At 34.5% G+C, this 71,733-nt stretch overlaps 4 protein-coding genes across 7 annotated transcripts; 3 read left to right on the top strand and 1 right to left on the bottom strand.

The window, feature by feature from the left end:
* The first annotated feature begins 11,644 nt into the window (after positions 1 to 11,644).
* On the top strand, positions 11,645 to 46,978 carry LOC134241322 (protein fem-1 homolog B-like). 4 transcript variants are annotated; one of them, XM_062723387.1, is made up of 2 exons: positions 11,645 to 11,737; positions 44,608 to 46,978. In XM_062723387.1, the coding sequence occupies exons 1-2, from the start codon at positions 11,694 to 11,696 to the stop codon at positions 46,616 to 46,618; spliced, it is 2,055 nt and encodes a 684-aa protein (XP_062579371.1). In that variant the 5' UTR covers positions 11,645 to 11,693; the 3' UTR covers positions 46,619 to 46,978. The 4 variants fall into 4 exon arrangements, with proteins under 4 accessions (XP_062579371.1, XP_062579372.1, XP_062579370.1 ...); XM_062723388.1 differs by lacking the exon at positions 44,608 to 46,978 and adding an exon at positions 17,820 to 20,540 and having other exon boundaries at positions 11,657 to 11,737; XM_062723386.1 differs by lacking the exon at positions 11,645 to 11,737 and adding an exon at positions 38,309 to 38,396.
* On the top strand, positions 27,331 to 32,301 carry LOC134241346 (uncharacterized). The gene is made up of 2 exons (XM_062723419.1): positions 27,331 to 27,426; positions 30,334 to 32,301. Exon 2 carries the CDS (start codon positions 30,756 to 30,758, stop codon positions 32,190 to 32,192), a length of 1,437 nt encoding a protein of 478 aa, XP_062579403.1. The 5' UTR covers positions 27,331 to 27,426; positions 30,334 to 30,755; the 3' UTR covers positions 32,193 to 32,301.
* A 675-nt stretch (positions 46,979 to 47,653) lies between the features above and the next one.
* On the top strand, positions 47,654 to 63,301 carry LOC134241320 (leucine-rich repeat-containing protein 28-like). Its single transcript, XM_062723384.1, is given in 9 exon segments — positions 47,654 to 47,810; positions 48,338 to 48,375; positions 48,936 to 48,973; positions 49,809 to 49,946; positions 59,922 to 60,128; positions 61,071 to 61,185; positions 61,516 to 61,826; positions 62,056 to 62,238; positions 62,738 to 63,301. Coding segments are annotated over 9 exon segments (1,188 nt in total). The 5' UTR covers positions 47,654 to 47,687; the 3' UTR covers positions 62,773 to 63,301.
* Positions 63,302 to 63,330: 29 nt separating this feature from the next.
* On the bottom strand, positions 63,331 to 65,357 carry LOC134241321 (uncharacterized). The gene is made up of 2 exons (XM_062723385.1): positions 65,242 to 65,357; positions 63,331 to 64,682 (listed from the first exon to the last, which is right to left on the bottom strand). Exon 2 carries the CDS (start codon positions 64,659 to 64,661, stop codon positions 63,789 to 63,791), a length of 873 nt encoding a protein of 290 aa, XP_062579369.1. The 5' UTR covers positions 64,662 to 64,682; positions 65,242 to 65,357; the 3' UTR covers positions 63,331 to 63,788.
* Positions 65,358 to 71,733: the final 6,376 nt, after the last annotated feature.

The following is a 71,733-nucleotide window of genomic DNA, read 5'->3' as shown; positions in this document are numbered from 1 at the left end:
TGTCCGTCTGTTAGCTTTTCTCATGTCCGGCTCATAACTTTAATACTATAAGGCCTAGAGTTATCAAACTTTGTCAGCTGATACATCTTGGGTAGAAGGTGTGTCGCGCACAAAAAGTAGGTCGCTCTGACCTATAATTAAAAAGTTATAGCCAAATATGGAAAAATCCTGTCCGGTCCATAACTAGAAAACTATTAGACTTAGAATCATCAAACTTGGCCAATTTATGCATCTTAGGTAGAAGGTGTGTCGCGACCTATTTTAAGGTCACTGTGACCTTTAATTTGAAAGGAATTTTTAAAAAAATGTCTTTTTTTTCTATTCATTTACACATTCAAAAAAATGTAAAACTATTGCACTAACCTTATTAGAAAAATGTTAAATCAAGAAAATACTTATTTTTTTAGCATAAACTTGACAGCAATCTAAACAAATATAATGTAGGTTAGAGAAATTCCACCACTCCCATGAGTCTAATTATCAAGCACTGGTCAAGAAGAATTTTGATAACAGAAAATTGCATGTCAAATTAGAGAGAGAAATTAATGAGTTTAGTGTGAGGAGTAGCTGTCAGAGCATCAGTGCTATCTATATCCCTTGAGTATTGGGCCAAATAGCCTGTTGGATTAAAAATAGATCTTGTTGGCTAGCCAAAGGTTTAAAATGAATTTGATGAGAAGTAATTAAAACTAATTTGATATTGCATATGAAATTATTTTGATATTACATAATATTATGAACTTAAAAATTAATTTAATAGGGGTAGGGGTGGAATCTGCATGTCCATATGAATTGCATATTAACAATTAACTGTCTGACATTAAATCTAAAAAAAAAAAAATCATTGATGTTTTATATGTTTTAAAAATGTTTTATGGTAGTTGTGCAGATCCAATAATCTTTTGGGAGTAATGAGTAGACAAGCATCCAGTTAAAGATTAATTAATGTGTTCAATGTAGGAAGGCTAGCTGCATGTCTCTTTCATTTCTTAAGAGCATGATTTTATCTGTATCCTTCGGGAATTAGACAGAAGAACTGTTGGTCAGTTTATATTTGATGGCCAGCCTTTTATTTCCAAAATTAATTAAGTATAGATTAAATTGTGAAGACTAATTTGATATTGTTTAATATGATAGGCATTTGGCAAGGCATAGAAATCTATGAATGATGCAATATTTGTTATAATTAATGCCTACACCACAGGGGATGGATAAACAAATTTTTAAGGTGTGTAAAAATCATTGAAATCTTAAAATCAAGGTTGAAATGATTTTCCTGCACTTTTAACTGTTTAAGATACATTGTAATTGTAATTTTTTGACGGGTGTATCATGCTGTGGCGTGGCACTTTATTTAAAGTAGGTCAAGCTCCAAGGTCAAAGGGTCAAAGTTGTTATTTATCCAATGAAAGGTCTTCACAAGGATTACATATTTGAAGTATGGAAGCCCTTGCCCTTACGGGGCAAAAGTTATGGCCGAGGTTCAAACTCCAAGGTCAAAGGGCCAAAGTTGTTGGTATCCAAATCGAATGGAAGTCTTGTGTCAAGGAATACATATGTGAAGTATGAATGTCCTAGCTAGCACCAACCATTTAAAAGTTTTGGCAAAAGTAAAAGCTTGGTATTTTTGTATAAAAGTGTGTCAAACTCCAAGGTCAAAAGTTTAAATTTGGTGGTACCAAAAGAAAGGGCTTGTAACAAGAAATGCAGGCGCAGATCCAGAAATTTTTCCGAGGGGGGTCCACCCAGTCCAAAAAAAATTCAACCAGAAATTTCTTGACAAGCAAAAAAAATAGAAAAACAAAACAACAAAAAAAAACTTACGGAAGCCCGTTGGTGCCACGTATGAAAAATATTTTATCTGGCGGCCGCTACTTATTATTTGGCCGCCACCACATATATATCTGGTGGCCGCCACTTATATATCTGGCGGCCGCCACATAATTTATATGGCGGCCGCCACATAAATTATTTTGCAAAAGGTGAGTGTTATTGGGTTAAGAAGATGGATGTTGACACAACCGCTGCTTATTGATAAAAAAGTAAATGATAAAAAACGAATTCTGAAATATTGGAACACCATTCTTGGAAATCCAAAATGCAAAACTTCATTTAATTCTCAACCAATCATAGTTTACAGCAAACACCATGATTTATGTCCGTGCCTTGATGAGGCTTCTTAATAATCGAAACGCTCTACAAATAGTCAAATACTTGCATAATTCAAATCAAATATTAATCTGCTCTATGCAAAAACATATCTATTAGAAGTGTGGATTGGAGTGTTGGTTCATAATAAATCTCTTACAAGTTTGGTTGATTGATGTTGCTATTATAATTTTTACACTGTATCCACCTCTTAAACCACACATTAAAACATGCGCACGATTCAGGAAGCCAGGTGTTATCTGGCGGCCGCCAAATATTATGTAGCGGCCGCCAGATAAATATTTGGCGGCCGCCAATTAAATAAGTGGCGGCCGCCAGATGTTATATAGCGGCCGCCAGATAAATTATGTGGTGGCCGCCAGAAAAATATGTGGCGGCCGCCATATATTATATAGCGGCCGCCAGAAAAATATGTGGCGGCCGCCATATAGATTATGTGGCGGCCGCCAGATATATAAGTGGCAGCCGCCAAATAATAAGTGGTGGACAAGGTTAAAGTGAGTGCGGACAGACAGATAGAGGGACAGGGCAAAAACTTTATACCCCCTAATCTTCCATTACAGAGGCATAAAAATTAAGTGGGGTGAAAGAAAAGTACATGGTTAAAAAAAAAATGAATAGATTACTTCATTATATATCAGCAACTTTGATGAAAATATCAATTTTTTTTAGGTCACCTGAGTAACTCAGGTGACCTATTGTGTTAACATGTGTTGTCATGTGTTAACATTTGAACATTTTCAGCTTCTTCTCTGAAACCACTGAACCAGTTTCAACCAAATTTGGTATACAGCATCTATGGGTGAAGGGAACAAAAATTGTGAATTTCATGGCCCTCCTGGGGCCTAAGGGGTGGGGCCAAAACCACTAAAATTATTGAAATCTTTAAAAATCGTCTTTACTCTTGGACATCAAGCTGGCAAACTGTTGGCATGAATGTAATGAGCATTGAGTCCTCTACCAAAATTGTGAAATTCATGGCCCCAGGGTCAGGGGTTCTAGTGCTAGGGCGGGGCTCTATAGATTATATAGTGAAAATGCATTAATTCTTTCAAAATCTTTCTCTCTGCTTCTGGGTATTGAATAAACTAACTAAGCACATATAGTTATGATGAGCAAGAGTGCCTCTTCCAGATTTGTGAATTTTATGGCCCCAGGGTCAGGGGTTCTGGTGTTAGGGCGGGGCTCTATTGATAATATAGTGAAAATGCATTTATTCTTTGAAAATCTTCTCTGCTTTTGGGTAAATAAATAAATTAGACAACTTGTTTCAAATCGTTTGTACGATTTAATAAATTGTTTGTACGATTTATTAAATCGTTTGTATGATTTATTAAATTGTTTGTACGATTTAATAAATCGTTTGTACGATTTAATAAATCGTTTGTACGATTCAATAAATCGTTTGTATGATTTATTAAATCGTTTGTACGATTTATTAAATCGTTTGTACCATTTATTAAATCGTTTGTACAATATAATAAATCGTTTGTACGATTTAATAAATTGTACAAACGATTTAACAAACAAATTGTACAAACGATTTATTAAATTGTACAAACAATTTACTAAATTGTACAAACAATTTATTAAATCGTAAAAATGACTTAAGTTGTACAAACGATTTATAAAATTGTACAAACGATTTATTAAATTGTACAAACGATTTATTAAATCGTACAAACGTTTTCTTTAATCGTTCAAACGATTTAAAATTTTTTTTCTACATTGTTAAAATGGCACGAATACGCCGTCGTAGATATTAGTATACTACGAGTTAAAAATTTATTACCACAGCAAAAAAAGTGTTGACAAGTGAAACAGCCACTTTTTGACAGCTTATGACGAAGGTTTAAGTCTCTCAAATGCATGTCAAATTCCAAGGTCTGAGTCATAATGTCAAAATTGTTGTTATCCAAAGAAAGGTCTTTTCATGTATAAGGAATACACCTGTTAAATATGAAAGCTATGGTACTAACTGTAAAAATATTATGGCCAAGGTTAAAGTTTTTAAAAAGTGGATTAAATTCTAAGGTCAAGGTCAAAAACATGTATTCAACTGTACTCATTGTAATGTCTTGTCACAATGAATACACATGTGAAGTATCTATGAAATCCATAGCACAAATTATACTGTTACTGTTAACATGGTTCCTTTTTTTTTTGTAAGAGTGGGTCAATAGTTCAAATTGGTGATACCCCAAAAAAGGACTTGCCACAAGGAACACCATTTGCACATGTGAAATTCTGAAAGCCATACCTGTTATGGGCTAGGTTAAACTTTTTGACAGACAGCTCTGACGAACGGACAGGGCAAAAACTATTGAAACGGAAATGGTTGTTGTTTAGTTTCGTACAAACGTTAGACCTACGTTTTTATATAAATTCTTAAACACTAAAAAGTATTAATTTTACCATCATACAAGTAGTATGAAACTGCAAAATTACTTAAACTGCTCTGGGATAATACCAATAGTATAGCAGTGCAATTGAGACCTCTCTGGTGACAGAGTAGATTAACCTTGGGTTGTTTCTGCGCTTAAATACAGTCATAAGACCTGAAAAAGGCAGACAGTTGCGGGGTAGAGACAGCTAAGTGTTAAAGTCTAACCAATACGTAAGACCTGGATAAGGCAGCTATTTGGTTTGAGAGAGAGGTGGGGGAAGTGCCAAGTCAGTACTTGCGAAGTGGCAGGACAAGAAGAAATTTATTTATGGGAGACACCCGTTGACCACAGTTAGTCAGGTTGTCCAATCAAGAAGAAACCCGTTGATCCATTGTATATATTTGATTGTAATTTTTATTTGGTCAACAAAAACCTGAGTTAACAGGTTAACGAACCTAGTGTAACGCCTCGGTGAATTACAAGACATATTACCACACACCAAGCTCGGCTGCGTTGCACGTTACACTATGTACCCCCGAATTAGAGGGGCATATTTTCAAAAATGTTTCTGATTAAAGTGCCAATTTTCAAAGCCTATATTATGACTATCTTTGCAAAAGCTAAAAACAAACAAGATGTTTTTCTGAAATACTGATGCCCCCGTATGGCAACATAATGAAGATTGAACTTTTATTAAAGGCAAATTAAATATGTTTGTACCCAAAGTAAGGTTCTCTCACAAGAAATGCAATTGTGAAATACATGATATGAAAACCCTAGCACCATCTGTTCTAAAGTTATAGCCAAGGATAAGTTCTTGAACGTTAGGCCAAACTCCGGGGTCAAGGTTAAAGGGTCAAAGTTGTTGGTTTCGACACAGAAAGGACTCGTCACAAGGATCATAATATGTGAAGTATGAAAGCCATGGCCCTAACCGTTCATAAGTTACATGGCAAAGCGTTTTTATTTAAAACTCCATGGTCAATGTCAAAGGTATGTCAAGCCAAATTCACAAAAATGAGCTAAACCTAGTTTTACAATTGATAAACTAGGTTTATCGACTGTAAACTAAAGTTTACAAACCGTTAATTATAGTTTTCAGTTGTAAAACTTATGGCACGCCAAATTCACAAAAGTGAGCTAAACATAGTTTCACAGTCGATAAACTAGGTTTATCGGTTGTCATTAAACTATGGTTTACAGAATGTAAACTATAGTTAAAAACGTTAATCTATATTTTACATCCGTAAACCATAGTTAACGCGATAATCTATGTTTCACAACCATAAACTATACTTAACACTGAAAACAATCATTTGCGATTGCAAAACATAGATTATCTGATAAATACAGTTTTACGATTTGTAAACTATAGTTTACAAACCGTATACAAATATAGTTTTACTGATGAAAACTATACTTAACGAATCGTTAACTATAGTTTACGGTTTGTAAACTATAGTTTACGGTTTGTAAACTATAGTTTACAGTCGATAAACCTAGTTTATCAAATGTGAAACTAGGTTTATCTCATTTTGTGAATTTGGCATGCCATAAAAACTATATTTAACGGTTGTTAACTATAGTTTACGAATGCTAATCTAAGTTTAATATCTGTCTGTAATTAAATGTTGACAATAGATTTTGTTGATAAACATAGATTTACGTCTGTAAACTATAATTTAAACCTCATTTTGTGAATTTGGCGTGCCATAAAAACTATATTTAACGGTTGTTAACTATAGTTTACGAATGCTAATCTAAGTTTTATATCTGTCTGTAATTAAATGTTGACAATAGATTTTGTTGATAAACATAGATTTACGTCTGTAAACTATAATTTATGATCGTTAACTATAGTTAAGAGTTGTAAACCATAGTTTACAAATCGTGAAACTGTATTTATCATATATAATCTATGTTTTGTGATCGCAAATGATTGTTTCTGGTGTTAAGTATAGTTTACGGTTGTGAAACATAGATTATCGCGTTAACTATGGTTTACAGATGTAAAATATAGATATGGCACGCCAAATTCACAAAAATGAGATAAACCTAGTTTCACAATTGATAAAATAGGTTTATCTACTGTAAACTATAGTTTACAAACCATAAACTATAGTTAATGATTCGTTAAGTATAGTTAATGGATCGTTGAGTATAGTTTTCATCTGTAAAACTATATTTAACGGTTGTTAACTATAGTTTACGAATGATAATCTAAGTTTATCTGTCTGTAATAAGCGTTAACAATAGATTTTGTTGATAAACATAGATTCACGTTAGTAAACTATAGTTTACAATCATAAACTATAATCAAGAGTTGTTAATCATAGTTTCACAAATCGTGAAACTATATTTATCAGATCGTTAACGTATAGTTAATGGTTTGTAAACTATAGTTTACAAATCGTGAAACTGTATTTATCAGATAATCTATGTTTTGCAATCGCAAATGATTGTTCTCAGTGTAAAGTATAGTTTATGGTTGTGAAACATAGATTATGGCGTTAAAGGCAGAGATTTTAAGCACCGCCTTCAAAAATACCTGGTCTGGGTAGCCCTGTCAATCAAGTGCTTGAAGGTCCATTATTTGATGCTGGAACTTGATTGACAGTTACTGACTGGTCCCTGTGTATACCCTGTACACCTTGATTAGGACTCATTGCCACCTTCTAATCAACTTTTGATCCTTTGATGATTACTGAACATGGTATACAGAATTACTGTGTTACTATGAAAATTTATAGATTGATAATATATGAATTAAATATTATACCTTTAGTATTTGAAAAGAAAATAATATAATATGCATTTTTAAAGCCAAAAAAATATAAATAAACTTTAGTACAATTTTTTTTTTTAAAAGAAATTCCGATATTATTTTTAATATGTTTAATGGTAAAGTGGAAATGTTATTGATAAAGTTTAGAGCAGCACTGTGTAAGGTAATAAAATAAAAAAATGTTTCTTATCATGGGTCACTTACATTTTCCTTTTTATTCAAATGAGAATTTATAAGCTTGTTTCATGGTGACAAAGCCTTATCATGGTTAAAATAGACCTATAAACTGCATATATTTTGGGTTAAATGTAATTCACACAGCTCTCTTTTCATTTAATTAATAGATGGGATCCTGGGGATGAATGCATTAAGTCTAATTTGGTTGTTACAAGAGTTGTTTTCTTTAAATTAACACATACAATAACAGCTAAAACAATCTTTGTTTTAATATTTGAATTCATAGTATGATATTTTAGTATTTTTAAAATAGGTAGGAGTGTTTTTAAACAGTCAAAAATAAATCAATAAGAAATTAAAGAAAACTTTTTTAATTTTAAAATTGTCTCAAAATCCCCAACAAAGGTAAAGTTTGACATCTGGGGTATTTCAGTCACTGTGTATTAAATCACTTCCTGTGTATAGGGATTAGACGACAGATGACCACAGGTAGACAGCTAGCCTCCAAGGCATTCACACCTGTTCAAAATAAGCCCCTCCCTCACCTGGAATTTACCACCCGGTAAAAAATCTCCGCCATTAACTATGTTTTACGGGTGTTAAATATAGATTAACGTTGTTAACTGTAGTTTACAGTCCGTAATCTATAGTTTACAACCGATAAACCTAGTTTATCGACTGTGAAACTATGTTTAGCTCATTTTTGTGAATTTGGCGTGCCATATATAGATTATTTAACGTTGTTAACTATAGTTTATATATAGTCCGTAAACTATAGTTTACAACCGATAAACCTAGATTATCGACTGTGAAACTATGGGCGAATTTGTTGCACATAAACTGGTTCAGGTTTTAGTAAAGGTTTAAAACTAGTTTTTCGAACTTGTTTAAATTTCGATCCGGTTTACCTCGGTAAAACAAATGAACAGTTGTGACAAGATGGCGCCAAAAAGATGCAGAGCAACATACATGTATAGCATGCCAAATTCACAAAAATGAGCTAAACATAGTTTCACAGTCGATAAACTAGGTTTATCGGTTGTAAACTATAGTTTACGGACTGTAAACTATAGTTAACAACGTTAATCTATATTTTACATCCGTAAACCATAGTTAACGTGATAATTTATGTTTCACAACCGTAAACTATACTTTACACTTAGAACAATCATTTGCGATTGCATAACATAGATTATCTGATAAATACAGTTTCACGATTTGTAAACTATAGTTTACAAACCGTTAACTATAGTTAACGATCTGATAAATATAGTTTCACGATTTGTGAAACTATGATTAACAACTCTTGATTATAGTTTACGATTGTAAACTGTATAGTTTACAAACGTGAATCTACGTTTATCAACAAAATCTATTGTTAACGCTTATTACAGACAGATAAACTTAGATTATCATTCGTAAACTATAGTTTACAACTGTTAAATATAGTTTCAACGATGAAAACTATACTTAACGAATCGTTTACTATAGTTTACGATTTGTAAACTATAGTTTACAGTCGATAAACCTAGTTTATCAATTGTGAAACTAGGTTTATCTCATTTTTGTGAATTTGGCGTGCCATATACATATATTAACCAAATTACACATGCAAATATATTTGTTAAAATCTTTTTCTTAATAAAAGAATCCAAGAAATTTTAACGTATTTATATTCTTTGATTATCTTACTTATAGTTAAAGTGCAGTATAAATATTTTTAATACCTCGAAGTTATTGAAATGAACAATTTCCATTTTTTTTTTTACACATGGAAAGATAAACACTCTGGTATTATAATTACTCTTTAGATTTCCAATATTTAACCTGTCTTTACAGTTTGTTCTACAATTTACCATAAATGTTGAAGTTAGTCCAAATGATTCAAAACTTATTTTAGAAAAGGAATATTTAACATATTTTTTCATCATTATTGAATAATCACCATTATTTCAATATGCAGCATTTATCTATTATCTGAAGCCTTAACATGATTTGAACAAAGTTGAATCTACACTAACTACGAATGCTTCCATATAAATATGACTCAATCAAGTTGTCTTAGGCTGTTAGGGGCAAACTCTCTAACATTCTCGCGCATACATATCCTGACGTTTGTCCAGGGCATCCGCTGTAACCTCGCTTGTTTATTAACTGCGTGGACCTGTATATATAATACATCAAATATCAGAATGTGACATTTTAGTCAAAAGAGTTTTTTGTCCTCGAAAAAACAATTATTTATAAATTTTTCATCTATTAGAATAGTCACCATCTTTCATCAACGCCATGGGTGCGTTCAGAGTACTACCGTTGGCTGACAAAAGTTACCACTGGTAGAATTTTTTACCATTGGTAAGCCAATGGTACCAAAGTTTGCCGAAAAAATTTACCATAGGTAGATTTTTCTGCAGACGAACTAGGGCTCTGTTAGCGATGGTAACTTTTTTAATGACGTCAAACAAAATGGCGGGTACTGATCAAGTCGGTCCTACTAAACAGAGAACCCGAGAGATCTCTAAGTTTACCGGGCGGTATTTGGTAAATTCTAATAAATTTTATGCATAATTGAGTTCATTTTTACTCTATAAATTGTTTTCTATCTATAAAATTAATAACAAGATTATTCTATGAAAGTTTTCCCTGGGGAAAAAAATTGAAAAAGTAACGAATCATTGTAATGTTTTTACCACACCTATATGCATAAACTCTATGTACATGTATGTAGGTGTGAAACGTCTTTTTAAATGTGGTTTTTCTTGACTGAAAGTTTCAGAATCTTTATTTTAATAAATTTCAAGTCTATTTAATGTAAAATAAAAATTTTATTGATTTAATTATTTTACATTTGACAATTCGGAATACAATTTGGAGAAAATTCTGTTGTGTAGAAGTACTTTACAGTACTAAAAAGTATTACTGAAAGCATTCTCTTGCTACAAAATGATTCATGAATCAAGAATAATAATCTTGGTTTGACATTTTCTTTTAATGAATCTGTCAATGTTAACAATGATATACACCAATGTCACAAATGGTACACCAATGGTGCCGTTGTTAACATATGTGAGTTTTCTACCAACTCTACCCAAAAATCGTTCAGAGTACATAGGGATCCAAAGGTAACAATGGTACAAATTGTTACCATTGGCAAAGAGGTGATGGTACCATTGGAAATACTCTGAACGCACCCACTCCTCCTACAGTTTTGGTCCGATTTCAATGTAACTTGGCACACAAGTAGACTACACTAAGATACATAATTCTGTGCATCGGTTTTTGATTTCAATGAACGTTGGAATACTTCCCGCTCTGTCGTAAACCGAAGAAACTGGTCACTATCGGAGGTGGTTTAGTTTGTTTAACGAACTGGTTTCAGTTACAGGAAAAACAAATGGAAATCCGGTTCTGGGTTTAAACAAGTTTAAAACCAGTTTGTGGAACAAATGAATAGTTACAAAACTGATTCAAAACTAAACCCAGTTTTTGAGAAACAAATCGCCCTATGTTTTGCTCATTTTTGTGACTTTGGCGTGCCATACAAAGGGTTAAGTTCTTGGTACCAATGAAAAATTGTCACATTGATAAAATATGTTAAGTATTCAAGCCCTAGCCCTAACTCTTCAAAAGTTATGGTCAAAAATTGTTTTTAAAAAGTAGGTCAAAGATGTTGGTGTCTATTGAAAGGTCTTTTCACATAGGGCCCTATGTGAGGTATGAAAGTCCTTACCCTTACCGGCCATAATTATGACCAATGTTAAAGTTTTTTATATAAGTACTGAAATATCAAAAGTCAAAATGTAAAAGTTGTTGGTATCCAATAAAGGGTCTTGTCACAAAGAATACAAAAGGTGAAGTATGAAAATACTAGTATGGATATGTACTGTTCAAAAGTTATGACTTTTGAAGTAAGTTCAGAATTTTTTAGTAAAAGTGGGTCAAACTCCAAGGCCAAGGTCGAAAGGTCAAATTTGGCGGTAACCCAAAAAGGTCTTATCACAGGGAATGTATGTATGTACATGTGAAATATGAAAGTCATAAGGTGATACTCCACTAAAAGTTATAAGCCGGGGCCTAAATGATAAAAAACGAAGTATTTCTTGAACGACCTAACAAGTGCCGTGAATAGAAAGTAGAGACAGTGCAGTTTAGATGAAATATTATCATAAAGTTCTATGAAGCTATGTGTTGTTTCATCGCTTAGATTTGCTATCTTGAGGTGAGCATTCCCTGTCGACTGGTCACACCCGCTTTGTGCTCCTTATCATGTAGCAATGTTACGCAAATTAGCATGATTAGAATGAAAAACTGTCAATCAGTAGCTATGGAACATGATTTTTAAAAGCACTTCTCAGATTGAAAAGCAATGCTTTAGGCTTAAAAAAAAAAAAAAGTTTGTTTCCTGTAACATTCCCAAAAAATCAAGGGTCGGTAGGTCGGAAATTTTTTTTTTTTTTTTTTTTTTTTTTTTTGCTTATGAATGGTGAAACATCCCGGACTGAAAATACCAGGTGTTATAATTACAGTGGACACCAAACATAGCATCCAAAATGGCTGCCTTTAGCAGCAGAAAACAAACTTCAGAAAGTTGTAGGGGGAAACTGTTGTTACAATAATGATTACTCTTTATATTTAGGGTAAATGTAAACTAGGTTGACATATTTTATGTCTCAATTTTAGCTACAAGCTATTTTTTTAATTTAATAAATGGAATCAGCTGATTGATCAAACGAAGTTTTGCCATTTGTCAGGGGAAAAAAATCCACCCGGGGATAATTTGAATGGGTCGGTCGGGTTACAGGAAACAAACTTATTTTTTTTTTAGGCCTTATATTTAAGAGCCTTCAATACCATATCCAAAACGGCTTCATTTTTTTAAATCGGTTGAAAAATTAAGAAGTTATGATATTTTTTTTGTTATCAACTTTTCCTATCTTGAAACAAAAAGTGTTGCCATTTTTTAAAAAAATTAAAGGGACAAAATCTACTAAGCTGCAGTTCTTCATTTAATGCAGATTACTTTTAATTAAGTATATAAACAAAAATATGTAATTAAATTGTTTTGTAGTGTAGATAATATATTGATAACATGAAAATCAAATATTGTATGGTAGCCAGAAATTTTAAGCTCGAAATGTGCTCATGTTTTCAACCTTTTTTTTATTCTTTGCAAGATAGAATCTTGTTAACATGATCAGATATTTCTGAAATTGCATAATTTATTTATATTCTGACATTTTCAAGAAGATAAATGACTCGATTCTAAATCCCATAATTTCTCATTTACCTACTTTTATACATTACAGCTGTTGTTTCTCTCAGTCAGATGTGATGTACAAAGTTCTGCTTGATTTACTTTAATTTCTAAGTTCAATTTAAAGTATTGATTTATTTTAACTTATATGAAGTAAATCAAATCGATCTGTAATCTGTAGTTGATATGGATAAGCTTGGCTTGATAGGTAAAAGGGGGGGGGGGGGGTAATGATGAAACGCTGAATGGAATCATCAATTAAGTAAATTATCATTTCTTGAGTGTATTTGTGTATTTAGTAAACCATCTTCAACTTTTAATTAATAAAATTAATATGAAACGTTTAAAGCCGACACTGTTATAAGCTGCATACCCCCCCCCCCCCCCCCCCCCCCCCCCCGGCACGACCTTCATCGTATGCAATCTTACAAAGTAAAAATAAACTAAATTGTTGAAAGCAAGATATTTACATAGTGTTGTGACCTTTTTGCACCTAGCAATTTACTAGGATCCTGACAGCAAAGGGCAAATAACCTTATCGGGCAAAAATAAGCCATGTGATATAACTTGATTTGGCGTTGAATACAAGGTTTTAAAAAATATTTTAGATCAAATTCTCATAGAAATTACTTCACTGTTTTATAAAAATCAGGTCTTCTTGATGTATATTCAGAAATTCAATTTTTTCTCTCGAAAGAAATATTTCATTTTTATTTTTTTCCCATAAAAATGATGCAGTTAATTGATTTTCATCGATATACACTTGCAGTAATACTTCAAGAAGGTTTCTGAAAAAAAATTAAGACTGTACATGTCATCATCTCACTGTACCAGCCCGTAATACACTACCACCCTTTTGTTTATTTTTTACACCATTTTTTGACAAAAAAATTTTGGCAAATTTTAGAGTTACTGCCCTTTGCTTTTCCATTGCTACAATCAGCATAATGAGCTATTTTAATTAATGTCAGATGGATATTTGCAGCCAAGGTCATTGCCTTCAACTATAGAACTTGCTGAATGATTATATGGAAGGGGATTACCGCCAAATGTCTGATGTATCTAATTCTGCTTACTAAGGCTTAAAAAAAATATGTTTGTTTCCTGTAACATTCCCAAAAAATTAAGGGTCGGTAGGTCCGGAATTTTTTTTTTTTTTTTTTTTTTTTTTTTTTTTTTTTTTTTTGCGCTTATGAATGGTCAAACATCCTCAGACTGAATATACCAGGTGTCATATATTTACAGTGGACACCCAACATGGCAGAAAACGAACTTCAGTCTGAGTTCAGAAAGTTGTAGGGGGGAATTGTTGTTGTAATAATGATTACTCTTAATAAAGAAGGTAAAATTTAAAATGTAAACTAGGTTGACATATTTTGTGTCTCAATTTAAGCTACAAGCTAATTTTCTGTTTTTAATAAATGGAATCAGCTGATTGATCAAACGAAGTTTTGCCATTTGTCAGGAAAAAAATCCCCCCGGGGGTAATTTGAATGGGTCGGTCGGGTTACAGGAAACAAACTTATTTTTTTTTAGGCCTTATTACTCTCACCACATATTTTTTGATAGTCACACAAATGATGAATACGACAAAATTTTGGCCAAAAAATGAGTACTTCCTGAATCGGCAATTTTACATTAGTTTTTATGCAAAATTGATAATATACGAAGTTTTCAATTTTTGGCCAAATTTTTGTCAAATTCATCATCAGTGTGACTGTATCTAGAAATTTTGTGCTTACCATGTTGCGCCGTTCCTGCATTTGGCCACAAAATGCAAGTAAAGCAGAAAGTAGGTAAAAATAGCTACTTTGGGTAGCTTTAAATACCTAGGTAGCTATTAATACCTACGTAGGTAGAAATAGTCTTTGGACTGGACCTGTCTAACTAGTAGTTTCTATGCAAAATTGATTATATATGAAGTACATGTAATCATTTTTTGGCCAAATTTTTGTCATATCCATCATCAGTGTGACTTTATCAAGAAATTTTGTGCTCACCATGCTGCTCTGTTCCTGCATTTGGCCACAAAATGCAAGTAGAGCAGAGAATATTTAAAAATAGATACTTTGGGTAGCTTTAAATACCTAGGTAGCTATTAATAGCTACGTATGTGGAAATAGTCTTTGGACTGGAACTGTTCGTGCTTACATGTATCAGCTGTTTAGGCCAAAAATAAAAACGGTCTTGTCACCTGCTACCCGACCTACCCTATTTTTTTTGCACCTGACCCTTAATTTTTTTGGGGAAGGGGGGGGGGGAATCAGGAATTTTGGGAATATCATATGTTCCAAAACTGAAAAAAAAATATATTCAAGTGGTATTTTATAAAATTCTATGTTTTAAATAAGGACTTTCATAAAATACCACTTGAGTTGTGCATCAAAAGACATGACATTACTGGTAAATATTAAAAGGCAATATTGACATATGACATGTTTAATTTGATCTTGTATTAGAACATATCCAAAGAAACACCGCCAGAAAAAATAAAATAAAAAAGAAAAACAAAATAATTTCCCTACCTACCTACCTTTTTTTTCAGGCTGGTAGCAGGAAACAAGACTATTATTTTTTTGGCCTATTACATTTCACTGTGAATTTCTTTGAATCTCACTATACAGTCAGCCCCCCTTTCATAAAGAACCTGTATCAATTTAAAACAAAGAAAACAAATTGAAAAGAATAAATTAAAAGTTTAAAGTGAAATGTAATAAGCATTAATATGAAAACAATAAAGTGACATACAGTTACAATAATTCCAAAGAATACTAGTAAATAAGTAGGAAGAATAAAAGCAAGATACACAGACTTTTACACTAATTATACGCCCGTCTTAAGACGGGACGTATTATGTTATAGGCTTCGTGTCCGTCCGTCTGTCCGTCTGTCTGTTAGCTTTTTCATTTCCGGCTCATAACTTTAATACTACTAGGCCTAGGATTATCAAACTTTGTCATCTGATGCATCTTGGGTAGAAGGTGTGTCGCGCACAAAAAGTAGGTCGCTCTGACCTTTATTTAAGAAGTTATAGCCAAATATGGAAAAAGCCTTTCCGGCCCATAACTAGAAAACCATAAGACCTACAATCATCAAACTTGGCCAGTTTATGCATCTTAGGTAGAAGGTGTGTCGCGACCTATTTCAAGGTCACTGTGACCTTTAATTTAAGTGAATTTTTAAAAAAAAAAGTGTATTTTTACTATTCATTTACACATCCCAAATAATGTAAGAGTATTGCACTGTTTTGATTAAAAAAATGTTAAATCAAGAAAATACTTATTTTTTTTTAAGCATATACTTGACAGCAATCTATAACAAATACAATGTACAATGTATGTCAGAGAAATCCTGCCTCTCCCATGAGTGTAATTATCAAGCACTGGTCAAGAAGAATTTTGATAACAGAAAACTGCATGTCAAATTAGAGAGAAATTAATGGGTTTTGAGTGCAAGGAGCTAGCATTGGTGTTATCTATATCCCTTGAGTATTGGGCAAATGGGTAAGCCTGTTTGATTAAAAGTAGCTCTTGTTGACTAGCTTAAGTTTTAAAATGAATTTGATGAAAAGTAATTAAAACTAATTTGATATTGCATAATAGGCTAATCTGATATTACATATATGTAATATTATTAATTTAAAAACTAATTTTTTGGGGTGGGGTGGAATCAGCATGTCCATATGAATTACATATTAAAACCTGTCGGACATTAAATTTCAACCAAAAAAAAAAACTTTGAGTACTTTATTAAATTTATAGTAGATAGTGCAGACCCATTCATCTCTTGGTAGTACTGAGTAGACAAGCATCCAGTTAAAGATTAATTAATGAGTTTAATGTAGGAAGGCTAGCTGTCTCAGTCACTCTGATTAAGCAGTGACCTTATCTGTACCCTTTGGGGATTAGACAGAAGAACTGCTGGTCAGTTTATAACATATGTCATTTGATGGCCAGCCTTTTCTTTTCAAAATTAATTTGGTATAGATTAAGTTGTTAAGACTAATTTGATGATGGGCATTTGACAAGGTCTAACACAACCAGCACAGAAATCTATCAGTGATGTAATATTTATTATAATTGATGCCTACATCACAGGGGATGGATAAATATTTTAAGGAATGGAAAAATCATCGAAATCTTAGAATCAAGGTTGATGTGATTTTCTTGCACCTAAACTGTTCAAGAAAATCGTAATTTTTTGACGGGCGTATCATGCTGTGGCGCGGCACTTTATTTCCTTCCATATGATGACTATATGAACAAGAGTGTTGATACAATATTTCATCCATTTGTTTGTCAAAAGCTTGTTTTCTTTACAATAATGTTCATATGTATAGAATGCTCTACTAGTAAATGTAATGAAAAAATTACTTACTGCTTAATGATCATGTATAATTATGAAACAGTGTGCATGTATGTGCATGACCTCACTGCAATGGAAGAATTGAGCATTTTAGCTACTTGAAGTGCATCTAGCTATGCAGTATGCAAGTTACTGAAAATTTTATCCCCCTGTAAACAAAAATCTACACATACTGTGAAATCACTAATTTTCACTGGGGTTTAATTTTCATTGTTTTAGAGGTATGAAGAGACCTACAAATTTATGTCCACCACAAAATGTAAAATTTCATATGCATTACTATTTTTCATTCTCAAACCATGATATGAAAACCCCACAAAACAATATTAGCCCAGAAAAATTTAACCCCATGAAAATATGTAATTTTACATTATAAATATCAATTGAATTCAAGTTCTTTGGAATCATTAAAGTTCGTGAGGGCCAATTTTTGGCTAAAATTTTACAGGTTCATGGGGACATAATTTTGTGTATTCTCTTTTGCCTACTAAGGAAGTATGACTTGGTAACCAGAGTTTACCAATTCATTGAGGTTATTAATTAATGGAGAAGAGGTACCAACCAATTCCATAAAATTGAGCCACTACGAGAATCCAGCGATTCCTCAGTTTATAATAGTTTTTGCTGGGGCTGGATTTTCTATATGTATATCTATACATTTATAATAATCTATATTTTTCAGATACTACACTAAGATGGCTGATCCGATTTTTCAAAATGTTCTGGATGTTTATAAACAGAAGAAAGTTATAATTTCAAAAGCACATTCTTGTGATCATTTAGGATTCCAGTCACCGAGGGGAGAAATCGAGAGAGCTCTATATGGCATCCATGTCTTAAACAATCTCACAACTTATTCCAGGTGTTTAGACTTCATTGAGAAAATCCCAGACATACCAGACGTTGACGCCAACGAGGCTAGAAAGATCTTCATTCATCAGTTTGTAGAAACATTCTCACCGGTTTCACATCTGGGACATAATCTGTATGTACATGCTTTGGTGGATGAAAATGAAGACGTTCGCGGTGGACTTGAGAGATACTGTTTTGTAGATTTTACTTTGTTTGAAAACCCTCTTCATTTAGCTGTAGAGTGTCATCTTCTTCGTATGATGGAATTTTTAGTGAACGAAAAGGGAATGGATGTGAATTGTGTTGATGACAAAGGTAACACACCACTGCATTACTTGATGAAATATAATCACCGAGAGAATGTAGAGCTTAAAAGGAAGTTCGATAGAAGTTTATTCTATAAAGTTCTGAACTTTTTAAAGAGCAAGGGTGCCAGGTTATTAGTTCGTAACAAAAAGGGAAGAACACCGCTACAGTATGCCATCATATATAAACACATTACAGACATTAATGAGTTCATTGATACATATAGTGATTTCAGCGACTTCAATCATGAAACTCGTATAGAAATCTTGGAACTTTATGCAGCAAAGCAGATATTCAGTGTCCATGAGAATGAGTCCGTTGGAGGAGTGAACACCTACAAACGTGCTTTGGTTGAAAGAAGAAAACACAGTATTCCAAATTCTAGCAAAATGCCCCGAAGGGAAATTTTCTTTGACAGTGTAGTAGAACCTGATACAGAAAATTCTGAGTTTTTGGACTTAATTTGCACTGCAGGAGAGAAAAAGAGAAGACTTATTCTTGGCCTCCTGATTCATGAAAGAATTATAGGATGTGGCAATTTTTGTTATCTGAATGGATGCAATGTGTATTTTGAACTTTTACGTAAAGGAGTTTGTGAGGAAAATATGGCGACCCATCATCTTTTGAAGAGTTTGAAATATCATTTCAATTTCCTGAAAAATGAAAAGGTTTTGGAAAAAAGGCTCAATACTTTTTATGATATGAGGTCAGCAATAAAAAGTTATGAAGATCCTTGCAGTGTTGCCAATGTAACTCAGAGACCCGTCCATCTAAATCACTTTTACTGTAACAGTGACAAATACACAACAAAGGAATTATTGGATGTGTTGATGTTTTTCCATGTGAGTGCCTTTCAGATGATGTTGGAACTTTGTGTAGTACCCTCCGAAGAGGATAAACTTGGTTTATTATATTTGATGGACACTATTTTATCAAGAAGTTTATCAGCGGAAGATACCTGCAATCTAAGGAAGGCAATGGAAGCCATTGTCAGTGCATGGAATTCCAGCGAGTGTGGACCAATCGGATTGATGCATAGTATCGTGTGTCCTATGTTGCTTCTGGACAGTGATTATGAGGAAGACGATCATAAATTTAGTCATGGTCCAGAAATTATGGAGATGCTCCTAGACAGTGGAGCCTCAATTCACGAGTTAAATGAATTGGAATTGAACATTCTGCATTGGTTTTTTACAACTAGCATTGAGAATTTTGAGGAAAATATATACGAGTGTTTTCCCAAAGACGAAGTTGAAAGTACAGACGATCAACTTAGAAGAATTGTTAAGATTGCAGTAGAGAGAGGACTGCATGTAGATCAGAGAACTAATGAAGATCATGGATTTCAAACTGCACTGGATCAAGCTGAGGGTACAGAATTTTATCCTATTCTGAATAATCCCAAGTATAGAAGTCTTAAATGTCTTGCAGCATCTGTTATTATAGAGGAAAACATTCCCTTTAGGAATGAGATTCCAATAGAACTTGTTCATTGGATTGACTTTCACATGGGAAGTAGAGAATTTCCAAATTGAGTTCATTTCTGCATTTTTTGTTTTGATGATTGTCCCCGCTGAAAGTGGGGGATATTAATTTTGGTCTGTCAATCTGTCCGTCTGTCTCTCCGTATTTATAGCCCGATAGATGTTTTTAAATGATACCTTATTAGGCTACTTATATCTACATTTGTGACTTAATCATACTTTTTATTTGCCTGATTGTGACTTTTAACGTGTGAAATGCATTATTTTTCAAACCCAGTAGCATATATATGTAATCCAATGAACGCCCGTCGACCCTTTATGACTTCACTGAGAAATTCCGGGATTTATACAGTTATAGTGTCGCAGAGCAATCACCCAACTTAATAAATTGTGAATGAGAGAGTTAGAAGTTCGGATAGGTTGCAGGTGCGCGGCGCAGGCGTTGTAGCTCTGTTTCTTAAGAGTGTCATCTTAGCTAGTTAGAGAGAAAGAGAGTGGTCAAGTACGGATTCAGAATTTGTTTGTCATTTCTGCTATCGTTGTTTATTGTGCGTGATAGAGTTCTGAGAGGTGAAAGTGAGCATTACGTTGATTTGTGTGAAAAACTGGGAATAAGAGATTTGGTATGGCCATGCCCTGAGAACACGTGGGAGAAAGAAGGAGAATAAGTTTGGAAGTAAATGAGAGTGGAAGTGTCTTTTAATTGTGAACTTTGTGCATTCTTATGAATATAGTGCGTGTGTTGTAAATATGTAAATAAAAGATGCAAATAAAACAATTGTAATTATTAATCAGTGCCAGTAACGGGAGGACCCCCGTCACATATTATGGTGACCAGCGGATGGATTAACTTAACCATGTCAACAGATACTTTGGGAAATCAACCTTTGTTCATTTTGTGAAGAAAATGACTCGGAAAATCAGGAGAAGCAAACTGTAGAGGGTTATGATGGAAACATAACGGAGCTCGCTACACATGCATACATGGACATGCCTGGACGGCAAAATGAAACTCTCACTAAGGATCATTTCGTGCAAGGTTTAAGGCCCGAAATGAAGAGGTATGTTTTACCTCCCATTCCTAAAACATTCGAGGAAGCTTTCAGGCACGCAAAGAGGGATGAGTGCAATAACTTTCTGGTGGACGTCCGGATGGCCAGGGGAACAGTGGTAGATAGATGTAAGTCGTGCGGCTCTATAAGAACAGAGGAGCTGGAAAAGTCCCTTGCATTTGCAAAACTCACAGCTAAGGTGTCGGTGATAACTAACAAGATCAGACTATTCACCTCTAAGCAACAATACATTTTGCAAAACCTTCGAGGACGAGGCTGTGGATTCCGCCAAAGACCGGACCGAAATCCTAGGACCATCGACGGGAGACCGATCTGTAACAACTGTCGGAGTGTAGGGCACCTCGCACTCCGGCATAACGATGAGATACATGCCGATTCTGAAAACTTAAGTTCGCATGCAGTACTCCTGAGGACAGCCGGTGACAGAAGACGGACATTGAAGTTTCGTCGGTCTTTGAAAAATTTGTTTGAAAATTTACCATCAAGTTTTGTTCCGCCAAAACTGGAGGAAGTGTAAAGAGTCAAATGGTCAAGTTGATTGCTAATGGATCCAGTTTGATGGTTTTCAGTGAAGAATTCGTGCGTGTAGACGTAACGAAACCGGCATAGGGAGTGACGTTTTTTGATGGCAACAGGCGACCGTGTCGACGGAATTGGAAAAGATATTTTGTTTGATATTTTGCCGCGGTGACGTATGACAGGGTCCGACACTCGTCAAAATTTGGTCTCGCCATTCGGGCAACCTTGGTATGATCACAGGTCGCCCGAATGAATTTCAGGTCGTCCAAATAAAATATCAATTGAAACAAAACTTAATGTGAAAATCGTTTAAAATTTGTTATGATAATTAATAGAAGTTGTGGGTTTGTATTAAAAAATGTAAACCATACATTTTTGGAATGTAAAGATGTCTTCTGGTATTTTATCAAACAAAAATATAAGCAGAATCAGACATGCTAGAATGCTAAAATTTGTAGCTTAAAATATTTATTTTCACTTGCCATGAAGGCCTAAATAAATGGGGTCAAATAACCCTGGACTGAATTAATCACGTGTTATATTACAGTGGACACCCAACATGGCTGTCTAGCAGCAGAAAACGATCATTATGATCGGAAAGTTGTAGGGGAAATGCAAGATGTTTCAATGAAGATTATTTATACTATTTATATTTAAGGTGATCGTTGACTAAGTTGACATATTTTATATCTCAAATAAAACTTTATTAAAGACTTTCAGTAAAAATTGCATCAGCTGATTGACGCAGGTTTGGCAGGGAAAAAAATCTACTTGGCTGCAATTTGAACATGTTGAATGGGTTGGTTTTGTCACAGGAAAATATGTTTTGAAGGTCTTATGAATTTTAGTTTAAAATATTAAACATCATTATTAGGCCTAAATATTCCCAACTTGTCCCAGGTCGTCATTTGGGCGAGCCAAACTGAAAATCAGGTCGTCCGAAATCATTTCAGGGTGGAAATGACGAGGTGACGAGCGCGAATGTCGAACCCTGGTATGATTTGGTGGATTTTCCTTTCCTGCACCCCAAATACACAAAACGTCAACATTTGTACTTAATCATGTTAAATTCGTCTGAATGCAGACTAATATGTTAACTATTATTAATTTACCGGAGAGTTAAGATATTTTGATTCTCAGAATTGCTGTTACTTAATATTCCATTATAGTTGAAAATGCACGTGCCATTTTTGAATTCACGTGGTACAAGTAAACAGATCTAACTTTACCGACCCTTGATTTTTCGGCAGATTCTAATTACGTTAATTTTGTTTCAGGAGGGAATATTTATTTTTCTCAAATGCTTACTTCAACTTTTTACCTTATTCCTGAATGATATATTTGGTAAATTTGAATGAAAAAGCACACGATATGCAGCCGTATTGTCGCTTTAACAAAAGTTCGATCTTCGCTATATGTTGCCATACGGGGACATTGATCAGTGTTTCAGAAAGACATCTTGTTTGTTTTTAGCTTTTGCAAAGATAGTCATAATATACGCTTTGAAAATTGCCGCTTTAATCACAAATATTTATATGCCTCTCTAATCGAGGATTCGGAAGTACATAGTTTTTGCCTTGTCCGTCCGTCAGAGCTGTCTGTCAAAAAGTTTAACCTTGCCCATTACAGGCTATGACTTTCAGAATTTCACATGTGTATATAGTATTCCTTGTGGCAAGACCTTTCTTTGGGTATTACCAATTTGAGCCATTGACCGTGGAGTTTGACCCACTTTTACATCAACAAAAAAACCAAACAAACAAGCAAAAAAAAAAGCAAAAAAAAAAAAACAAACAAACAAACAAACAAACAAAAACAAAACTCTAACCATGTTAACAGTAACTTCACATGTTTATTCATTGTGACATTTTAGGCATTTCAATGAGTACAGTTGTATACATATTTTTTACCTTGACCGTAGAATTTAACCCACTTTTTAAAACTTTAACCTTGGCCATAACACTTTTACAATTAGTAACATAGCTTTCAAATTTCACAGGTTTATCACTTATAAATGAAAAGACCTTTCTTTGGATAACAACAGACAACAATTTTGACTTTATGATTTAGACCTTGGAATTTGACATGCATTTGAGAGACTTCAACTTTCGTCATAAGCTGTCATACGGGGATGTTTCACTTGTCAACACATCTTTTGCTGTGGTAATAAATGAATTTTAAACCCGTAGTATATACTAATAACACAAAGTATCGAACTCCGAATTAAACTCAGAACCTCTTCCTAAAAAACGCACTGATATTACCCCCAACCCCACCCCCTGTGACCGTTTGGTTAAGCTCGACTTTTCCACTCGGTGAGCAGATCGAGTTTTGACGCTGTTTACGGAGATAAAAGAAAATAAAAACAAACATCCCATATATGGTTATGTAGATAAACTATCGTAGAATTTTAGACAATTACCATTACCTTTCCTCTGAAAGTATTTATAAATATTTACAAATAATTGGCAGAAACATATGGTTGCATATTTCTGTGGGGGCTTTAGTGAAAAAAAGTTTCAAAGTTTCACTAAAATTCATTTCAGTATTTGCAACCCCTGTGAAGAAAATGAAGAAACTGTAAATAATTTGAATTTTTCTCAGTCCAAGGGGCATAACTCTGTCAAAAATGGCGCGATCGTACCTAAAACAGAACTAGCCCTAGATATTCGTCTGATATATCTGTATACCAAATTTAATTTCAGTATGTGCAACGGTTGTGAAGAAAATGAACGGAAATTTCTTTTCAGTATGTGCAACGGTTGTGAAGAAAAATAAACGGAAACTAAGTGGACCGACGGACAGACAGCAGCAAAGCAATATGCCCTCCATTCTTTGAAGGGGGCATAATAATTGGCAAAGGCCTTTCTTTGGGTATTACCAATTTGAGCCATTGACCGTGGAGTTTGACCCACTTTTACATCAACAAAAAAACCAAACAAACAAGCAAAAAAAAAAAGCAAAAAAAAAAACAAACAAAAAACAAACAAACAAACAAACAAAAACAAAACTCTAACCATGTTAACAGTAACTTCACATGTTTATTCATTGTGACATTTTAGGCATTTCAATGAGTACAGTTGTATACATATTTTTTACCTTGACCGTAGAATTTAACCCACTTTTTAAAACTTTAACCTTGGCCATAACACTTTTACAATTAGTAACATAGCTTTCAAATTTCACAGGTTTATCACTTATAAATGAAAAGACCTTTCTTTGGATAACAACAGACAACAATTTTGACTTTATGATTTAGACCTTGGAATTTGACATGCATTTGAGAGACTTCAACTTTCGTCATAAGCTGTCATACGGGGATGTTTCACTTTTTAACACATCTTTTGCTGTGGTAATAAATGAATTTTAAACCCGTAGTATATACAGTCAATTCTCGATAAACCGCCACCTTTTGTAATTCAGAAATCCTGGCGGTATAACGAATTTGGCGATGAATTGAATTTTCCATCATTTTGGAAACAAGTAGTGTTACCGTTCTTAACAATACCGTTCGCGTTTCTATTCGTATTATTAAGTTCATGTATATGAAATTATACATACTCCTTAATTTGATAATACTTCAAGTAATTTTTTATGTACAGTTTAGCTAAAACAAAATGTGCAGTTATGAAATAAAGACAAGTATATGTGTGTGCATGTAAATCTGCAGTCTGATATTGAAAAAAAAAACATGCTGGGTCGTTCGTCGTAAGATATTGCCGATAGTTCCTAAAATGAATTCTTGAATAAATTCATTGTAAATGGCATCATTGTTAATGAAACGTCCAGAATTTATACCGTATATTTATTTCTAAAGCAAATTTTTATTGTTTAAAGCAGAGATCATTAAAATAATATCGTTATCGGCGTGCTTTTACAACGACAGCTTTCAAGGCATAGCCGTGATTAAATGATTTTTATTTAATAGAAAACAATTTTTTAATATAACAGTTCATGTTAAAATTAGTGTTTATTAAATTTATAATTGATTATTTAATTGCATGTACCTTGTCTGGCTTGGCATGCTTAACACCAGGGATAGCGTCAACCAATTAGCCGCGCTTCACTGACCACATGCACCTGTGGCGGTATATCGAGATAACTGACACTTAAAAATGGACGTTTGTTGTGAAAACAGGGTGGCGGATGGCAGTATGCGAATTTGGCGTTATAAAGAGAATATTATATAGCAGGAAAAACGTTCTTGGGAAATCATGGCGGTATTGCGAAAATGGCGATGAATCGAATGGCGATAATTCGAGAATTGACTGTACTAATAACACAAAGTATCGAACTCCGAATTAAACTCAGAACCTCTTCCTAAAAAACGCACTGATATTACCCCCAACCCCACCCCCTGTGACCGTTTGGTTAAGCTCGACTTTTCCACTCGGTGAGCAGATCGAGTTTTGACGCTGTTTACGGAGATAAAAGAAAATAAAAACAAACACCCCATATATGGTTATGTAGATAAACTATCGTAGAATTTTAGACAATTGTATACATTTACCATTACCTTTCCTCTGAAAGTATTTATAAATATTTACAAATAATTGGCAGAAACATATGGTTGCATATTTCTGTGGGGGCTTTAGTGAAAAAAAGTTTCAAAGTTTCACTAAAATTCATTTCAGTATTTGCAACCCCTGTGAAGAAAATGAAGAAACTGTAAATAATTTGAATTTTTCTCAGTCCAAGGGGCATAACTCTGTCAAAAATGGCGCGATCGTACCTAAAACAGAACTAGCCCTAGATATTCGTCTGATATATCTGTATACCAAATTTAATTTCAGTATGTGCAACGGTTGTGAAGAAAATGAACGGAAATTTCTTTTCAGTATGTGCAACGGTTGTGAAGAAAAAAAAACGGAAACTAAGTGGACCGACGGACAGACAGCAGCAAAGCAATATGCCCTCCATTCTTTGAAGGGGGCATAATAATTGGCAAAGGCCCACTGAACATCATTAAATAATGAATTTTCAAGTATAATTAATTGACTTCTAAGTTCTCTTGTGAAAACGTAAGTCCATTTAGGACCTGTAAAAATATTTTTGAAATTTGATCTAACGAATTCAAAAATTTGTTATAACAAAGTAAATTTGTCAAGGTCAAAAGGTAAACACTCCTCCTCACTTTTTGGGGTATCAACGTTTTCGACTTCTGACATGCTATTCTGTTTCAAAATTGACCTCAAAGGGTTTTTTCCTCACATCATCAACAGTAATAATTTAACTTCAATCCTACTTCAAAAGTCAATATATGTTACTAGGTAAGGCAATGTAGGCTTCAAACTCTATGCGACGATCGCCTAGTGGCGATTTTTATGCCTTGCGGGGTGGCAGCATGTCCAAGAAATAAGGATTATTTTTTCATGCAGCGTTCTCCTGGCCCCCTTGCGAGACAAAAGAGAGACAAAAAAACCCTTTGAGGTCAATTTTGAAACAGAATATCATATCAGAAGTCGAAAACGTTCATACCCCGAAAAGTGAGGAGGAGTGTTTGAGAAAACGGGGCACTCTCAAAGGCTGCTTAACAGTCAGAGGTACGTTGATATTTGTTCTCTTCCGTAGCATACAATTTTCTGATCTAAGACGTCTGAACATATGAAAAAAATTCAGGTTTACACACCTTGATGGTGTTTTTCTCGCTTCGGTGCCGCCACCCCGAGTCACGCCCCACCGCCACCCCAAATGCACCGTTCTAACCGGTGAATAAAGGGCCTTGTCACAAAGTATACAAAATGTGAAGTATATGTACCGCTCAACAGTTATGTGGTTCAAACTCCAAGGTCAAAAGGTCAAATTTGGCGGTACCCCAAAAGGTCTTATCACAAGGAATGTATACCCATATGAAATAAGAAAGTCACACGGTGATACCTCCACTAAAAGTTATTGGCGGGGGCATAATGATATACGAAGTATTTCTTGAACGACCTAACAAGTGTCATAAATAGAAAGTAAGTGGAACAGTGCAGTTTTACTTTTAGACGAAATATATTGTCATAAAGTTCTAGATGCTATATGTTGTTTCCTCGCTTAGACTTGCCATGTTGAGGTGAGCATCCCCCGTCGACTGATCACACCCGTCTTGTGCTCCTTAATATCATGAAGCAATGTTATACGGAAACTGGTATTAAAAAACGTCAACTAGGTCAATGATCTATTTGCAGACAAGGTCATTGCCTTTGAATCGACTATATACAAGATATAGGAAACTTGCTAAATAAATATTATATGGAACTTGGAAGGGAATTACCGCCCAATCTTATATATCTTATTCTGGTTACTTATTCTTTGAACAGTTTGGTATTATTGTAACTATGTCACTTTATTGTTTTCATATTTGTGCTTATCAGCTGCTCATAACATTTCACTTTGAACTACTTTGAATCTCACAATATAGTCATATATAGTCAGTCTCCACCCCCACCCCCACCCTATCTCCCCTATTTCATATCAAAACTTTTTGAGTTCTTCCTTAAACTTAGTTTATGAAATTAATTTAGGCCCCTAATGACTATATATGCAGTTGAAATTCGGCATCTCGAACTTTGATATCTCGAATACTATGGATATGTCGAAGTGATTTGGAAGTCCCATTCACATATTCTTTTAGTATTTAACCTTCATAATCTCGAATCCTCGGATATCTCGAAGTTTTTTCTCAGTCCCATCAGGTTCAAGATAACGAAGTTTGACTGTACTATTTTCTGTGTCTAGATAAAAGTTCTCCATCCTATCTATAAATGAATAGATAATTAAAACATCCTAAATAACGATTTTATAATTAAAGCAATCATACAACAGGCCGAAACATAGTTAAACTCCACGAGTTCACAGGTAATGACCTCTATACTGTAAAACTAAATAGAGCCTATGTCTTTTTAGCTCACCTGAGCCGAAGGCTCAAGTGAGCTTTTCTGATCACATTTTGTCCCTTATCCGTCCGTCTGTAAACTTTTTACATTTTGACTTCTTCTCAAGAACCACTGGGCCAATTTTGACCAAACTTGGTACAAAGCATCCTTGGGTGAATGGTAGATTATAAATTGTTCAAGTCATGACCCCTGGGGATAGGGCGGGGCCACAATGGGGAATCAAAGTTTTAAATAGAAATACATAAGAAAAATCTCTAAAAATCTTCTACTCAAGAACCACTGGGCCAGAAAAGCTGAAACTTATGTGGAAGCATTCTGGGGTATTTTAGATTCTAAATTGTACAAATCATGACCCCCGGGGGTAGGGCGGGGCCACAATGGGGAATCAAAGTATTACATAGAAATATATAGGAAAAATCTGTTAAAATCTTCTTCTCAAGAACCATTGGGCCAGAAAAGCTGAAACTTATGTGGAAGCATTCTGGGGTAGTGTAGATTCCAAAGTGTTCAAATCATGACCCAGGGGGTTGGGCGGGGCCACAATGGGGAATCAAAGTATTACATAGAAATATATGGGAAAAATCTTTAAAAACCTTCTTCTCAAGAACCATTGGGCCAGAAAAGCTGAAACTAATGTGGAAGCATCCTGGGGTAGTTTAGATTCTAAATTGTTCATGTCATGACCCCTTGGGGTAGGGCGGGGCCACAATGGGGAATCAAAGTTTTACATGGAAATATATAGGAAAAATCTTAAAAAATCCTCTTCTCAAGAACCACTTGGCCAGAAAAGCTGAAACTTATGTAGAAGCATTCTGGGGTAGTGTAGATTCTAAATTGTACAAATCATGACCCCCGGGGTAGGGAGGGGCCACAATGGGGAATCAAAGTTTTACATAGAAATATATAGGTAAAATCTTTGAAAATTTTCTTCTCAAGAACCACTGAGCCAGAAAAGCTGAAACTTATGTGGAAGCATCCTGGGGCAGTGTAGATTTTAAATTGTTCTAATCATGACCCCCGAGGGTAGGGCGGGGCCACAATGGGGAATCAAAGTTTAACAATGGGAATCAAAGCATCCTATGGTAGTGTAGATTTCAAATTGTCTAAATTATGATCAGTGGGGTAGGTTGGGGTCACAATATGTGTTACAAGGGGGAAATCTGGTAAAGAACGGAATGATCAAAGCTTCTCAGGTGAGCGATGTGGCCCATGGGCCTCTTTTTTTCTTCTGATATGAATGGTCTTGGTTGAATGCACTTCATTTTATGCCTGACTAAATTTATGTTTGTAATAGTCGTAATTATTTATTAAAGAGCCTGTATCAATTTAAAACAAAGAAAACATTGAAAAGAATAACATCAAAGTAAGGACAAAATAAAGATCATAAAAAAGTTTAAAGTGAAATGTAATAAACATTCCCTGTTAATATGAAAACAATAAAGTGACATATAGCTACAATAATACCAAAGAATTATACTAGTAAATAAGTAGGAAGAATAAGAATAAAAGCAAGATGCATAGACTTTTAGCAGTCATTTCCTTCCTTATGATGACTATGAATGAGTGTGTTGATATCAATATTTGATCAACTTGTTTGTCAATAGCTTGTTATCTTGTTCAAATGTTCATATTGATATGCTCTACTGCTCTACCAGTAAAATTACTGCAATGGAAAAATTGAGCATTTCAGCTGCATGAAGTGCATGTGTGCAAACCATTGATATTTTAATCTACTTAGTACTAGTACCTATGTTAACAAATATGTACACATATAATTATTTCAATTAAATTCGTGTTCTATGGAATCATTAAAGATCGTGAGGGCCAATTTTTGTGGATTGCTAAAATTTTACAGGTTCATGGGGTAGTAATTTTGTGTATTCTCTTTAACCTACTAAGGAAGTGTTACTTAGTAACCAGAGTTTATAAATTCATAGAGAATATTAATTAATGGATAAGAGGTACCCACGAATTACATAAAATTGAGCCACTGCAAAAATCCAGCGATTCCTCAGTTTATAATAGTTTTGCTGGGGCTGGATTTTCTATATATTTATACATTTATAATAATCTATATTTTTCAGATACTAAACTAAGATGGCAGATCCGATATTTCAAAATGTTTTTGATATTTATAAACAGAGGAAAGATATAATTTCAAAAGGACATTCTTGTGATCTTTAGGAGTTCAGTCATGGAGGAGAGAAATCGAGAGAGCTCTATATGGCACCCATGTCTTAAACAATCTCACAACTTATTCCAAGTGTTTAGACTTCATTGAGAAAATCCCAGACATACCAGACATTGACGCCAACGAGGCTAGAAAGATCTTCATTCATCAGTTTGTAGAAACGTTCTCACCAGTTTCACATCTTGGACATAACTTGTATGTACATGCTTTGGTGGATGAAAATGAAGACGTTCTCCATGCACTTAACAGATACTGCAATGTAGATTTTACTTTGAAAACCCTCTTCATCTGGCTGTAGAGTGTCATCTTCTTCCTATGATGGAATTTTTAGTGGATGAAGATGTGGATGTGAATTGTGTTGATGACAAAGGTAACACACCACTGCATAACGTACTGAAATATCACCGAGAGAATGTAGAGCTTAAAAGGAAGTTCGATAGAAGTTTATTCTATAAAGTTCTGAACTTTTTAAAGAGCAAGGGTGCCAGGTTATTAGTTCGTAGCAAAAAGGGAAGAACACCGCTACAGTATGCCATCATATATAAACACATTACAGACATGAATGAGTTCATTGATACATATAGTGATTTCAGCGACTTCAATCATGAAACTCGTATAGAAATCTTGGAATTTTATGCAGCAAAGCAGATATTCAGTGTCGATGAGAATGATTCCGTTGGAGGAGTAAACACCTACAAACGTGCTTTGGTTGAAAGAAGAAAACACAGTATTCCAAATTCTAGCAAAATGCCCCGAAGGGAAATTTTCTTTGACAGTGTAGTAGAACCTGATACAGAAAATTCTGAGTTTTTGGACTTAATTTGCACTGCAGGAGAGAAAAAGAGAAGACTTATTCTTGGCCTCCTGATTTATGAAAGAATTATAGGATGTGGCAATTTTTGTTATCTGAATGGATGCAATGTGTATTTCGAACTTTTATGTAAAGGAGTTTGTGAGGAAAATATGGCGACCCATCGTCTTTGGAAGAGTTTGAAATATCATTTTAATTTCCTGAAAAATGAAAAGGTTTTGGATAAAAGGCTCAATACTTTTTATGATATGAGGTCAGCAATAAAAAGTTATGAAGATCCTTGCAGTGTTGCCAATGTAACTCAGAGACCTGTTCATCTATATCACTTTTACTGTAACAGTGACAAATACACAACAAAGGAATTATTGGATGTGTTAATGTTTTTCCATGTGAGTGCCTTTCAGATGAAGATTGAACTTGGTGTTTTACCTTCTGAAAATGATAAACTTGATTTATTATATTTGATGGACACTATATTATCAAGAAGTTTATCAGCGGAAGATACCTGCAATCTAAGGAAGGCAATGGAAGCCATTGTCAGTGCATGGAATTCCAGCGAGTGTGGACCAATCGGATTGATGCATAGTATCGTGTGTCCTATGTTGTTACTGGACAGTGATTATAAGGATGACGATCATAAATTTAGTCATGGTCCAGAAATTATGGAGATGCTCCTAGACAGTGGAGCCTCAATTCATGAGTTAAATGAATTGAAACTGAACATTCTGCATTGGTTTTTTACAACTAGCATTGAAAATTTTGATGAAAATATATACCAGTGTTTTCCGGAAGACGAAGTTGAAAGTAGGAATGGTCAGCTGAGGAGAATTGTTAAGATTGCAGCAGAGAGAGGACTGCATGTAGATCAGAGAACTAATGAAGATCATGCATTTCAAACTGCACTGGATCAAGCTGGGGCACAGAATTTTATCCTATTCTGAATAATCCCAAGTACAGAAGTCTTAAATGTCTTGCAGCATCTGTTATTATAGAGGAAAACATTTCCGATAGGAATGAGATTCCAACAGAACTTGTTCATTGGATTGACTTTCACATTGAGTTCATTTCTGCATTTTTTTGTTTTGATTATTGTCCCCTGCTAAAAGTGGGGGATATTAATTTTGACCTGTCCATCTGTCCGTCTGTCTGTATGTCTGTCTCTCTGTCTATGATGCTTCCGTTTCCTCACAATATCTCAAGACGCCATTGAGCTTCAATACCTTCGCAAGCCAAGGGATTTTGGTCCGCTCTGCTCCCCATAAGAGTGGACTGAAATCCCATGGCTAGAGTAGATTTTGATTTTTTGCAACGAAATTTAATATAATAACTCCCTATGACCTTAGGAAGATCCCTTTTAATTTTGAGGTCAAAGGTCAAGGTAAAAAATTCTGTGTGTTTTAAGAGCCATTCTCTGTAATTATTTTAAATTTTATATAGGAGCTGTGGCACGCATAGTCTCAGAATTTCTCCAAACTCTATGATAAAAGTCATTGATACTCTAAACTGAAATCAGGCAAAAATTGGTTGCTATGTTTTATAGTTACCATGGCAACGTGTCTTAAAGTCCGAAAAATGGCATTTTTTAACATGTTTAGCGCCCCATAGTTAACATTTGCGGCAAAGCAAACAATTGGCAATGACTGTTTCCAAAAGTTGAAGGTCAGATGTCTCAAATGCATGATAAACATGTTTGGTAAATCAACTATTACGTACGCTACTATGGCAACAAAGTATTCAAAAGTAAAAAAAAAATATTCATTGAATTTTATAAAGTCAAACATGTAAAAATAAAAAGCAATTATAGGATGAAATGTGACCAACTAATAGAAAAAAGAGCCTTGAAAAATATACTAAGAACAAAATATGATATTTCATTTTGGTTGGCAATGGTTGCCAAGGTTTTTATACGAAAGAGAGCCTTCAAATTTACACTCTGTATGTTTAAATCTGATGTTATCTTTTAAAAAAAGCACATTTCCTCATAACTAATGATTACTTTTATAAGATGTTGGTGTGCTCAAAGTTTTCCCATTTGAAAAAATTAAGATTAGATTCTTTAAATAGAGCGTTGCTATGGAAATATGCAGAAAATATATGCTTAAAAACCTGAAAAATATTTTCTTTCCTTGGATACATACCCTTAAATGTACATAGATTCCCAAAACTTTTATGATTGATATTTATTAACAGCTTACTTGACTTTTAATTTTAACTACCATGGTATCATCCAATCTCTCAGTGGATGCAAGAAGTTGGCACACAGGGTTTAATATTGATATAAAGTTCACAAAATCGAACATTTTCCTTTCTTGGTAACAATAGCAACAGTGTTGTTTTATTCATCAAAGGATGTATTCGCTTTAACAAAAGAATTGACCTATAGTAAAGAACAATTTCCCGGAAAAGGTGACATGTAAAAATCAGTCTTTAATTGTTGTTTTCTACCGTATATGTGTCTAAATGTTTTTAATTTGTATTTTATACCTAAAATTTATTATTTGCAACTTTACAATAAACCTCCAAAGTTGATCGAAACACCATTTTGTCCTTTAAAGCGTTGATTTTTGCATGAATTTTGGCCTTGAAATCAAATGCCCCTAAATAAAATTGTGATATTTTGATAGGTTACTATGTAAGGAATAATTTAAGATAAGATTTTTTTAGGGGCACCCCTGCCCTGGGGTCGAAATTCACAAAAAACCTACAAAAAATTAGGAAACCAGATTTTCATAATCTGCTTTAAATTTACGCCACTCATTCTTATAGTCAGACTAGCTCAGTTGATATATGCGCTGACTTTTATACTTTGGATACTCTCTTTTTAAAGTCGGGGGTTCGAATCCACCTGGTACAACACTTATAAAGTTTTAAATTTCGCCTTTTCAAAGACCATTTTAATTTTTTTTATAGACTTGTGTATTTTTCCGTCAATTTTCTATCCCCTATGCATGCCCATTCTTGATATATGAAACACTAAAGAGATATCAAATCGTAACAATCCAATGTACAGTTGTCAGTCAGGTGGAACGAACCTCAGTATAGGCACACTTTCTCCGATGACAAGAATAACTCACTCTGTGTTACTCAATACGGGTATTCTTGGGATTGAGCTGCGATGAATTCAATTGTACATATTCCTTAGAATTTAATCAAATTGATTCTGGCTACATATTTCATTAAATGCACTCCGTTGGATTTCATTTATGCCTTTATGATTTGCACACATTAAGGACAAGTTTTTATTATATCCACGGATAAATAGCCTATATTTAAAGTTTACACATTTGGAGATAACAAACTAAGAAAATCAATAAAGAGGGTTCCTCCAATCTCTACTCACTGAAATAAAGATTTAGGAAAAACAAATTGTTATATGTATTCAGCCTAATGTCATTAATCAGAACGGATATCGACAAGCTTTTTGTAGGGAATAAAACCGAGCCCGGTCCTATAGGTCAGATCCCTATTTATAATGAAGTGATCCTTTTATCAATATATGATATTCAACTTCAGTTCTAACAGATAAGTACAAGGAATACCGTTAGCACATGTGAAATTCTGAAAGCCATAGCCTGTTATGGGCAATGTTAAACTTTTTGACACACAGCTCTGACGGACGGACAGGGCAAAAACTATGTACCTCCGAATCTTCGATTAGAGGGGCATATTTTCAAAAATGTTTGTGATTAAAGCGCCAATTTCCAAAGCCTATATTATGACTATCTTTGCAAAAGCTAAAAACAAACAAGATGTGTTTCTGAAATACTGATGCCCCCGTATGGCAACATAACGAAGATTGAACTTTTATTAAAGGCAAATTAAATATGTTTGTACCCAAAGTAAGGTTCTCTCACAAGAAATGCAATTGTGAAATACATGTATATGAAAACCCTAGCACAACCTGTTCCAAAGTTATAGCCAAGGATATGTTTTTAAAGGTAGGCCAAACTCCGGGGTCAAGGTCAAAGGGTCAAAGTTGTTGGTTTCTATACAGAAAGGACTTAATTGTCACAAGGATCATATAATATGTGAAGTATGAAAGCCATAGTCCTAACTGTTTAAAAGTTACATGGCAAAGCGTTTTTATTTAAAAGTATGTCAAACTCCATGGTCCATGTCAGAGGTATGGCAAGCCAAATTCACAAAAATGAGCTAAACCTAGTTTCACAATTGATAAACTAGGTTTATCGACTGTAAACTATAGTTTACAAACCGTTAACTATATATATGGCAGGCCAAATTCACAAAAATGAGCAAATCATAGGGTGAATTTGTTGCTCAAAAACTGGTTCAGGATTTGGTTTAAGGTTTAAAACTAGTTTTTCAAACTGGTTTAAATTTCAATCCGGTTTATTTCGGTAAAACAAATGAACAGTTTATACAGATGGCGTCAAAAAGATGCAGAACATGCATTAAACAAATTACACATTAAATTGTTAATTTTTTTTCTTAATAAAAGAATCCAAGAAATAAAGTTTAGTTTAGTATTTATACTTTTAATGCATCAAAGATTATAATCAATTAACTATTTCCACATTTTTGATACATGGAAAGATAAACACTCGGGTATTTATAATGACTCTTTAAATTTCCAATATTTCAACTGTCTTTACAGTATGTTCTACAATTTATCTGCATACATGTTGAAGTTTGTCCAAATGATTCAAAACTTATTTTTGAAAAGGAAAATTTAACATATTCTGTTCATTTTTATTGAACAAACACCATTATTTTCAATATGCAGCATCTATATATTCTCTGAAGCCTTATATATAAAACATCAAATATCAGAATGTGGCATTTTAGTCAAAAGAGATGTCTGTCCTAAAAAAAAACAATTATTTATAACTTTTTTCTTGATTAGAATAGTCACCATCTTTCATCACCGCCATATTGGAGTACTTCCCACTCTTTCGTAAACCGAATAAACCACCATCCGAGGTGGTTTGGTTGGTTTAACGAACTGGTTTCAGTTACAGCCAAAACAAATGGAAAACCGGTTCTGGGTTTAAACTAGTTTAAAACCAGTTTGTGGAACAAATGAACAGTTTACAAAATTGGTTCAAAACTAAACCCAGTTTTTAAGAAACAAATTCGCCCTATGATGAACAACTCTTAACTATAGTTAACGATTGTAAACTATAGTTTACAAACGTGAATCTATGTTTATCAACAAAATCTATTGTTAACGCTTATTACAGACAGATAAACTTAGATAATCATTCGTAAACTATAATTAACATTCGTTAAATATATATTTACAGATGAAAATTATACTTAACGAATCGTTAACTATAGTTTACGGTTTGTAAACTATAGTATACAGTCGATAAACCCAGTTTATCAATTGTGAAACTAGGTTTATCTCATTTTTGTGAATTTGGCGTGCCATATTATATAGTTAACGATTCGTTAAGTATAGTTTTCAATTGTAAAACTATATTTAACGGTTGTTAACTATTGTTTACGAATGCTAATCTAAGTTTATCTGTCTGTAATTAAACGTTAACGAGTTGTAAAGCATAGTTTACAAATCGTGAAACTGTATTTGTCAGGTAATCTATGTTTTGCGATTGCAAATGATTGTTTTCGGTGTTAAGTATTGTTTACGGTTGTGAAACATAGATTATCGCGTTAACTATGGTTTACAGATGTAAAATATAGATATGGCACGCCAAATTCACAAAAATGAAATAATCATAGTTTCAAAATCGATAAACTAGGTTTATCGGTTGTAAACTATAGTTTACGGACTGTAAACTATAGTTAACAACGTTAATCTATATTTCACATCTGTAAACCATATATAGTTAACGCGATAATCTATGTTTCACAACCGTAAACTATACTTAACACCGAAAACAATCATTTGCGATTGCAAAACATAGATTATCTGATAAATACGATAAATACAGTTTCACGATTTGTGAACTATAGTTTACAAACCGTAAACTATAGTTAACGATCTGACAAATATAGTTTCACGATTTGTGAAACTATGATTAACAACTCTTAACTATAGTTTACGATTGTAAACTATAGTTTACAGACGTGAATCTATGTTTATCAACAAAATCTATTATTAACACTTATAACAGACGGATAAACTTAGATTAGCATTCGTAAACTATAGTTAACGACCGTTAAATATAGTTTTACAGATGAAAAATATACATAATGAATCGTTAACTATAGTTTACGTTTTGTAAACTTTAGTGTACAGTCGATGAACCTAGTTTATCAATTGTGAATTTAGGTTCAGCTCATTTTTGTGAATTTGGCGTGCCATATATAGATTAATTAACGTGGTTAACTATAGTATACAGTCCGTAAACTATAGTTTACAACCGATAAACCTAGTTTATCGACTGTGAAACTATGTTTAGCTCATTTTTGTGAATTTGGCGTGCCATACAAAGGGTTAAAGTTCTTGGTACCAATGAAAAATTGTCACATTGATAAAATATGTTATTAATTAGTATTTAAGCCCTAGCCCTAACTCTTCAAAAGTTATGGTCAAGAATTGTTTTTAAAGAGTAGGTCAAAGATGTTGGTACGTGTCCATTGAAGGATCTTTTTTTTTTTTTTACATATGTGAAGTATGAAAGTCCTTACCTTTACCGGTCATTATGACCAATGTTCAAGTTTTTTTTATAAGTACTGAAATATCAAAGGTCAAAAGGTAAAAGTTAATTGTTGGTATCCAATAAAGGGTCTTGTCACAAAGAATACAAAATGTGAAGTATGAAAATACTAGTATATGTACCGTTCAAAATTTATGACTTTTAAAGTAAGTTCAGAATTTTTGAGTAAAGGTGGGTCAAACTCCAAGGCCATGGTCAAAAGGTCAAATTTGGCGGTACCCCAAAAAGGTCTTATCACAAGGAATGTATGAACATGTGAAATATGAAAGTCATACGGTGATACTCCACTAAAAGTTATTGGCGGGAGGCAAAATGATAAACCAGGGACCTATATACTAAGTAGTATATAAGTCCCTGGATAAACGAAGTATTTCTTGAACGACCTAACAAGTGCCATGAATAGAAAGTAGAGACAGTGCAACACCTTGTTTTAGACGAAATATTATCATAAAGCTCTATGAAGCTATGTGTTGTTTCATCGCTTAGACTTGCCATGTTGAGGTGAGCATCCCCTGTCGACTGGTCACACCCGCCTTGTGCTCCTTGTCATGTAGCAATGTTACGCAAATGAAAAACTGTCAATCAGCATAATGAGCGATTTGAATTAATGTCAGATGGATATTTGCAGACAAGGTCATTGCCTTTCAACTATATAAAACTTGCTGAATGATTATATGGAAGGGGATTACCGCCAAATGTCTGATGTATCTTATTCTGCTTACTTATTCTTTGGTATTACACACTCTCTCACCACAGGGCCGGGCGTATAGAGAAAATAAATCACGTTTTTTTTTTCTCCTAGGTACTAATTCTTTTTAACTGATTTATTTTCTCTACACAAGCCCCTGTGCTCTCACTCTACACAATGTAACTATGTCACTAATGACTATAAAAGTTTAATGTTTTCATATTCTTCTTCTTCCCATCCAGTGCAAAACCACTTAAGTATTATCGCACTCTGCGTGAGGGGGTGAGTGTCTATATACAGTGCTCAAAGGAAATTTAAAAATTTAAAAGATTAAAAGCACAGAGATGTGACATCTAGTGACTAGCACTGGACAGCTGGGTCTTGAAGCTGTCCAGGGTCTTGGCCTCCACCATTCCTCCTGGCAAGGAATTCCACAGTCGGATGGCTTGAGGGAAGAAGGAGGTCTTATACACTTCTGTCCTTGTGTGTGGTACCAGGAATCGCAGGGTGTGGCCTCTGGTCCTCAACGATGCTGGGTGTAAGTAGCTCTCCACCGGGATGTCCACAAGATGATAAACTATCCTATATATCATGATAACTTGGGCCCTTTCCCGACGGATCTGAAGTGGCTGCCATTGGAGCTGCTGTAGCATGGATGTTACACTGCTTGTGCGCTGGTAGTCTCCAATGGCGAATCTCGCTGCCCTTCGTTGAACTGCCTCTATCTTCTTGATATTTTCCTTCTTAGCTGGGCTCCACACACTGGAGGCATACTCAAGTGTGGGTCGTACCAGTGTGGAATAGCACTGTGCCTTGATGTTAGTTGGACACCGGCTGATGTTTCTGCCGAGGAAAGCCAAGGTGGAATTGGCCTTCTTAGTGATTTTATCTATGTGCGTGTCCCAGCTAAGGTTCTTGTGGATATTGAGACCAAGATACTTGGCAGAGTCGACAGTGTTCAGGACTTGGCCGTGTATGGTATAATCGGCGCGAAGTGGGGACTTCCGGTTTGTAACCCGCAGTACTTCACACTTATCCGGGTTGAACTGCATTAGCCATCTATCTTCCCACTCCTGAAGCTTATCTAAGTCGCTCTGTAAAATGGCTTGATCTTCTATTGTCCTTATCCTCCTATACAACAACCAGTCATCGGCAAAAAGGCGGGTGGTAGATGACACTGTTGACGGCAAGTCATTTATGAAGATCAAGAAGAGAAGTGGTCCTAAGACAGTTCCCTGGGGGACTCCCGATGAAACAGTGGTGGCTGCTGATGATTGGCCATCGAGTACAACACGCTGGTTACGTCCGATAAGGAAACTTGAGATCCAACGGTGTGTTTGGCCTCTTATGCCGTAATGGTGTAGTTTCATCAGAAGTCGATTGTGGGGGACCTTGTCAAAAGCCTTGGAGAAGTCCAGGAGTATGCAATCCATTTGTTCTCCAATGTCTAGGTTCTGTGCAAGATCATTTACTGATAGGATGAGCTGTGTCTCAGTCGATCGATGTTTCCTGAAGCCATGCTGACTATCAGTCAAGAGCCCATGCCTGTCTAAGTGACCCATGATGTGGCTATGGACTATATGCTCCATGACCTTGCTACAAACAGAAGTCAGGGACACTGGGCGGTAGTTGACTGCTGCACTCCCATCTCCCTTCTTAAAAAGTGGCGTGATGTTAGCCGACTTCCATTCATCTGGCACCCTGCCCTGGTCTAATGTAGCTTGATATAACAGGGTCAATGCTGGTGCTATCTGGTGGGAAGTTTCTTTCAGTAGTCGTGTGGAGACTTCATCAGGTCCTGTGGCTTTGTGGGGGTTGAGCTGCTGCAGTAGTTTCTCCACCCCATTTTGATGAACGTTGATGCTTGGAACTGTTGGATGTGGGCTGGGTCCCATATCTGGAAGTGGGTCGCTGGGATTCTCAGTAGTGAATACAGATGTGAATTGTTGGTTAAGGATATCTGCCTTCACCCTGGCATCACTATATGTTAACCCATCGCGTTTTAATGGTGCCACTCCGCAAGCATCGGTTCGTTTACTTTTAATGAAGCTCCACAGTCGCTTTGGTTTATGGTCTTCATCCATGATGATGTTGTTTACATACTCATGATATCTCAGTTTGCACTGAACATGTACAGCATTCTTAAGGTGCTTATACCGTGCGTGGTCCTGAGTAGATCTGGTTTTCATGTATTGCCTATAAGCACGATCTTTTCTTCTGGATAGGCGCTTTAGATCTCCTGTGATCCAGGGCTGGTTGAAGCGTGTCGTTGTCATCTTTGATGGAACATTCCTATTAAGGGCATCAAGGCATCCGCTCTTAAAACTGGACCACAGATCCTCAACTGGGTGTGAAGTATCATGTCTAGTTGTGAATAGTTGGCTAAAGGCAGTTATGTTGTCTCTAAGACCCTCTAAGTCTGCTTTGTTCCACAAATACAACTTCCGACTAATAGGTCGTTGAAGTTTAACCTGGACATCACTGTCGACGAATATTGCTTCGTGGTCGCTTATGCCTGGGAGTGGTCTCAGACGATTTACTAGTGAGGGTTTGTTTGTGAGGAATAGGTCGAGGGTCGAATCATTCCTTGTTGGGAACTCCACCATTTGCAGAAGGCCAGTATCAGCAAAGAAGTTAAGGAAAGCGTTGTTCACCCCTTTTGGATTTTGATTCCCGCTAATGGAGTTGGTTGACCATGAGATATCCGGTAGATTGAAGTCACCAGTCAGCCAAAATGGGGAGGTTGGGTGTGCTTGTATGACGCTATGGAGCTCTTCACATAAAGCATATTCGTCAGGTCCAGTCCAAAGACTATTTCTACCTACGTAGCTATTAATACCTACCTAGGTATATAAACCTACCCAAAGTAGCTATTTTTACCTACTTTTTATATTTTCTGCATTTTGCGGTCAAAAGACCAAACAGCGCAACATGATGTATACCATATTTTTTGATACAGTGAGTCACACTAATGATGAATATGACAAAATTTAGGCCAAAAAATGAGTACTTCCTGAACCGGCAATTTTACATTAATTTCTATGCAAAATTGATAATGTATGAAGTAATCATTTTTTGGCCAAATTTTTGTCATATCCATCATCAGTGTGACTGTATCAAGAAATTTTGTGCTCACCATGTTGTGCCATTCCTGCATTTGGCCACAAAATGCAAGTAAAGCAGAGAGTATTTAAAAATAGCTACTTTGGGTAGCTTTAAATACCTTGGTAGCTATTAATAGCTACGTACGTGGAAATAGTCTTTGGACTGGAACTGTTCGCGCTTACATGTATCAGCTGCTTATTACATTTCACTTTGAACCTTGAATCTCACTATATAGTCAGCCCCCCTTTCATAAAGAACCTGTATCAATTTAAAAAAAAAAAAAAAAACAAATTGAAAAGAATACTGTAGATCACTAAATTTTCGTGACACCTTATTTTCGCGAGATTGTCACTGACTCTTTGTAAGCGAGACAAAATTTTCACGAATAGTTTTTATTCCTTTATATAATCGTAAGGAATACTTTTATATGCGTGAAATAAATTTTCGCGAAAGCATTGTCTCGCGTAATTGCGCAAAAATAAAGTTCTCGCGAATAAAAAGTGATTTACAGTAAATTAAAAGTTTAAAGTGAAATGTAATAAGCATTTGTATGAAAACAATAAAGTGACATACAGTTACAATAATTCCAAAGAATACTAGTAAATAAGTAGGAAGAATGAAAGCAAGATACACTGCAGACTTTTGCACTAATTTCCTTACATATGATGACTATGAACAAGAGTGTTGATATCAATATTTCATCCATTTGTTTGTCAAAAGCTTGGTTTCTTTAAGATAATGTTCATATGTAAAGAATGCTCTACTAGTAAATATAATGAAAAAATAACTTACTGCTAAATGAATAAATGATCTTGTATAATTATAAAACAGTGTGCACGTATACATGTGTCCTCACTGCAATGGAAGAACTGAGCATTTTAGCTACTGGAAGTGCATCTAGCTATGCAGTCACTGAAAATTTAATCCCTCTGTAAACAAATATCTACACATACTGTGAAATCACTAATTTTCACTGGGGTTTAATTTTCATTGTTTTAGAGGTATGGAGACACCTACAAATCTATGTCCACCACAAAACGTAAAATTTCATATGCATTACTATTTTTCATTCTCAAACCATGATATAAAAAAAACCCACAAAACAATAATAGCCCAGAAGAATTTAACCCATGAAAATATGTAATTTTACATTATAAATATCAATTGAATTCATGCTCTTTGGAATCATTAAAGTTCGTGAGGGCCAATTTTTGTGCGTTGCTAAAATTTTACAGGTTCATGGGGACATAATTTTGTGTATTCTCTTTAAAGTTCGTGAGGGCCAATTTTTGTGCGTTGCTAAAATTTTACAGGTTCATGGGGACATAATTTTGTGTATTCTCTTTTGCCTACTAAGGAAGTATGACTTAGTAACCAGAGTTTAAAACATTTTTGTGACGTCATCTTTTGTTAAACCTGGTTCAATAAATTTGTTATTGTCCTGCACCCCGTCCAATAAGTTACCTGTAGGTGTCCAATAAGATTCAACTTATTGGACAGGTACAGGTAACGTTAAAATGAGAACAAAGGGCGAGGCAAATAAGTAAACACCATTTAAACGGCAATGACAAATCAAACAATTTAATATGAACAATGTAGGAAAACAATATATGTTAATATTTCACAAAAAAATCCTATTGAAAATGGCACAAATAATCCAGTGAATTGAATGTCTCAGATATATTATTGTAAACGCATCCGTGGTTCCGATCATAAATTTTCCTAAATTCACCGTTCATTGCTATATAATAGATTCATTTCACAATGATTGATCCACGGAACATATATACAATCCAATAGACACAAAAGATGAATGAGAAGCATGCGTTTTCTTACACACAACCTTGGGCTTTTCGTTTATTGAAATATCCATTTTTCCGCATTTAGCACAAAATTTAGCTCACGAAATTCCAACGGAATCTGTAATTTCGTCCGGTGATTTATGATAATTTGTCCACCTAGTCCTGCGTCGTTTAAGCGAGTATCTGTCGTTTTAAGGAGTGGCTGGAGTAAAAGCCTTCCGAGTTCGAAACCTGCTCACAAAAGAGAATTGCATTTTTAAAAAATACATCAGGAATAATCTCCCAATTTCATAGAAAATGCTTAAACAGTTGTTTGAGTAAAATCCTTCAATTCCTATTAATTTACAAAAATTACCTTTTAACGGGAACTGTATTTTGCAAATTCCGAAACATAAGAATATATATCCGGATTACACAGTAAAAACGTGAACTGAGGCATCTTGGTGTAATAGATAAATGGCATCGTCAAAACACCCGATTCTGAAGGTTTTTTTTTTCGAATTAAATGTACGTCTTCTTCCGTGGTCTTTGCGTTGTAAAATGAATAAATTGTAAAGAATTTAGTAGAACTGACTTTTACGCAAGCGTAGTATATATAAAAATGTCGCAGTGCGGATAAATAAGACTAAACAAAGTTAATGTTCATATTTATCGATATAAAACACCTCTCGATGATTCCAACTATTAATAAAGACTGAAGAAAACCCAAAACTGGTTTTCTTTGGCCTAACTGGATGAACAGTGCCAGGTAGTCATCCAAGCAGAACGAGACCTTACCTGTGGCTGTCCAATAAGTTAACAATGGAAGTGTTCGACAGTGGTGAAATGTTTTAAGTAAGTTATAAGCCTCAAACGGACCATTATGTCAGATATTAGACTCTCCTCAGTGCTAACGCACCTCGGGTCGTCTAATATCTGACATAATGGACAGTTTTCGGCTTATAACCATTACTTATCAATTCACTGAGGTTATTAATTAATGGATAAGAGGTACCCACCAATTCCATAAAATTGAGCCACTATGAAAATCCAGTGATTCCTCAGTTTATAATAGTTTTGCTGCTGCTGGATTTTCTATATGTATATTTATACATGTATATTAATCTATATTTTTCAGATACTATACTAAGATGGCAGATCCAATATTTCAAAATGTTTTGGATGTTTATAAACAGAAGAAAATTATAATTTCAAAAGCACATTCTTGTGATCATTTAGGAGTCCAGTCACCGAGGGGAGAAATCGAGAGAGCTTTATATGGCATCCATGTCTTAAACAATCTCACATCTTATTCCAGTTGTCTAGACTTCATCGAGAAAATCCCAGACATACCAGGCATTGCGTTCAACGAGGCTAGAAAGATCTTCATTCATCAATTTGTAGAAACATTCTCACCGGTTTCACATCTGGGACATAATCTGTATGTACATGCTTTGGTGGATGAAAATGAAGACGTTCTCGGTGGACTTGAGAGATACTGCTTTGTAGATTTTACTTTGTTTGAAAACCCTCTTCATTTAGCTGTAGAGTGTCATCTTCTTCCCATGATGGAATTTTTAGTGAACGTAAAGGGAATGGATGTGAATTGTATTGATGACAAAGGTAACACACCACTGCATTACTTGATGAAATATAATCATCGAGAGAATATGAAGCTTAAAAGGAAGTTCGATAGAAATTTATTCTATAAAGTTCTGAACTTTTTAAAGAGCAAGGGTGCCAGGTTATTAGTCCGTAACAAAAAGGGAAGAACACCGCTACAGTATGCCATCATATATAAACACATTACAGACATTAATGAGTTCATTGATACATATAGTGATTTCAGCGACTTCAATCATGAAACTCGTATAGAAATCTTGGAACTTTATGCAGCAAAGCAGATATTCAGTGTCGATGAGAATGAATCCATTGGAGGAGTAAATATGTACAAACGCGCTTTGGTTGAAAGAAGAAAACACAGTATTCCAAATACTAGCAAAATGCCCCCAAGGGAAATTTTCTTTGAGAGTGTAGTAGAACCTGATACAGAAAATTCTGAGTTTTTGGACTTAATCTGCACTGCAGGAGAGAAGAAGAAAAGGCTTAGTCTTGGCCTCCTGATTTATGAAAGAATTTTAGGATGTGGCAATTTTTGTTATTTGAATGGATGCAATATGTATTTAAACCTTTTACGTAAAGGAGTTTGTGAGGAAAATATGGTGACCCATCATCTTTTGAAGAGTTTGAAATATCATTTCAATTTCCTGAAAAATGAAAAGGTTTTGGAAAAAAGGCTCAATACTTTTTATGATATGAGGTCAGCAATAAAAAGTTATGAAGATCCTTGCAGTGTTGCCAATGTAACTCAGAGACCCGTCCATCTAAATCACTTTTACTGTAACAGTGACAAATACACAACGAAAGAATTATTGGATGTGTTGATGTTTTTCCATGTGAGTGCTTTTCAGATGAAGATGGAACTTTGTGTTTTACCTTCTGAAGAGGATAAACTTGATTTATTATATGTCATGGACACTATTTTATCAAGAAGCTTATCTGCTGAAGATACCTGCAATCTAAGGAAGGCGATGGAGGCCATAGTCAGTGCATGGAATTCCAGCAAGTGTGGACCAATTGGATTGATGCATAGTATCGTGTGTCCGATGTTGCTACTGGACAGTGATTATAAGGACGACGATCATAAATTTAGTCATGGTCCAGAAATTATGGAGATGATCTTAGACAGTGGAGCCTCAATTCACGAGTTAAATGAATTAAAATTGAACATTCTGCATTGGTTTTTTACAACTAGCATTGAAAATTTTGAGGAAAATATATATCAGTGTTTTCCCGAAGACGAAGTTGAAAGTACGAACGGTCAACTTAGGAGAATTGTTAAGATTGCAGTAGAGAGAGGACTGCATGTTGATCAGAGAACTAATGAAGATCATGCATTTCAAACTGCACTGGATCAAGCTGGGGGCACAGAATTTTATCCTATTCTGAATAATCCCAAGTACCGAAGTCTTAAATGTCTTGCAGCATCTGTTATTATAGAGGAAAACATTCCCTATAGAGATGAGATTCCATCAGAACTTGTACATTGGATTGATTTTCACATGGGAAATAGAGAATTTCCTAATTGAGTTCATTTCTGCATTTTTTGTTTTGATTATTCACTGACTTAACCTGTATATATATCCAAGTTGTGTAAACTTTGTTTGTTGCTCATCACGTGTATATAATTTGTTTTGTTTTTTGTTTGTGTTGGAGAGGACATTCTAAGTTGGCATAAATTGTGTCCAATCCCATTGATTATGTTTCAATAAAATATGTTTAAATCAATCGTGTAAACTCAATTTTTCCATAATTGAAGATATCGATCTTTCATTATTTGGATATTGATAATACCTGAAATAGGGATGAATTAATGTATGTTGAATGAAAGACTATTGTAAACTAGTTCTTTATTTTATATAAATAAATATTTACTAGTATTAATTGAATTGGTGATGTCATTTTCATTCAATTGAACATGTGCATGCAGCAATACATTGCAGGCAATATATTTTTTTTGATGATCGAGCACAAAAATCAATTAAAGTAAATATTTTGCACATTAACTCAAAAAATTTAAAGGGAGCAAAAATTCAATTATTGCACTTAAAATGATATCAATTCATTTAATGCTTTAATTTAATTGATGCTCGCATATGTAAAACTTAACGATATGGCCTCTCCAATTAATAATTAAATACAATGCATCTCTTTCGTTAAGTACATGTTAGACTTTAAGCATTTTAAAAATATGGAATTCAACATGAATTAAACTGTTTAATTAATGAAAGGACATTATTATTATTATTTGAAATGGAAGTGTCTGCTTTCTATCAAAAGCAATAAATAATTCTATATTGTTAAATAGATTAATGAAATGGTAGATGTTTTATTATATATATATAAATTATTTTCTGCGCCATAAGCATTAATTCGCACAGTAGTGGAGATAACTGGTAATCTTTTCAATATAATTTGCATGGATACGCTTAAATATAAAAGCTATAGAAGAAAGAGATGTGCACCTCGTAAATATTTCTGCGCGAAATATTTCTCGTACAACCTAGCTGAAATATTGTTAAGTAAAACTAAAATTGTACTTTCACTTTGACTTTTTTCACATCTCTGTTAGCTTTAAAGATTAAAGAATAACCGAAAATGAATGCAATTATTTCATTGAACTACAGCAGTTTGGAAGAAATTCCAGAATATTTGACGAGCTCACATGTTACGACGGAAATCCAGCATTTGTACATGAAAGGAAACCGATTAACCTCAGTGGTAACACAGGGACTTGCTCCTGGCGTGTAAAAAATATTTATGAAAAAAAAACGATATATACTATAAAAGTTTTATAGTATATATCGTTTTTTTAAAAAATATTTTTTACACGCCAGGAGCAAGTCCCTGTGGTGGTAATTTACTTAAAAACCCAGTGTACAATACTTGTCATCCTTGTCCTTAGATACAGATAATATACAGAAAATAGCTCTTTACGATCTTACACAAATTTGACCACTTTGAAAAGAATTATGATTAATGCATACGTGAGCAGGTTTATCTAGATTATTTTGTTTGAAGAATCAAGTACGTACCATTTTACCCATGAAAGTCATATCATTTGCACAAATTTACATCTCAGAAAAAAAAATTCGCAGTCATTGTTATTTATATATGTTGTAACTTTATTCTTATTGATATGCACAAACTATGAGTAGTTTATCCAAATGAAAATTTTAATGTAATTATGAAGCCCATTTCTGATTGTTCAACTTTGCTAGTCATGCACTGTTTCAAATTTTTTTCAGCCACAAACAATCAACAGACTTGTCCACCTTACAGTGTTGTAAGTAAAGAAGTTTAGAAAAAATTAGATAACAAGAAAATGCATGAGTTTACAGACCTTGTCAGTTATTGGTTAACCTTGGCCTTTGACCCCGGTTTAGCATTTATAATACCTGACTCAGTTTGACTGGGTCTCTATAGTTCATTATCTTTATCAGATACAGTAAAAAAAAAGAAGATAATTTTCAACAATTATGGTCCATCAAAGGCCCATATGCTTATAAATTTGATATTACACTTATGTACAATTAAAATTTATATTTCATGTTTTCCCTTTAAGTTTTTTTTGTAAAAAACTAAAAGTAGTATTCTTTCAAGTCAGAACTATACAAAAGCAATTAAAATACAGCTGAACTTTGTATCTAGAACACTGATATGATCTCAAATACCATGAATGTGTCGAAGTGATTTGGAAGACTCCTTAACCCTTATTCTTTAAGTATTTTACCTTGGATATCTCGACACCTTGAAGGTTTTTCTCAGTCCATTTGAGTTGAAAATAACCAGGTATGACTATGTCTTGCACAGCTCATTTCTAGGGAATATAAATTGTATTTTTAGGTATCTGCAAAGCAACAGAATTGAAATTCTTCCAAATAGTAAGTACAGTAAAACTTATTTAATACAAACATGGATATAGGGAATTGACGGATATCGCGAAGTTATCTTGGATCCCTGGCTATATAAATTTAACAAATTCCTTATACTTATGTATCAAATAATGGATATAGAAAAATAATTTCATAGGTCCCAGTGACTTCGTTATAACCGAGTTTTACACTACTTCTGTAAACCAGAATAAATAACATATATGCATAAAAATGATACTTTTACTTAAGTGCCAAAATATAATTAAAAGGATTGACAAGTGATTTAAAAATCTACCGATTGAAAAAAGTATTATTTGTCACCATATCAAAGTAGAGTTCAGCTTTATTGCACCTTTTATTCATGTCTGAATTCCATGAGAATATAGATTTTGGGGCAGGTCTGTGCATTCTCAAATAACTACATGTTCGTACTACAGTGTATAATCTATAATCTACAGTTAGGCCTTATTTAACCATATGCCAGCTAGACTAAGTGTTTCTGAACAAATTGTCCAGATTAATGAAGTATCCAGATTACTGAAATGTAATGAAGTTATAACATACAGTTGAACTTAGATATCTCGAATTCCAATATCTGGAATACAATGGATATATCGAAGTGATTTGGAAGTCCCAACCACTTTTTCTTTAAAGTATAATTCACCTTGGATGTTTTGAATTATCAGATATCTTGAGGTTTTTCATAGGTTCCATCGAGTTCAAGATAACGAGATTTGACTGTAATTTGTTGCCTACAATTTGCAGTGGTGAAGGTGAAGCCTTTGGAGTATATTGACATTCAGATTAACAAGGCTCCACTTTACAGGTTGTATATTTCTTTCAGGTATTGGTTCCTTGAAGACTCTGGAACAATTAGATGTCAGCTTTAATTATATTGAAAGACTGCCAGAACAAATTGGTTATTTACAGAATCTAAAACGATTGTACGCTTTCAGCAACAGATTAAAGCAACTTCCTAAATGTATGTTTTTATTTTAATCACAGCTCACCTTTCTTAAATCAGCTCCCCTCTCCACCAAATCAAGCTGGAGTCAAAATGTAGATTTTTCAAAAAATGTATGTGTATAAATAGGAAAAAGATGTTATGCACAATTTCTTTTGTCAGATTGATGTGTAACATTCTTCCATTTACTTCAAAATTTGCATTCTGGAACAGCAATATTAATTATAAAGGCAAAGCTACAAAAAAAATTAGAGATAAATTCCCTACTGCAGGAAAAGCAAAACAAAATTTGTTAATGAATGTAAAATGCAAGCAATAACCGGTTCTTGGTTTGATAAAACAACAAGATGGTTCTCTCGGGTGTGGATCCAATTTATTTTGGTATAGGTTCAAATCAGATAAGATCAGATAAGATTCAACCCTACAATAACAGTAACATGTAAGCACATACACACACAAAGCAATACAAAGACAATACAAACAGATAATCACATCTTTAACACATTCATTTATAGTTCATTTACATTTATACCTTTTAAAATAATTAGGTCACACTTCACTCAGTTTAATTAGCTCTTTGGACCATTATACTTTACTTCTAGTTCATAGAAATAACTTATAAACAATATTTACATTAATCAATCTGATCAATACACAAACACATACCCATTTATGGAATAAGGTGAATTCCTAACTCCTAGCTAAACCAATCTGACTTCACTTCAAATATATCTGACCTAATTAACAATACGTAAAATTATAACAAACTCTCAAATCCTTTATTTAGGATGCAAGAATAGATTAAAATAGTTAACTTGCTTTTTATAGATCTTTACCAATCTTTATATACATTCCTTACACACACTCACACTTTATTTAGCAAGTTTAGATTAAAATGAATTATTTAGATTTCTCATTCATTAAGAAATTATTTAGATACTTATTTAGTAGTTTAATTATTTATTAAATTACTTACAGGAATAAGGGTGGTGTCTCCAACACTATGAAATCACTATATACATGTACACCCTTCAAAAACCAGTTTTCAGAATAAGGGAAATCATTATAGTAATTCCCGCCAATTCTACCTTAGAACCAATCAACTACACTGACCAATAGAAATCAATGTCCCACTACATAATGGAATAACCCATTCACAACATTACCTGGTAGTCTACCTGGAATACAACACTTAACTAAATAGGGGTGTTTAGGTTTATAACAGACACTGAACAAGACAACATAGAGTGTTAGTAAATCGCATTGCGCAGCGCTGAATGAATGAGTGAATGAATGAATGAATGAATAAAATAAAGAATGAGAATAATGTGTACAATTTAAAATACATAACCTAAAAATATAAAAAGTACAACTACCACAAACTCCCCCCGCTTGAGAAATGACGTCCCTGTCATTTCATTAATCTCAGCGTAACGTCATAATCTGCTGTATACAATAAAGTCATAAAAACATAGTTGTACTAAAGTTTGGTAATCAGGTCCATGAGACCTCTCAATAAGATCAACCGTTCCTCTGAAACATCAGTATCCTCCAACATTTGTCTAAGGATATCTACTTTACTCTTACTCCTGTCATCAGTACTTACTTGGTAAACTTGATACTCCTTTAACCGTTTTGGTGGTCTTTTCTCTCTCCGTGATCTCCTTAATACTCTCTCTGTATTCTCACTTGGCTCAGAGCCATTACCCTCTTCCACCTGGGGTACAGGGTCTTCCCGGGCTACCCTCTCTGGCTCAGGCCTCTGCTCCTCTACTCTCTCAGCTTCTTCAGCTGCTTCAGCTTCCTCAGCTCCCTCAATAGTGATAACATGTGGGTCATCAGCTGGAGCTTTTCTAGCTGGTGGTACCGGTACCTTAAAATAATAGTCAACTTCCGAGTCACTGGAACTTTCTTCTACTACATGTTCCTCTCTAGCTTGATCTGTTTCTACTCTTGATGTGTTTTGCGGCTTCTTTTTCCTGGGTTTTGGTTTTGGTCTATTGGTAATCTTTTCCTGCTCATCTGGGTCGATGCATCCAATTGGCAGTAATAGATTCCTATGAAGAGTCTTAGTTCTTCCAATGCCATCTTCCCTCTTCACCACAAAGACTGGGATATCAGGATTTGGCTGGTTGTGAATCAAATAGGGCTCTTCTTCCCATCTGTCCGCTATCTTGTGCTTTCCATCGAAAGTCAAAACTTTCACTAAAACTCTGTCGCCAACCTGTAAATTTGCACCCCGTACCTTTAAATCATAGTACTTACCTTGTTTCCTCCTAGCTTTCTCTGCTGAATCCATAGCCAACTTGTATGCTGTACTCATTCTGGCTCTTAAATCAGCTACATACTTTGTTAATGACTTGCCTTCACTGTTGTTCAGCCCAAAAGCTAAGTCTACTGGCAATCGGGGCTCTCTTCCGAACATCAGGAAATGTGGGGACTGTCCGGTACTTTCATGCCTGGTGCTATTGTATGCCTGCACTAATGGTGACAAATACATCTTCCAGTTGGATTTCTGGGATGGCTGTAGTGTACCAAGCATATCTAAGAGTGTACGATTAAATCGTTCACACATCCCGTTCCCCATGGGATGGTATGGTGTTGTTCGGGACTTCTTCATTCCACTTATCTGACATAGTTCTTTAATGATATTTCCGTCAAAGTTTGCTCCTTGATCGCTGTGTACCCTGGTTGGAAAACCATATTTGGTGATGAAGTTTTGGTACAGGGCCTCAGCTGTTGTTTTTGCTGTCTGGTTTTTGGTTGGAATGGCCTGGGCAAACCTTGTAAAGTGGTCTGTTATGATTAGGATGTGATGGAAACCTCCTTTGGATTGCTCTAATGTGAGAAAGTCCATACAGACCAATTCCAGTGGATACGATGTCCGGATTGGAATAAGAGGTGCTCGCTGGTTGGTAGGAACCTTTCTTCTAAGACATCTGTGACATCTCTTAATCCATAAGTCGATATCTTGATTCTGCCCATTCCAGTAAAAACGGTCTTTGACAAGGGAGATAAGCCGATCTCTACCTGGATGACCAAAGTCGTTGTGTAGACTCTTAAGGATTACTGGAATCAAATCGACGGGTACTACTAGCTGCTTCCTAGTGGCTCCATCTATTTCCACTTTTCTCTTCAGCACTCCATCTTCTAAAATAAAAGAATGAAAGTTTCTGATTAATGCTAATGAATGATGAGTAGGTGACAATTCATCCATTCTTGGCTTCCTTCCTGATCTAACATGCTGTATCCAGTTCCTCAGTATAGGGTCTCTGTGCTGAGATGTCTCCCAGTTGATTGCCTGAAACTGAAAATTACCTGAAGGAGAATTAATCTGATTCAAAATACCTAAATCTAAAGAAAAATTCTCTACATATGGAACCTGGACTTCTATGGAATGACATAAGGCTTTGAAAGAATCTGTAGAAATAGAAGAATTTTGAATTTCAGAATTAGTAAGTCTAGAGAGTCCATCTGCATCTGAGTTGTTTCTGCCTGGTCTATACTGGATCTCCAGATCAAAGTTTGCTAAGGCGGCTAACCATCTGTGCCCTGTGGAATCTAATTTAGCAGAAGTTAGAATGTAAGTAAGTGGATTGTTATCTGTTAGTACTTTCGCCTTGCTTCCTAACAAATAATCCTTGAATTTGTCACACACAGCCCATTTTAATGCTAAAAATTCTAACTTGTGGGCAGGGTAATTCTTCTCCGCTTTGGTCAGCCCTCTGCTTGCATAACTAATTACTCTCTTCTGTCCATTCTGTTCTTGATAGAGTACTGCCCCCAGTCCATTATGACTTGCATCTGTGTGGAGTTCAAACGGGATGTTATAATCTGCATAGCCTAGGATTGGGGGTGATATTAATGCTTCTTTCAGATGGTCAAATGCGTCTTGTTCTTCTGTGCCCCATTTCCACTTCCTTTTTGCTGAACTTTTCTTAACTGTCTTCTTGGTCTCTGTTGGGTTTGGCATTAACTGGCATAATGGCTTGGCGATCTTACTGAAGTTCTTAATAAATTTACGATAATAGCCAACGAATCCCAGAAACTTCCTAACCTCCTCTGGTGTTGTAGGGGTTGGCCAGTTGATAACTTTACTTGTTTTGTCTGGATCCGTCTCGATGCCGTCGTTGGAAACAATATGTCCTACATACTTTACTCGTTTCTGGAAGAATGTACATTTTTTCTGTGATAATTTCAGCCCTGCATCTCTCAGCTTGTCAAAAACTTGTTGTAGTCGATTCAGATGTTCTTCGAATGTCCTAGAGAAAATGATGATGTCGTCTAGAAATATAAAACAGATGTTCAGATGCAAATCACCGAGGCAGTCTTCCATTAGGCGTTGGTATGTTGCCGGGCTGTTCGATAATCCAAATGGCATTCGGTTGTATTCATAAAAACCTAGTGGGCCTACCGTAAATGCTGTTCTCTCTTTTTGACTTTCCTCAATTTCTATTTGGTGGTAACCCGATTTAGCGTCCAATACAGTAAAGTAAGAATTTCCCGATAAGCTGTCTAAAATATCTTCTATTCGGGGAAGGGCGTATGCATCTTTCTTTGTTTTGTTGTTAAGCTGTCTATAGTCTACGCACATCCTCAACTCTCCGTTCTTCTTTCTAACTAGTACAACGTTGCTGGAGAAGGGTGATTTGGATCGTCGTATCACTCCTGCTTCCATAAGTTGCTGTAGATGGTCCCTAACTTCTTTATACATGTTTGGTGGAATACGTCTGTGTCGTTGCTTGAATGGCATTTCATCTGTTAATTCTATCTTGTGTTTCACTGTTGTAACATGCCCAATATCTGTATCTCCCTTCGAGAACATGTCCTTGTTTCTGTTGATCATTTCTTGTGCTTCTAAGTATTGGTCTCTGCTTAAGTTGTCTTCAGCAATATTGAATGCTTCTTTCTCTAATGTACTCTCAGGTGTTGATTGCTCTGATAATTCTTGAATAGTTACTGGCTGAATTTCAGCTATAATAGAATTTGGCTGAATCCTGACTGTTCTTGTTGTCACATTGCTGACTGCTACTGTAACTGGTTCTCGCGTCTGATAATCAAAGTCTATAATCTTTGGAATTATATCCAAGTCCTTTGGTATGGCTGATCTCTGAGTGGCCTGTATAAGAGCAACTGTCTGATGGTAGGGAACTATCTTATCAGTAAATCCCTCAATGGTCACTTCACAGTTTGGTGGGATAGTTACTGGCTCCCTCTCAGCAGATTTGATGACTCCTATCCTGTAGCCATTTTTGAGTAACTCTTTCTCTCGGACTGTCAAACATCTAAATGTTGAGTACCAAGTAGTGTGAAGATCTGTCTTCTGTAGGAACCGCTCACCATGAGTCTCCTTACAACCATCCATTATCATGTTAAGAATATTGGTCCCTAAGAGAACTGGAACGTTCCTATGGTAATTGGTATCATCTACGAGAAGAAAACATCCAGAATGAACTGTATTATTTTCTAATCCTGGTGATGATATCTGTAAATCTATGACTCCTTTGTACGGTAAATGACTTCCATCTGCACACTGGAGTTGAAATGTTTCTTGGATACTCTGAATATCGACATCTTGTAAAAACTCATCATAAAAGGACTGGCAAATTGTTGAAACTGTTGATCCAGTGTCCAACAAAGCATGTGTTTTAATACCATTTACAGTCAGCTCAACTTCTGTCGGATCTCCAATAATTCCTCTTTTGTGACGCTCTTTATTACTCTGGCCTACCGTCCGCGTCTCGAAGCAGGCCTGGTATAGTTTAAACGTCGGTGGTCCAGTTTGACTCTACATCCATAACTTAAATGTCCTAACTGACCACATCTGTAGCACACTATATCTCCTTCATCCTTGTTTCTATTCTGTGGGTCTACAGGTACTTGTTCAGACTCTGAATCATTACTATTGACTCCGTATCTGTCAATGTTTCTTTCTTCGTAATATCCTCTTCCTCTTGACGCAAATCCTGAATACTGACCTCTTCCTCTAGATGCAAAGCCTGAATACTGACCTCTTCCTCTAGATGGAAAGCCTGAATACTGACCTCCTCCTCTAGATACATATCCTTGACCATATTGCCTTGTCACAGAAGGCTGCATCTGATACTTACTTCTAACGTCATTTATATCATCCTTCATTTGGTTCATCTTTGTGTCCATCTTCTGAATCATGGCTTTCAGCTCATCCATTTGTGTGTTACTTGCAGTTGTTTGTTGTATTGTAGCTTTCTTTCCCTCTTTTCTTCTCAACTTATCCTGTTCGACTTTCCTTATCGCCTTTCTAAGCTCGTTAAAATCTGTACATTGTTTAAAAATATGCCCTGTAATGTCTTTCAAGTTTTCTGTGAGCCCATTCCAAAACATGTTTCTTAACATCTGGTCTGTTTTTGTTGGTGAAATTTCTCCATTCTGTATCACTTTATTCAATAGGTCTTCCAGACGACAACTCCATTCAGAAACATCCTCATTTTCCTTTTGTGTTGCACTGTAAAACTGGGAAAGTAGATTTTCATCATCATCCACAGTACCGTATACACTATCAAATCTTTGTAGGATATCTACAATGTGTGCATCTGTTCCCAGCCTCATCAGAACTCGAGCTGCACCTCCTCTCAGTGAGCGTCTTATACTCTGTAGTAGAGTTGAGTCCTTTACATCATCTTTCCTCAAACATTCAACCTCGTAGCGCCACAGGTCGTAGGTAGTGTCACCCTTCTTATCACCTGAAAACACGGGTAGTTTAGGTGGATTGTTAATAATGTGGTGCTTTTCACTTGTTTCCTCGAATTGCGAGTGCGAATATTCTCCTTGAGACATCTTTGGTGTCGTCCAATGGGCATAGCTCACCATCCATGCTTTGAGATCCTTTGCAGTTTTGGCTTTGGGTTTTACACCTAGCTCTTTGAACGCACTTGCGATTTCCTTCAGTTCCTCATCCGTCATAGTATCCTGACCTTCCGGGTTTAACATGATTACACTGCGAGTATTACTTTTACCTAAATAATATATGCTAATCTATTCTAAGTAAATAAATATTTCTAAGGTTAACTAAGTAACTAATAAACTAAATCTATTCCTGTTGTAGATCAAAAGTAACTATCAAACTCTAATATATATCCTAAATTTCTAACTAAACTGTCTAATGTTCACTAATTAATTGCTATGATCTAATTAATCTCTACATCTAATTAATCTCTAAAGTTAACCTGCAAAAGAATTTGAAGAATAAATTAAATAAATACTATCAAAATCTACTAATCAAAGTTGCTATGTAATCTGAAAAAAAAAATCTGTAATAAAAAATTATCAAAATTGTAATGACAAAGAAGTTCCTGAAATGCAAATGTCAATAAATAATTTCAACAATTAATTATTTTATCAATGAACAAATGAAAAAAAAAAATGTCAGCAAAATTCTGAGTGAAATTCCAAGAAAAAAAAAACTAATTAATTAAGACTAATTAACTAATTAAGTAACTAATTAAGTGACTAATTAACTCTAAGTAACTAAGACTAAACCTCTAAGTAAGACCAAGAACCTAAATGAATTAAACTAACATTAAGTTTAAGAAACCGACACGCTAAATACAAGAAACCGACACGTACTATTGTAATTATAAAGAAACCGACACGAAAATAGCTGAAATTGAAAAATTTGTAAAGTCCGAAATTAAATTATGAATTGAAATATCAAGCAAAATATTTGCAACCGCAAAAATGAATATAAACTGCGAGATTACAAACTCTGGGGAAATAAATAAACAAATGACGGATATCAATGACCACAGACAAACTTCTCTCAGTGTTTCTTACCTAAGGTCCATCACTTGAAGTGTCTCTGCTAATATAATTCTACTGCACTAAATATTGCTGAAGTATTGCACTTGGCAGAAAAATTAACTACTTTAAACCATCATGATTCTATGTATGTAATTTCCTACTTAATACTGATGATGAGTGATTGATGAATGATCGCAGCAAGCAAGCGCAAGTTTAGTAAACACACAAGACAAGACAAAAATATTTCAATGTTGTTGACTGAGGAAAATTACTTTGGTATTTGACCTACATTTTTATAAAAACTGCAAAGTTTGGATTTGAATCTAGTTTAATGCAACAAATAATCAAATGTCAACCTTTGACTAAGAACTAGACGAACAAACCTTCAAATAATACCACTGCAGTGAGGAATCAATGAATGAAATACTCTTTTCTTTCAAGACAACGTGGTTTTGTTTACACCGGATATGGCTAAGGAATGTCAAGGGCAGATAATAAAATGTAGTTTAAGGCGAAAGTTTAATTCCGGATAAAATTGGAAAATTTAAACCTTTACGTTTATAGTAATATTTACACTTTCTCAACCTACTCTCAACTTTCTTTCAAATAATAAACAACCACAAAAAATAATTATGACAAAGACACACAAATAATAAACACAAATGCAAAATAAACAGCTATAGCAAAATGACCTTATACGTCTAAATATAGAATCAGCTGATGTCAGTCACGTTACTGGGTAATACTGTCACTGCAGTTTCACGCACGAAAGTTTGAGCTCATAAAGTATCAAATACAAACAGTCTTACCAGCTGGCGATTTCGTGATCCATGATTCTGTAAGCATACGGACTGTACGTACATTTAAACACAACACAGGCGTCACAGTTCACATCACATATGGAACGAATACACAGAACACGTGCACAATACACAAAAACACAACCACCTGTCCGCCGCACTCCAGGAATGTAACTTCCGGGAATAGTGAGTAGTAGTCAGGAGTAGTCATCGGCCACCAATCGGTTGTCTAATGCCGTTGGGCGCCATTTTTTGTAACCGGTTCTTGGTTTGATAAAACAACAAGATGGTTCTCTCGGGTGTGGATCCAATTTATTTTGGTATAGGTTCAAATCAGATAAGATCAGATAAGATTCAACCCTACAATAACAGTAACATGTAAGCACATACACACACAAAGCAATACAAAGACAATACAAACAGATAATCACATCTTTAACACATTCATTTATAGTTCATTTACATTTATACCTTTTAAAATAATTAGGTCACACTTCACTCAGTTTAATTAGCTCTTTGGACCATTATACTTTACTTCTAGTTCATAGAAATAACTTATAAACAATATTTACATTAATCAATCTGATCAATACACAAACACATACCCATTTATGGAATAAGGTGAATTCCTAACTCCTAGCTAAACCAATCTGACTTCACTTCAAATATATCTGACCTAATTAACAATACGTAAAATTATAACAAACTCTCAAATCCTTTATTTAGGATGCAAGAATAGATTAAAATAGTTAACTTGCTTTTTATAGATCTTTACCAATCTTTATATACATTCCTTACACACACTCACACTTTATTTAGCAAGTTTAGATTAAAATGAATTATTTAGATTTCTCATTCATTAAGAAATTATTTAGATACTTATTTAGTAGTTTAATTATTTATTAAATTACTTACAGGAATAAGGGTGGTGTCTCCAACACTATGAAATCACTATATACATGTACACCCTTCAAAAACCAGTTTTCAGAATAAGGGAAATCATTATAGTAATTCCCGCCAATTCTACCTTAGAACCAATCAACTACACTGACCAATAGAAATCAATGTCCCACTACATAATGGAATAACCCATTCACAACATTACCTGGTAGTCTACCTGGAATACAACACTTAACTAAATAGGGGTGTTTAGGTTTATAACAGACACTGAACAAGACAACATAGAGTGTTAGTAAATCGCATTGCGCAGCGCTGAATGAATGAGTGAATGAATGAATGAATGAATAAAATAAAGAATGAGAATAATGTGTACAATTTAAAATACATAACCTAAAAATATAAAAAGTACAACTACCACAAAAATAATACAGTATCTTTATTTATGTACAGGATGCATCAACATTTTGTCAATTTTAAAAGTATATATTCATGTTTTATTTATGTAAAATTTCAGCTATTGGCGCTCTGAAAAATCTTGAAGTTTTGGGAGTTATGAAAAATGAAATATCAGCCCTTCCAGGAGAACTTGGTGGTCTGATGAATCTGAAAGAACTAAATGTGGACAGCAACAACCTAACAAATCTTCCCAAGGAACTCTGCAACCTCAGCAATCTACAGGAACTGTCTGCCTCCAATAACAACCTGATCACCCTCCCACAAGGCATGTATACGTAACTGGCAGATTTAGAGGGGGAGGGGACCCAGCCCCCCTTTTGTGTCCAAAACATACATACGATTTAATCAATTTTTTTTCAGTTTGGCTGTTGGCCCCTACCCGACCCCAAACTGGTTGCCTTCCCCCCCCCCCTTTTCAAGATTTCTGGATCCGCCACTGTACATTTAAAAAAAAGGGACCCGTGTAGGCCTAAATGTTCACCTGAGTATCACAATGGAAGGTGTGACACTCGGGTGAATTGTTAAATTTTCTTTTTTCACGGAAAAAACTCTTTCAAATCCTGTGAGTCATGACCTACATTAGGCCTCCCGGGCATCGATCATCTAGTAGATACAAACATTCAATTAATTATATATATAGGATCTCACATGATTTGTAGTTTGATTTGATTATTATCCAATGAGTTGTGGATTTTATATTCCCAAGTCTTTGCAAGGGGGTAAAAACACACAACAAGTTGGATAAAAATCATATCTAGCTACAAATCATGTGAGATTCTTTTTATCCCATGTTTTATACAACACAATCAATGTTTGACACTGTTTTTATATAGGAGTTCACTTCATTTTACTTCATCACCCTAATGCAAAACCCACTGTGACGTCACAGCTGTGGGATATGAAAACGATATCATACGAGTTATAACCATGGGATAAAGTGGGGGTAGGGTGGAGCCACAATGGCCGATCAAAGTTTAACATAGACATGTATAGGAAAATTCTTTAATAATCATTTTCTCAAAAATAGCAAAGCATGATTGGTCATGAAACTGACTTTTAGATTTAAACTTTTCAATAATAAACCAATTTCTACTTTTTCCTAGCCACAATGCTCAGGTGAGCAATGTGGCCCATGGGCCTCTTGTTTTTACCTACTGTTATTTGTACTAACTCTTATCTTTTCTATTTTATTTTTTTTTTTTTGCAGACTTAGGACTGATTCAAACTCTAGTCAATATTTTTGTGGATAATAACCCTTTTTTGAACTGGCTTCCAATGTCTGTATAGTCAAGAATTCATAAAATGAAGATTGGACTAAATAGGTATGTAAAATAAATTTTTGGAATCTCTGAACCCTGGAGAGTTCTAGTTTCAGTGTAGTTTAATTAATGGAATTATGCAACATTTCAAGAATACCCTCAGATTTTAATAATCAATCAATCATCTGTATGACAACCTATCACAGCTAGACATGTGACTACTGTATGTTATAAAACATGTTTTATATATATAATTATACATGTATACTGATGCTTAGAGTCAAGTGATTTTCATTCTCTATAACTTTAAAATATATTGTTTAACTTTACATAATGAATAAAATAAATAACTATTATAATGAAGAAAAAAAACCTCACAATTTTTATTGACAGGTGTGGCTTTGGGGATCCACCAGAGCAGACAGTCCAGGCATATCACTGTGTGAATATAAAATGGAACAAACATGAAACATTCATCATTTTACCAAAAGAAATTACTCAGACCATGTTGCCCATGAGCACTGATACCCTTGCTTCACCTCTACAGCTTTCGATTTGGTTGAGGGACCCTGATGAAGATTGTACTGAGGCGACTGTAGAATTGTGTCATGACAGAGAATTTGCTTCTAGAGTACCAAGTTTACTGGAACTGACCCTAAGGACATATTATAGAGCTTTTTCAATGCCCCATAAAGCTGTTCAAGGTCAGGGACATCATTTTTTTCTCATAATATTGAATAAGGTTGAAGATGATTCATTTACATGATTAGTTTCCATTAAAAGTAGTCAAAATCAAGTTAAATTCAGAGCATAGACACCAAAACTAATGGAAAAAACATGTTCTTTATGAAAGTTTTATCATTGTTTAGTGGGTTAACATCTTTCATAATAATTGGAATTCCTCGGCTCTAAGACATAACTGAACTCTTTCAGATGACCCTGAAGTGACCTTGCCACAAACTGTGGAGCAACTGCTACACTGCCCTACAGCACATTGTAGTCTCTGCAGTGAAGTTCTCTTTGTAGCAGCTTTCCCATTCATTTACCAGGACAGCTTCTCTGTAGAAAAGCCAGATGACATATTTCATTTTCTTGGTCTTTGCTGTTCTGAACAATGTAAGTAAATAGTACAAATAACTGAAAAGTAAGAAGCGGGCAGACATGGATGTACTAATTCATGGATACCGCTAAAAAATACAGTATATACAGTGTGGAAGTGTGTAGCATTAATTCATGAATACACCAACAACTCAATACCCAGTGCTTCCATTAGATTTTGAATATCCCACTTTATGTACACATACAGTAATAGACTATGATTGAACTTTCCATTATTGTAAATATACATGTTCTTTTTACTACTATAAATGGAAAGAAGGTTATTTTAATGTGAAGTTGTCATGAAAACTCAGTTTCTTGAATTGTTGTCATTGTTTAAATGGCTATAAGGGATTGTAGGTCATGAAAAAGGTGACTCAGGTGGGTATTGAGCCGGAGGACTTCATGTTTTTTGGTTTTTTTTTTAAACTTTGTAATCAATGACTTTAAATGACTGACCAGTACATGTAACCAAAAAAAAATAGTTTTAAATATATTGTAATTCTTTTTTCTGAAGGTTTTCTTCAGCAGGCTACAGAGCAGTTACGATGAATTAATTCTAGACAATCTGAGACTTTGAAAGTTCCTGACCCGAGGACAGCTCAGTTTGGTATTGACTTCTCCCCACAGTAGCTCATGGGTAAATCAAATCATCAGTCCTACAACCAAGTTGCAATATTCCTCCATACTAGACTTCAGTTGAACAATCTGCTGTTGACATTTTATGCATGATAGACAGTGATAGTGAAAATAAAATGCCAATCCAAGAAAATTATACAAAGTATGGATTAACATACAGTCAGACCTTGTTATATCAATCTCTATGTGACTGAGAAAAAATTTCAATATCTCTAAGGACCCAAGAGATCAAGGGAAAAAGTCAATATGTGTTTGCCTTTGGGACTTCCAAATCACTGTGACATATTCATGGTATTCCAGATATCAGTGTTCTAAGATACTAAAGGTCAACAGTTACTTTGTTGTGCTAACTTTGAAGGAAATTGCCTTCTAACTTAGCATTTTTAAAGAGGAATTAAGTCATTAATCCCAAAGAGAGTTATCCCTCTTACTAGAGGGTCAATGAACCTTAAAATAAAAAGAGAACAAGAATACAGAAACAGTTTCATTCATCAAAGAATGGTGGATTTAATCCATTGTTACAACTTTAAAACATCATGTCATTAGACAAAATGTTTTGGTGTTCATTTTAATTGTATAATAAATACATGCAAGTACAAACATAAAGTGTGTTTTGTGGTACTTGATTGTTTTTTAAAGTTATTAGCTGTACAACAGCCATTTAAAAGAAAATTGCATGTATCCTTCCTGTTTCTAGAACATGCAGAAAGATACTAATTTATTTTTTCCCAATTAAATGTAAGACAATAATTTATTCTTTTTATTTGTTTTGTTTTGATTTTGATCAAATATGTTTTATGTAAATTGCATTTTGTTGGCAGGAAAAAAATTAAACAAATGAATATCAAAACAAATTTTCTTACTTATAAGATATAAAAAAAATATTGAAAGAAAACAACAACAAGCCAATAAAAAGAAGAAAATTTTCCCTAACTGTTTTTCATTACGAGACCTTGTGAGCAAATTGCCATAGTAACGGCCTGATTAATAAGACTGCTCTGATCAGCATTTTGAAGAGCCGAATCTTCCAATGTTGACTCTCTTTCGTTCACTTGAAAAACAATTGGCTGTGGATCAGATGAAAACTGTCTATCAGATCTAGAGACTGTCCCCTCTCCCAGGCTTGAAAAGCCTGCACTGGAAGAGGAAGGGATTAAAGGATTCTCTGTTTGTGGTGAAAGTCCCTGTGACTGGATAGCATGAGAGATTCCAAATGTCTCAATTTCTGTTTTTTCTCTTTTAAATGTCTCTGCCTCTGTTTCCGGGGACACTCCCATTTCTTCTAAAGTCATGTTAATGGCATTGTCAACGATTGATTTCGCAATGTGTTTACTCTGCCATTTCTGTAAATTATAAGTATTCCTGTCTCTATTTAGAGTTCTTTGGGGAACTGCAGTGGCATTTTGTCCAGTAGCATGACGCAGAGAAGACGGTGTGTCAAATATATCATTTTCTATGCTTCTGCGGGGGTTCCTATTAAAATTGGTGCTGATGTCGATGTCTGCAAATAGGAGTACCTGATTTCCATTTAAACTTTCTACACTTGTATCTGCAGAATCGTCACTTTCAATATCACTCGAATCCACATTTCTGTCATGATTGATCACCCTTTCTGTCAAATAATGTTCAACATTGCTACAGCTTGGTGTATTCTGAATTTGATCACTTTGGAATGCATCATCAACAGATGCCGAAAACCGTGCCCTTTTGCAAACAGTAGATTCATCTAAGACCTGTTCTCCTTCTTGAAGAACTTGTGTTGATGGTTCTTTTCTCTTTGATGGATGAGTTCTTGAATCCATTCCCCCACTACATTAAATTGACTGCAAAACAAAAATCAATACAGTGGCAATTTTTACACACTTGTACCATATGGGCCTACCATATATAACTTGGGCCATATGGAAGTACCATCTACACTGTACATTCATTTCTACCATTTTTAAAAATCATTCTAAACTTAACAATCCAAAAAATGAAGGAATACATACATATCATATAGTCGATAAAATATTCAAGTTTTACAAAATTGTTTTTGATAAAACTTTTGCAAGGGCTTATGCCATAAGTTATGTTTGTTTTTTTTTTTTCAAACGGCAGACTTTATAACCGTGATAACATTTGGTATTGATGAAAAAATACATATTGTATTTAAATTCCCTTGTAGTTATCCATGAAGCAGCTATATGAACTCCAATTTATTCAAAAGACATTGAATTAACAGCTTAATCTTTACTCTAGGGGCTGTCAGAATGTTGACGGTGTTTCATTGTTTACAATTTTGTTACCATCTGTTAACAATTTCAGCTGCGAACAAGACCTGTTTGATTCACACGCGCACTGAAATGTTCTTAAAATAATGCGTAAAATAAATATACTTACTGTTTTATACAAAGTCATTCTTATGGATAGATACAAGACATTAATTTTCAATAAAAATCTCGCAAATTAATGAACAAAATATTTTATCAAAACATTATCCACCATATTTATGCAAATAAAATTATTAACCAATCAGAGACAGCGTTACATTCTTTAACATTAAACAACTCGTTCCATGATTGAATTCCAGTCATTTTTCTCAAATTTTCCTTAAATGTATTTTACCGTTATCTTTAACATATAAAAGAAAACCGATCCATTTCCATTACCCTTTAATATTATTTTGGAGTAGCATCGTTTAAAAAAGAAGGGGTCCACTTAAGGTAGGACCAAATAGATAGGTCAAATTTTTCCTCAAATTCAATTTTTCTGAAACTTTGATATTTTGTTCTTGGATACAAAATCTCTCTTTATATATGATATGAAAGAAATTCAACCGCACATTGTTTGCCCACATAGTCTGAAATATGGCTTTTCAGACCCCTATAAGAAGATTGTGAAATCAGACATACGACTTGGGAATGAGCCTTATTTTAGAATTTTCTAATGATCTATTGCAAATTTGTGTAATACTTTTAATAAAGATAACCTTTTTGTTACTTTAAATCAGTAAGTCACATTGATACTGGTAAATTTGGGTAAAATATAAGTAAAATAGAACAAACCATGTGTCAGAAACTGAAAATTCACATGTAAATATCCGACAGTTAAAGTTTTCTGAAGAGAAAACGTATAATTCAATTTTTACAAAAAATCAACAGAATGATTCAAATGGGTCCTAGAATAAAATGTGTAAAAATAAATAAAATTGAACCGGTGGTTTCAGATATTTTGACGATTAAAAAAAATTCAATGACAAAAAAACTAAAAGATTCAGTAGATGATGTCACAATATTTGACCTTTGACCTCTTGATATGACCTTGACCTTTGTAGTATATAAAGAAAAGAGACTCCTTATATATATGTATCCAAATATCACCCCTCTTCTATTTATGGAACAAAAGTTGCAATGTTTTTTTATAACAGACTGTTACATGCTTGATTTTTGCACTTAGATAGCATAAACATATTCCAAAATGTAAGCTCCCAAGTGACCAATATATAGGATTCTCTGATTTTTTCACAAAATATAATGCAAATACGCCAAAACTTATTATTTTTCTTTCAGGGATCATTCATTGTTGTCAATATAGTAATAATATTCTTTTTTCCTCCAGTCCTTTTTTAAGAAATGGGTTAAAATAGAATCCACGGGTGTTTTGTCCTACCTTAAAAAAAAAACCGGTAACCCCCCCTCCCCCAAAGACAACTGTCCAAACTCGAACATACTAAAAGGGGAAGGGGGGGGGGGCAACTTCTTTTAGTACCAAATTTTATTCACACAATACTTAATAAGTAAACCCATATCTGAATATTAATAAATTAATTAATTTTGTTTCATGAAGTTTTGCGTTAAACAAGATAAGTTATTTCATTTTGTTGTATTACATTTTCCGCTGCTCTCAAAGCAAAAATTAAATGACGCAAAATTTAACGATATTACTAGCTGCAGATCCATGAGATCTGTAGCGTTATGGTTTTATGTATTAGTCTTTGACCATAACGCTACAGATCTGCAGCTACGATATTACATCCTGTGTTAATCTTGACGCAAAATTATTTTGGAAAAATGTTATTTGTAAATCAAAAATTTTATAATTCCATTATGCGTTATTACATGAAATGCATGTATCACAGGCACTTGTTTCGGTAATAAATTTTTAACCCATAGTATAATAATAACTATTATATACTATGGGTTAAAAATTTATTACCGAAATAAGTGCCTGTTGCATGCATGTATGAAACAATCCTAAAATTCTTTTTAAACAACTTGAATTGCAATATTTTGATCTCGATGCAAAATGTAAAAAGACAAAAAAAGAAGATTTTTATTGAATAAATAAAATTAAAAAAAAAAGAAAAAATAAATGTCTAAAATGAAAACAAGAAATTTCGGAAATGCAATACAAAACTCTGTAAATGAAATGCAGCAGTTTCCCCCCGTTCATCTCGTTGTTCTCGGTGATCTAAGGCAGTTGCATGGAAACTGATATGTGATCTAAACCATAATCCCTTGTAAATGATCATAACGCGTAATATCAAAGAGTACAGTGTTTAAGAGTCGTTATTCTAATACGTAAACATATTTTACGTTTTCTTATCTTTTCAAAAAAAAAAAAAAACTGTTCTAAAATAAGGAATAAAAAGGTTTACCTACATGCATATATCAATACAGTACACAACATCAGACGTATAACATCTTTATTTTAAGTGTTTCAATTAGATTTTAGAAAGAATGTGCTATAAATCCAGACATAAATTCGGTAATAAAAATATTAATGCGCTAGTATATAGTTTAGAAGCACACATTTCTTCCTAATTTTATTCACATTCATACATTAAGATCTCTAATCTGTAATACATTTGTAATGACTCAAGCAAGCAAAGTTTTAGGGAATAATTGCTGTTGCAAATTCAATTAAAAATTGTTTTTTTTGAAAAGATTCCAATGTAAGAAATTTTACTGTGTATGTGACAGTAAGTCCAGCGGCGGATCCAAGAATTCCATAATGGGGGGGGGGGGGGGGGTTAGAATGTAGGGTTTTCTTGGGACTGCATTCAAGCCCCCCAGTGTGTCTATGGCAAAGCCCTGATGGCAGTGGCGTAGCATCGTTTTTGAAAGTGGGGGGGGGGGCCCACCGGAGAAATTTTTTTTTACTTACCTGAAAAAGTTGGCAAGCAAAAAAAAAAAAAAAAAAAAAAAAAAAAAAAAAAAAAAAAAATTGAAAATTTGCCCAAAGAAAAAAAAGAGTTTTGGGGGGGGGGGGGGGGGGGGGGGGGGGTAGAGGCTAACTTTTTATCAGTGTCAACTATTTTCAGTACTTCTAATACTTCATTTTCGGTACATCACTAAATCTGGGGGGGGAGCCAAGTTTTCAATTAACATTTCCCATAGTATAGGTAAGGTTGGGAAAAAAAGTGGGGGGGCCAGGCCCCCCCTGGCCCCCCCTGTTGCTACGCCCCTGGATGGGACGGGGTCCGTAGAAGCCCCCGGAAAACTGACGGAATTCTAACAAATAAGAGGTGTTTTCCCCTTGATTTTAAGATAGTACAAACAAAATTTTAAAAAAAATTCTAACGGGAGGGGGGGGGGGGGGGCGCATGCCCGGCCCTGGACCCACCTTTGAGTAACTGTGTTGAAAGAGAGTGTGTGTGTGTGTGAGAAAGAGGGTGAGAGTGTATCTGGTTGTGTTTTCTGATTAAATAAATCAAATGTCTAGACAATGCATACATCCCGAAGCCCATAAATGTACCATGCCTGTTTTGAATAAAAATTAAAGTGACATTTCAATCCAATATAAACACTGTTAGTAAATGGTAACGATGAAGAAGAAAAACTTTCGAACATACCACTCTTGTCATAAATAAGCATGAAGTATTTTTACTAATTGTCCTGGAATGTTTTCCATAATTCTTAAACATTGCTGACAGAAATCTGATAGCGCCAAACGTATATAAAACAAACACAGCAGCCCAGCATAATAAACTGGGGGCGAGATATTGTCTAGGGGCTCCTATCTTGTTTATTTGCCTTTGTCCTTTATTTATTACACACGAACGTGCAGGAGGGCTTCCGGATTTACGAGTAAAATCTTCTGGAGCGAAGAAGCGTTAACTGTTAATATCTTCATTAGAACGTCTTGATGATAACGGTTTTTTATTTGATCTTCAATGAGTCTTGAAAATTACTATCTGAAGTTATTACTAAGTCTAAAGATAATGTGTAAATTTGAAAAATAAACGCTATAATTGTATGTATATTTAAAAATGATTATTCTCATGAACAGATTATATTGGATTAGGCATTAGCAATAGGAGATAATTACCATCGAAACATTTCGGACATCCTAAAAGTATCTGTAAATTAAATAGGAAAATGTAATTCATTTTATAGATATATTTAGTATCACTTTTTAAGGCTTATGTTATTCTAAAGCTTATTTTTTGTCAGAAGTTTATTTTTATTATATAAAAGAAAAAAAAAAGATGAAAAATTGGTTTTGGGGTCAAATCATATAGAAATCTAATTTTCAGTAATATTAAAGTACTGATCGTACAAACACCTCGGGAAATAAACTCTTAAATTCTCATGCCAATCGAAGATAAGACCGAGTTTGACTTTGATTAAATGCCTAAAACTCTTTCATCATCACACGGTTCCAATATGAATTTTCAAGAACCCTTAACGGTTATCTCGAAAACAATAAATATGCAAACTCAAGAGTAAATCCAGATTATACAAATACTGCCAAATTTTCCCGCTAGTTTTGTTCAATACATTTTTTTTGTTTGACATATTTCACCAGTAGCTTTGGCAAGGAGAAACCAGACACTTGGAATCTTAAATTAATATTTTCAATAATTTTGAGTTTTTGTGTAAATCCTTCAGGATGAAATGCGAAAATGTTGGTGTACTCTTGGAAGCGGGGCGCAAAGAATGAGAAAGAGATTTAAGTACATCAACAATCCTCCGCAGTCACTGTATATATCTTTTAAAATGGCTATATTCCTAAATTTCTTTTACAAATACTTTTTAAAAACTACAATTTTCAGCTTTTAATCCACATACCTTAGATTTTTAACTCAGATAAGGCAATGGAAACTAAAACACAAGTTAAACCATTCCACTTTTTTTCCGTCTAGCGTTCACATATCTTTCAAAAGTCCCCCCCCCCCCAAAAAAAAAGAAGAGAGAAATAAATGAAGAAAAGAAACAACCTGAAAAAATACAAACTGTATATAGTAATAAAAAACAGAGTTTTAAAGGAATTAATTTCATTTATAATTTATTTTTGAAAAATGAAAGAAATCTGGAATGGCTTTAAGGTAATTCGCTAAGTCCCCCATTCTCCCCAACTCTCTTTTTTTTTCTCTCTCTGCACGAATGACAATCTTAAATGACACATAGGTTAAACGTACATGTACATGCACAATATATGCAAAGTTCGGTGACAGGTCATGATACATGCAATAAGCACAGAATTTTCCAATGCATTAATGACCCCCGGTAGAAGCGGAAAGTGAGACATACAAAATTTTCAACGTAACAAAGGCTTCAACAAGATTTTTATTGCCGTATTTATAGATACATAATCCGTGTAAGCGAGTTATAATTAATGAATCATCGAAAAAATTCTGATCATAACACCACTCAAAAATCTAAAAATGCTCAGGAACATAAATATTGTCAGGAATATGTGTGAGGTTATTTCATAAAGTAAGTTTTTTTTTTTTCAAAATTCAGGAATTGCATTTTTTTTTACTTCCACCAAAAGTATCTCAGTCACGCCTCTTAGACAATGTCCTGTTGTATTGACTGAATATATTTATCTGTCTACGTACAACAGTATATTAACACAGACATACGTCGGTATATTAACTAATATACTGCCTGACTACATAAATCGTAATCTCAGTGAGATGTCGTAGGGACTAAAATATTTGGTCGGACGTCCACTACGACATCTCAGTCCACTTCCACACAACTTGATTAGGGATTTTTTGCTCAGATTTCGACCGGTTGTTTCAATCAATACGGGCTGAAATGAATTATCTGCTCGCTTCAACTTTTTCATTACATTACAGAGGAAAAATAAGCAACTTTATATTTTGTTGGATTTAAACATTTTAAAGGTAAGAAAGGAAAGTTTTATCGTGATAGAGACTTAAAGGGATGTTCAAAGGAAAAAGTTGAAGCGAGCAGATAATTCATTTCAGCCCGTATTGATTGAAACAACCGGTCGAAATCTGAGCAAAAAATCCCTAATCAAGTTGTGTGGAAGTGGACTGAGATGTCGTAGTGGACGTCCGACCAAATATTTTAGTCCCTACGACATCTCGCTGAGATTACATAAATCGGTATATTAAGTACCAAGTATACTGTCTGTCAACTTACACCGGTATATTGACTGATATACTGTTTTGTCTACATACCTCGGTATATTGACTGATATACTGTCTTGTCTACGTACGACTTTTTGTTATACCCTTATAAACATCTGTCTATATATTTATTACTAATAAAAAGCCCAACAAAAGAAATGTTTATTACATCGGTCTAACAATTTCACTGTTGACCGACCTGCCGGTCCAACATAAGAATTGTTAGACCGCAACGTCACTGTTACGTCACAAGTAATTAATTGTCGTTCAATATCGGCGACACGGAAATAGCCGAAGTTAAGAGCTGCAAGAGTTGTTGCTACCAAAATAAGGTAGAAGGGAAGAGTGTGTTGTGTGATAAATAATTTTTGTGATATAATAAAAATATGATTTTTTTCTTTCTCAGATATTGTGTTATTATAGTTACTGATTAAGCCATATAAAGTAATTGATAATATAGTGTGTATTGATTAAATATTTAGTGAGCACTGAAGGGTATAACAAAA

This window comes from Saccostrea cucullata, unplaced genomic scaffold (genome assembly GCF_032062105.1).
Source record: "Saccostrea cucullata isolate Sc308-1 unplaced genomic scaffold, CSIRO_AGI_Scuc_v1 ctg206, whole genome shotgun sequence".
Classification (NCBI taxonomy): Eukaryota; Metazoa; Mollusca; class Bivalvia; order Ostreida; family Ostreidae; genus Saccostrea; species Saccostrea cuccullata.
This window is presented reverse-complemented; position numbering and strand designations above follow the sequence as displayed.

Bases quoted from the DNA above. Each gene is read 5' to 3' on its own strand.
- LOC134241322 (XM_062723387.1), top strand. From the start codon at position 11,694: ATGAAGCTATGTGTTGTTTCATCGCTTAGATTTGCTATCTTGAG. The intron at 11,738-44,607 runs GTGAGCATTCCC...TATATTTTTCAG, and splicing joins CTTAGATTTGCTATCTTGAG to ATACTATACTAAGATGGCAG.
- LOC134241346 (XM_062723419.1), top strand. From the start codon at position 30,756: ATGATGGAATTTTTAGTGGATGAAGATGTGGATGTGAATTGTGTTGAT.
- LOC134241321 (XM_062723385.1), bottom strand. From the start codon at position 64,661: ATGGATTCAAGAACTCATCCATCAAAGAGAAAAGAACCATCAACACAA.